The sequence below is a fragment of the Spinacia oleracea genome, chromosome 4 (assembly GCF_020520425.1).
Source record: "Spinacia oleracea cultivar Varoflay chromosome 4, BTI_SOV_V1, whole genome shotgun sequence".
NCBI lineage: Eukaryota > Viridiplantae > Streptophyta > Magnoliopsida > Caryophyllales > Amaranthaceae > Spinacia > Spinacia oleracea.
This window is the reverse complement of record NC_079490.1, coordinates 147,289,076-147,361,164: the sequence shown is the minus strand read 5'-3', so window position 1 is coordinate 147,361,164 and position 72,089 is coordinate 147,289,076. Positions and strand designations below refer to the sequence as shown.

Below are 72,089 nucleotides of genomic sequence, written 5' to 3'. Positions count from 1 at the left end.
GGTGCCCCTATAGAATATATTAAATAAATACCCTTGATGACAATTAAATAAATCAAAATTATATTAAATAAATAATAATATAAAACTTATTTATAGGATGATTAATAACACAAAAGGAATAAATTAATAACAAAAATTAATAAAACGGGGGGAAAAGTCAAATAGTTACTCCTTAATTTTCTCCTCCTTATGTTTTAAGTGAAGGAAATAATGCCCTTGGTCCAAGTTTGGATTTAATGAATTTAATGCTAAGTCTAATAAATGCGGTTCAGTATTAATTAAGCAAATTAGAGATCAAGTGATCTGAATGCCTAGCTAGAGGCCTTTTCAGTTCAAGTGGAATAAATATTATTAATGCCACAATTTATTCTTGACTGAACCCTACAGGTAATACAAATAGTACGTGAACGGATCAAGTATTTAGGTGAATATTACATTCAGTAAATACTCTAATTATGGATATTCGGAAATTATGGATGTTGGTTTCAGTGGGAACTAAATAAACTATCAAAAGGCAAAGAAAGAATATTTGTCGGAAATGAAGATATTACCAAAAAGGGAAATATGGTTCATAACAGAAATATAAATATTATCAAAGTCGAAGATATTGCCGAAAATGAAAATATGGTTTGTATTGAAAATAGAAATATTGTCGGAATCGAAAATATATTCGGAATCGGAAATATTGTCGAAATCGAAAATATTATCGGATTCGGAAATATTGTTCGAATCGGAAATAAATTCCGGAATCAGAAAAAACAAATCGAAAGCTCGACGAGCGACATGCCAGCACAAGGCCAGCCCATCGCTCGACGAGCCAACCCACAAGCCAGCGCCCATGGGCTAGCGCTCACAGGCTAGCGCGAGTGCACAAGGCCATCGCACATCGTCAACCCTGCTCACAACGCCAAACCACGAGCTGCCAACACGCATGGGGAAGCAGCGAGGCAACAACGTTGGGCCAAGCAAGGCTTGCGTGCACAAGCAAGCCTATGAGCATGCTAGCTTGTGCAACAAGCTTGCTCGCCGGCCTGCCCTAGGATGTTTAGGGATTTGGGATTTTCCTAAAACTGCCTAAATTATTCTAGGGTTTTGGCTCCTTGCGTTTTTTCGATTTCCTATAAATACATTACCTATGGTCATGAATAAAACACATCATTACAATATACTTTTCCTATCATCTAAAATTGAGATTCAGAAATCATAAACCTGCAGTATTTTATATCATAGTTGGTACGATCTAAGGCGGATCCGAACGTAATGTGGACTTTCTACGAAGGGACAACGTTTGACGTTCTAACTTGTTTTTGTTCGGTTCGGGAGCATCTAGGGAAGGCACGCATCATAAAGTATGTATACTAAATTATGCTAATTGACGAAGTGTAATTAATTTGGATTCTGACATTTATGGTTTATTCCGCATGACATTGGATTGTTTATAACCATCATTAAGGGCACTCCATAACGTATGTTTGCTAATGTTAATAATTTGGGAAAAGAGGACAACACATAAATAATGGTTAATCAAATTTATTGAGGAAAATAAAATAGGTTAGACAATCGTGATTTAAGTTCAAAATTCCTTTTATTCGCACACACCGCATACATATGAGAAAATATTGTGCTATACTTTTACATTGTAATACTAGTTCGACGTTTGCTAAATATAGATACGTCAATTTTTCTTTAGAGAAGATTTTGAATAAATTTTTTTTTTACATATTATTACAGGTTAAATTGTAATAACACAAATTAATATCTTATATTCGTACACATCGCGTGCACATGAGACTAGTAAAATATATATATATATATATATATATATATATATATATATATATATATATATATATATATATTTATATATATATATATATTTATATATATATATATATATATATATATATATATATATATATATATATATATATATATATATATATATATATATATATATATATATATATATATAAAGGAGGCATATTTGCTGAAATTGTTAGGTTATGATACATATGACAATTCATAAATCATGCGGAAAAACCATAAAGCCAGGAAAGCATATTACTTACACATAATCATTTAGCATAGTTTAGATGCATACACTTTGTTGCGTGCCTTCCCTAGCTGCGCCCGAACCGAACAAGAACAAGTCTTTAGGACTGCAAGTGTCGTCCCTCCGTAGATAGTCCACAGCACGTCCGGATCCGCCTTAAGCTTGACCAACTAGGATCGCCCTTAAGGTACTTAGAATTTTCGGCACATATAGGCAATTGTATGACTGAATTTTTGCTCTCAAAAATCACTTTGAATACTTGAATACTCTATGTAAATTGTGAGCATTGATCACCTATTTATATGGCATGGGTATCGGATATTAGAATCCTACTAGGAAACGATTTAGTGAATCTGAATTAATCTAAAATTCAATCACTTAATTTATCTAGTAGACTTAAGAAATCAATCTTATACGAATCCTAACCGATCAAGGTTTCGTACGCAAGCACAAACACACACGCAGGCGCAGCAGCCCACGAGGGGCGCCATGCGCGCGCGCGCTGAGCCCAGGCCCAGCAAGTGCTCGCAGCCCACGAGGGGGGCGCGCCTGCTGGCCTTGCTCTCGCGTTTGGGCTTTGCTTGCTTTGGTCGCGCGCGGGCTTTGCTAGGCGTTGGGCCTAGCTTCGTGCTAGGCCTTGCGTCTAGCAAGCTCGTCCGATGTTTATTCGTACGATACGCTTCCGATTAAATTCCCGGTTCCGGAATTCATTTCCGATACGAACAGTATTTAATATTTCCGATTCCGGAATCAATTTCCTTTTCGAACAAATATTTAATATTTCCGTTTCCGGAATTATTTTTCGATTCCGATAATATTTCCGATTCTGACAATATTTCCGTTTCCGGCAATATTTCCGATTCCGGCAATATTTCCATTTCCGATAATATTTTCCGATACGTACCATGTTTCCGTTTCCGGCAACATCTACGACTTGGATAATATTTATATTTCCGATACGATCCATATTTCCGTTTCCGGCAATATCATCGTTTCCGGAGTATTCATTTCTTGCCTGTGACGATCTCAGCTCCCACTGAAACCAAGATCCGTCGATTCCGAATATCCATAGATGGAGTATTTAATGCCATTAAATACTTGATCCGTTTACGTACTATTTGTGTGACCCTACGGGTTCAGTCAAGAGTAAGCTGTGGATTAATATAATTAATTCCACTTGAACTGAAGCGGCCTCTAGTCAGGCATTCAGCTCACTTGATCTCACTGAATTATTAACTTGTTAATTAATACTGAACCGCATTTATTAGACTTAACATTGAATGCATACTTGGACCAAGGGCATTATTTCCTTCAGTCTCCCACTTGTCCTTAGGGACAAGTGTGCATTTCCTAATTCTTTTGTCGCTCGATGCTTGCTCTTGAACATAAGGTAAGAGTTGTCATCCTTATTATTAAAATCAAACATTAATCCAATATTAGAGCGCCACGTAGGAAATCTAATGGTTTCTTCCAATAAAAAGTAAGATTTCAAAATTAATTTTGAATTGAAAAAAAGTAGAGTGTCACGTAGATAAATAATTAATGTCACGTTGATATTTTTATTAATTAATTTTTAATATTACGCATATACAATTTCATCAAAAAACAAACACTCTAATAATTTTAAAAAAAATCTAAAATGATTCAATGCAAAATCAAAAACTAATCCAATCTGATATATAAAATTGGTATATACATAGAATTTTTATTTAAACATAACAATTTAATAGAATCCGTGCATCGCACGGGCTAAATTCTAGTACTCTAACTAAAATCAAGAATCCTCAATAATTATCGGTTCTTTAAACAATCTCAAAAAACAATCTCAAAAGTGTGCAAATAGAAAAAAAATAAAAATCATTTAGGAACCTAGGACAACACTTTGGGCATTGCCGGGCCATTGGCTAGTTTACTTCCATCTCTCACCTGTCCTCAAAACCCTTGCAAAACCCTTGTGCGGTCAACACTCAACAGAGATACAAAAAATGGCTGCACGATTTGGTTCGTTGTCAAGGTCACTCATGTCCTCTGCTCGGACCTCCTCCCTCCGTTCAGCACCACCATCTCTCCTCCGCCCGCCACCTATCACTTCCCCTCGCCTCCGCACTCGCCCCTTCTCCTTCACTCCTTCCAGGTTGCGCCCCCGCACTTTCCCCCTTTTCATTTTTGTCATCATTTTTCATCTTGTTATTCAAAAATTATTTTACATGATAATTTCGTTGCTATTTCTTATGGGTCTATTCATTTTACTCGTGGAATAGAATACTGGCTTTTTGTTGAAATTGAATTTTAATTTAATTCCTTAAATATAGGGTTTTTGAATGAGAATTTTTTAACACTAAGCGTATCAAATAGTCTTTTATTTGGCAGTTTAGCGGATAGCTGGAGGATGAACATGAATTCTGGTTGATTATTGTTTCTTAAAGTCAATGTAGATTCGAATTTGTGTTTCTAATTTATTTGTGCATTTATACGATTTATGGGAACTTTGTCTTGCTTTCAAATTTTGAGTACTTGAAATCGCATTCTTTGAAAGAGGATAGCTTATTAACTGCATCAGATAGTTGGAGGCGATTTGCGAAATCTTGTTTTGGTGGTTGATTATGTTCTTTGTAATGATTAATATTGTTCAATTGTGTTTTGATTGAATTGTAAATTTTTATATATGTAGGAACTTTGGAGAACTGGGATGCACGCAGTCTCTTCTAAATTTCAGTTGTGTTGCAACTGTGCCTCGTTTGTCTACTGAAGTGCGATCATGTTCTGAGCTCTTCCATGGTACCTTTTGCCGTTCTTGTCAAGATCGCTAGTAGTTACTTTGTGAGTCCATTTCTAGGACATTTTCCATGAAAAATTAATAACTAGTGTGAAAATTATTTTGCTTTATGCTATTGGCCTGTTGCTACTCGCCTACTCTATTTACCATTCAATGTGTTATAGTTTGGTGATTGAAAGAACATTATGTTACAATTTTGTGTTTAGAAAAAGAAATCAAGGACGGCTAATTTTCTGTTCTTTCACTTTTCTCTAAGCTGATTTTGGTTGTTGACAAAAGCTGGGATTGGGATTTACAGGGAACAATGGAGAGGATGGGTGATGTTGCTTGGAAGTTTGGATCATCGGGAGGCGCTGCATCTTAGGTTATTACTTTCTTTCTATCTTCTTCCTGAGCACTTTATGTGTCTTGTTTACAGTTATTTTCACTAATTGTATTTGGTGATTACTGTATTTATCAAATTTTGACATCAACAAAAAAAAAAAAGAGATATTTTAACAAAAAATATAAACTCTAAAGGAGAAATAGCTCACTACTCGAGATTGGTAGTTTTCTACCAAAAAAGGAAAAGAAGATGATAAAATAATATATTTTTTCTTAACCTGTTGAAGGTTCCAATTTTTTCTTTATGCCTTGGGTTGTTTGTACACGTTTATTTTTCAAGCATACCATAGTTATTCGTCTCACTGATCATTGTGGTCAATGCAAGACCTCAGGCTTCAACACCTTCTAATTCATAAAACCTGCGAGTAGTGGGATCTATTATTTTCTTTTACCTTCTCGGTGCTGGTGTTATTGCTGTTTTGTCCATTTGTGCAATTTTATGCTTAATCACGTTACATTTTTCAGTCTATGCTTTACCTTTGTTGTAGAGAAGTATTAAGAATGATTCTGCAAACCCATCTTAATGCCGATCTTTAAAAATTGAGATGACTCATTGTTCAATGCTTTCAGGCCCATTAACCATTTCAACTTAATCATCCTTGGAGTGATTTCGATGTAATGAGCCAATTTTGTCTGAGTTTCTTGTGAAAAGCTATAATGCCTGGTAGTTTTTCTCTCCCTTACCATTTCACTTTAGGCTCAATGTCTCATGTCAAGGTGATGTCAATGTTTATTTCTGTACTACTTTCCGTCATTTGTGAGTTGGTGGTCCTGGCATTCGTTGGGTGAGTAACCAAATTGGCAACTAGAGTGTGAAATGGAGGTGTTTGAGGATTTGGTGAAGAGTTATTATGTAAAGTCAACACCTTGTTCTTTTCGATTTGATGTGCCATGCAATGTCTGTGCTTCTATTCTCTCCAGAGGACATTTTTACTTAGACTTAGCGACATATGTTAGTTACTTAAGAGTCTTAGTTTGTTTGAAAAGTCACAAATATATTTCTAGAAAGTATAGTGACCAATTGCATCCTGGTTTTAAGTCTTTTAACAAGATTAAATTCTTTTGCTCGTATCACCAAACTAAAAGAAACTTCTCATTTTCCCTCGTAGATCATGGAAAGTTTTCGAAGAGTTTTCTTAAAGGATCAAGCCCAATCGAGCTTGTGGTTCAGCAGGCAGACCTTCTGGTAATATTGGATGAAAATATGTAATATCCTTAAAACTAAGTAACTAACAACACCTTTTCCTAGCATGTTTAAATACTCCATCTCTTAATTATGTTCCCCCTTCCTTTATGTGGATGTTCCGAAATTCTTTTTTCCCCCTCTTCTTTGGAGTAAAAAAACACTGATTTCATCCCCAAATATCTTTACGGCCACAAATCCCAATGATGCTCTTTTTCTCTTCATCTCTGAGAATGACATATGCTCACTACACATTTTTAGTTATTCAACTACCACATGATATGCCCTATCTATTTATGCCAAATTCTACTATGAAAAATACTAAGAAATAGATGAAGTTTGTAAAGACTCACCTCTTCTTCCTCTAAAACCTATTTCTCACAGCGAAACAAATTGCCCCCTCCGACTAAATCCTCTGCCCTCCACATTGTCTTCCTCAATTCCCCGTGCATTTTCCTTCTCCGTTCACACAATTACTAATCATCCTTGTCCCTCCCCTCTCTTCACCTCCCTTTTCATCCTTGTCTGCCTCAAATCTCAGCACACACCACGAATTTCCTATTAATGCTCCCCCTCCAGCCCCAACCTCATAAATTCACTTCCTACCATTTCTCACATATTGACTATGAGCTTCTCTATTTTGTCCATATTGTTAACACTCTTAAATTTGGTCCACACTTCTCTAGCTTTCTGGGGTTTCTATTTCACCATCACCACTACAGTTCTACCACCACATTAACATAGAAAAGCTTGACTGCGCGCGGGGTGGGGGGGGGGGGGGGGTGGTAGGAGAGAGGTATAGGCTTGGATTTCATGTTAACTAATTTGTATGGAGTAAGAAGATGGAAGGGAGGGCAGTGATTGATGCCCATGTGAGGTGGAACCTGCGGAAGAGGGAGGGCCAGTAATTGATGTTGAATTGTTGATTGTATGAGGAAGGTAGGAGCTACTATATGAATGGATGAAGCAATGAAGATGGTGCCAAGAATTTCAACGAGGACTCGACAATGACATAGGTGTCCAATGGTCTTTGTAAGTTTGTGTTATATATATATATATACACACACACATATATATATATATATACACACACACACACACACACACACATATATATATATATATATATATATATATGATGTATTAATCATCAAGGGAATATGATGCATTAATCTGAGTCGACGTGTGACTTACTTTTTAAAACTAAATGATTGATGGCAAGTTTAGTATTGACTGCAAGCCTGCAATTTTACATTCTATCTAGTCTCTGACCATACCTTTATTCAGATTTGGAGACAATGCTTTAAGAATAACTCTTTTTCAACTGAGAATTGGGAATGGTATCTATAATAATTAGGGGTCTTCGGGAGGAAGCATGCAATACCCCTTTCAGACCTAATGCACCTGCAAGATACAAATTGTGGATGATGGAGTAGATACAAACTCTTTGTAGAATGCACTTTATGTTGGCTCTTTATGTTGTTTGAATTTGAGGATATCATGTCTTAAAGATCCAACTGAAGGATAAACCACGTGGTTTGAAATATGGAAGAACCACTGGCCCTATGTATGTTTTAATAATAATACTAGAGTTCTTAGATATCACCCAAAAATCTCAGTGATTTTTTTTACAACCTTGCCATGGCCATGGTATACACTGGTTTGACAAGTGTTTAAAAGGACTCTTGTATCTGGAAATGCCTATAAAACATGCTGAGACTTTTCATATACTTTCGATCTAGAGTTGCTGATGGAGAATTTTCAAGGTGTAGTACTTGTATTCATCGTCTCGTATAGGCAAGAACTAGTTTTTCTTGAGTGGCCCAAGTGGCTATGTGGTATATTTTGTCACCTAATGCTTCTGTTGCAATACCTAGAGTCTTTCCAGGGATTATATGAACAACCCCCCCCCCCCCCCCCCCCCCCCTCCCTTCAATTTGTTCTAGAGATATAGTGCAAGCACCAGTGGAGTTCGTTGATGGTTTACAATACTCTGATATCCAAGGTACCTTTTCAATATGATTCTTGGGAATTTGAAGAATGAATTCGAAATGATAGGCATTAATCTTACTGGTGCTCAAGGCAACTATCTTGTTGGTCATGCTTTAGATAGTTGTCCATAAACCATCAGAGGTGTTAGCCATTCATTCTTATTGGTTCTCAAGGCAATTATCTTGTTGTGTACGCTTTTGATAGTTGTCCATAAACTTTGCACTTAAACCTATTCCAAAAAGAAAATAATAATCCCATGCTATACATACCAAAATTAGTACATGATGGTTCTCTATTGATGGTATCTGCCTTCTAACTAGTTGCCTTGAGCACCAGCTCATGGCCCCTAACTTTCATCTCAAAGCTTTTGTCAGTTTGCCTCCTTTCCTTTTTCTAGGGAAGCCATTTCCCCAAGAATCATGTCACTGGAATCAGCTTTTCAAGCATGAATTAAGAAATCAAACTGTATGGTTATCCAGACAGGGTTAAAGATGATACACAGTTGTTGCATGGCTATTCTTGATAAATTGTCACATGCAACTGGTCCACTATACGGGACCTCTGAGTCATGTTTTTTTTAGGTTTCCCCCTTATTCGTTCCCCCCTCACCCCTTTTTTCCTTTATGTGTGTGTTTACTGCTTCCCTCTGCTTCCAAATTCTGGGCATCTTGCATGGACTGGGTGTTTTTGGCTATAATCCTACAACCTTGCCAGTGGGATGGTTGAGCAGATTTTTCCATTTTCCAAATCTTGGGTGTTATGTGTGTGTTTACCGCTCCCCCCTTCTTCCAATTTCGGTTGCATCTTGCATGGACTGGGCGTTTTGGCTATAATCCTACAACCTTGCTAGTGGGATGGTTGAGCAGATTTAGCCATTTTCCAAATCTTGGAATGTAAAAGCTGTTATTGGGACTAGTCACTTGTGAAAGCGTACGTCCATATCCAATCATACTTTAGTATAAATGTTGTAGAAGCTGGACCCTGAAGTGTATAGGGCTTCCATCTTGGGTTTATGATGATCAACTTTAAACAGATTTTTGAATTCTGATGTGGCTGTTGCATTGCAGGTACGTAACAAGATACGGATCAGCTCATCCAACGCTAATAGTCTCCTCTCTTGCAAGTGGTTGTACTGTATGCTATATTGACATTGGAACCTTATAATAAGAAATTAATTTCATTTTATAGCACTCATTTAGTAGGCACATCCGCACATGGTATCAACTGCAAAATCAACTTTGTGAAGTTCATACATTGTTTATTGTAGGACCCTGCAGCTGTCCTCTTCTTTTTTGACATATGTGCTCTTTTCTATATTAGATGATGCTATTTCTAATTTTCTGTAGCTTTATACACTTTTGAATTTTAGTCTCACTTCCATCCTGAGCTTTTGTTGGTGTTGTCTTTCCGTTTCCGGTTCATAAAAACTAAAAAAGTATCTTAACCATTTTTAGTGGCTCCTATCTGAATGGCAATGGATCAGACCAAATTGTTCACAGTAATATAGTGAAACTTGTAGAATATAGTTAGGTAGTATTATATGAGAAACTTGTCGAATATAGTTAGTATTATATGTGTATCCATAAGTTGACACATAATACTAATTTTAGCCTGCTAATAGTCAATACAAATCCTTTGTGTTCAGTTAATCATATCCATTGTGTTTAGGATATACTAGGGTTTATAGTTTAACCACCTAGCCCCTTGTATAGGCCTATCTAAAAATGTGTTTCTCTCTGTTAATAATAATCATCTCTTCTCATCTTATATGGTATAACAAGCAATTGATCTATACTTTTTTTTTCTCCTCATCTTTCCTTCTTCTTCTTTCCATCCTTGGGTCTTGATAATCAAGCACTCATCCCTAACAACAATGACCCAGCCATGCCATTTGCCATCCTCCGGCTTCAAAAGTCAAAACACCATCAAATTCACTCCAACCAATTATATTGTTGGATATATTATGTACAAGTTTATTGACGACTCTTACCCCTCTCCGCCGACCTCGATAACCACTGATGATTTCTCTATTCCAAATCCTGCTCTGATACCGATGAGGAGAAAAGATGATTATTGTTAGCAGAGAGGAACCTATTTAAATAGTTCTATACAAGGAGCTAGGTTAAACTGTAAACCCTAGTATATCCTGAACAAGGGATTTGATTAACTAAATACAAAGGATTGGTATTGACTATTTAGCAGGCTAAGATTAGTACTTTGCATTGATTTACAGATTTAGTGATATGCACAATATGCTACCTAGCAATATTATACAAGCTGTTGACTGATTACAATAATATCCTTCTACGTATAGAACATTTCTGAAGCTGCAATAACTTGATAGCTAATTCTATATCTTTTTTTTTACTGTGTATCTGAGGGATAGAAATCACAAGGATCGTGTAAATGACTGACCAATCTGATGTAATTTGTACTCCCTTGATCTCAGAGCTAAGTTAACATCGCCTAATGGCTCAGAGATTAAGAAGGGAGAAATGAATAGAGGAAAAAGTTAGTGATTGTGTGTGGAGTCAAAAAGTAGAGAGAAATAGTATGTAACTTGCATCTTAGCTTGAGGACACCCCAAAATAGGGCATTTTAACTTAGCTCTGGAATGGAGGCACATAAATTGCTCTCTCGAAGACTCACACTTAAGATGTTGGGAAATTCTTGCATCATAATAAGACGTTGGTTCTTATTCCTGTGTGACCTTCTGACTTGCTATGATGAAAAGAAAGGTACAAGCCACCATCTTCGATGAATCCCAAGTGAAAGTGAGAGTTGTATTATAGAAAGAAACCCACAAATTGATGTTTGTCACTGCAGAAGAAGAAAAGTACTTGTAAGATCCTAGCTAGCAACTCTAGGAAAATTGCATTAAAAAACTCTCCTAAATCCAAGGGAAGGAGTAAACAATTAGATTATGAAATCTAATGCAATCGAGTACGTTTGCTAATTTTCCGGGTTTCATTATGGTAGATACTGCATGTGCTTGTGGTTGATAACTTGAGTATTCTGATACCTAGCTGGGTAGGCTTAAGGTTTTTGGATGCAGAAGTGGATCTTAGTGACCTTGAACTACAGTGTCTATTTAGTTATGGTCAGTTGTCATAATTGTAGGGTGTAGGGTCCTTTGGCTTGTAATTACTTTTGTTTGATGCTAAGGACAATGTTAAAGACTGTCACAATTGCTAATGTAGGGCCTGGATAATTTGTTTGACAGAATCATAGTTATTGGCCAATTAGCTGTTAGCCAAAGTACCTAGTTGACAGTTGGAACTCTAGAACTGTTATCAGTGCTTATCCTTTGTGCCAATGCATGAAAATCCTCTTAAGATTTCTGGGTCACCTTTTTTTTGACAATCCTTGTAGATTTTCATGCGATGAATTCATAACCACTTGTGTTATCTGTTATGTGATGGGATGGACATTTGTAATGATTAATTTTTGGTGTTTGGAACTTTATTTGGAGTGGAGATAGTTTTTTTTTATTAGTTTAATTTTGATAGGTAGGTATTGGGGGTTTTATACAAAGATCAGTTCCATTAGCTGAAATAACTGATCACAGCTCTGATAGAAGAAGAGGATCGTGTATACAATATATTTGGCGATTGGCCAGTCTTGAAACACAAAGGTCATGCTTTAGTTGGAGCAAAAGCTAGAATGACTTTTAGTTGTTTGTATAGGATAATTTTGTCCCAGTTTCTCTTCTCTGCTATTTAAAAGTTAACGACTTGATCAAAATCTTAGGGATGTTGATGAGAGTTAGAGTCCTCTCTTGTGCACAGGATTGTGACTTCTGAGTTCTGAGGGCAGAATGAAAGAAAGGATGAGGATTCTCGGCAAGTTGGTGATCGATGTGGTAAAATGAGAATAAAAGATGTGATGCTAAAATGAGATGGATGACCTCTATTGACTCTGTAGGTCCTATTACTTAATGTCTTTGTATGTTTGATAGTGTTGTTTGTTCAATTTGAACCCGGATCTCAAACTCTCCTGATACTCAAAAGAGATCTTCCTCTTCCTCTTCCTCTTCCTCTTCCTCTTGTGGAAGATGATGCAGTGCACTAAGTATGAATCTAGATAAGAAAGTGTATTTTAGATTGCAAGTTGTTCAGTGTCGACATTAAGTAATATTATATCTAAGCCCTTTGTGTGCGGAACTGATTGGGCAGTCACTTTTATAAGGACCAATTTTGGGATAAAATCCCTTCGTGTATGTGGAAAGTGAAACTACGCTACTTCGCTTTCTTTATTTCATCATGTGTTATAAACTGTTAAGATGCCAGTTTATGAGAGTTTTCCACTTGTCCCAAGTGAATCCTTTCATTTCCGCCCAGAATAATACTGTCATATTTGACTTAAATCTAACCTTTTGTTTATATGTTGATAGCATTTTAGGTATAAAGTAAAAATGAATTAGAATTTGAAACTTCAATCTGTTATATGTGCACCACAAAGTCCAGGCATTGCTTCTTGACAGTTATTCCATCCAGATATGCACTTCCCGTTGTCAAATTTCTGCTAGTTTTCATACAAACTAGCAGAAATTTCAGGGTTGGCCCTTGGCAGGTGGTGAAAAACTCACGGGGAAACGACTCCACTGCGGACTTTGGTTCTTGTCTCATGTCTCGTGTCTCATGTCTCATGTCTGGCTCTCCCAGCTGAATAGCTGATGCCATGCCTTCACAGAATCACAGGAGGATTGGAGATATTGGCTTTTAGGATACAAGGAATATATGTTTTAAAAGGACAGTGACTCATGATTCAGGGAAGGACTTAATAAGCACTTCATTGGGGAATTTATGTTTATTACTTTCTACTTTCTGTTTCATAATAATAATCGACTCAGTTTGACTTTGTACTTGTTTTTATGCACAAATTTGACTATCAACATTGGTAAACTACTTATTATTTAATAATATTATGTTCATTCTAATGCAAATAGTCAAAATGAGTCCATTATTTTTGAAATGAGGGTTGTTAATTTGTTATGTATGAGAAAACAATAAAGCTCCAAACCCACATTTAGCACCTCCATAAAAGACACAGAGAGCGTTTCCTACTTTAGTTGTGCCGTGTGTAACCAAGCTTTGGAACTTCTTTTCAACTTGAGAAACAATTTTCTTAGAAGACCAAATGCCCCAAAATAGCTTCTTGGAGGCGTAAATAGAGAAGCTTCAATTTGAAGGTTCTAGAACTTTTTTCTTGGAAGCTGAAATTCCAATTTAATGAGATTTTTTTTCTATCTCTCATTAGCCATTGCCCATTTCTGATGGCGGGTTGTAGGTGGATATATGTTTGTTTGGGAACTGAAGTGGTATTTTATTTTTCGAAGATGTATAAGGTTATGATTTGATTAAACATAGTGAAAAACTACGGGTATCTTGGATGATTGAACAATAACCAATTTTTGTTTATCATAACTTACTTTTTTCACAATAACAAAGAAATTATCCTTAAAAATTAAAAATCTTATTCTGAAACACCTATAAAGAAGGGAAAAAAACATTATAAATTATAAATGAAGGGTTATCGTATTTGACTTTTCATAGTCTCCAACTTAAACTATAAACATTTTGTATTTCAAATTCTATACATATAAAATTATAAATATTTGATACAATAAGGTGTACAATAAAATTATGGTACATCGACATAACTTTTACTCATTATTTTATAACTTTTACCTGATTTTTTGTAACTTTTATTGTGTTTATGTTAACTTTTATATTATGAAAAGATAGATAAACATTTTAAATAGTCAAATGATTAATTTTAAATGTTATTATAGATTTTGAAAAAACAATTTTAATTAAAATAAAAAATTATCACTAAAAAATAAATAACTTTTAAATACTCCGTATATAAGAGTAACTTTTAAATATTTTGAGTTAACTTTTACTTCAGTGCACAATATTTATTATACACCACTTGTAGATAAGAATGTGTATATTTGTCTATTTGATATGGTTTAAAATACGCAACTAAACAAAATAACTGCATAACTACAATATGTCATGTACTTATGTACATAGTAGATTAGTAGAAATTCATAGTTAAAAAGTTTAACAAAAAAAAAAATATAATGCGTGGGGCTGTATTTTGTGGGAATATTGTTCCCCCTCAAAAAATAGTTTTCCATATTCGTAGTTCTTCTTTATTACCCAAGGAGGTCCAACAAGAAGGAATCAAAGTTGTCCCCTCAGTTAGTACAACAAAGTTGATATTTATTACACGGGGGAAGTGGGGAACGTCCATCAATTGCAGGACACAAATTCTTATTTATAAGGGTTGTACAATAAATATTGTACACCGGAGTAAAAGTTAACTCAAAATGCGTAAAAGTTAAGCTTATATATGTAAAAGTTATCTATTTTTTTAGTGATAAATTTTTTCATTTTAATAAAACTTATTTTTTCAAAATCACTAATAATGTAATAAAATTAATCATTGAATGTTTATCTATCAACTTTTTTTTACTACTATAAAAGTTAATCAAAACTAAGTTAAAGTTACAAAAAAATGGGTAAAAGTTATCTTGGTGTACAATAAATTTATTGTACACCTTGTGCGCGCAAGACCTTTTGATTACAGGAACTGACTCTTAACTTATTGGCTCAAACTTTGTTTGTAGGCCATTAAGGGCATCCTTCAATTCCCAAGTGCTCCTAACATATTTTTACTGTTTATCAGAAAATCATAACTTTTCTCCTAATATTTAAGAAATTATCAAAATCTAGTTGATCAAACTCGATCATGATTTCACGGTATCGAACACTTTTTTCTAAGATCATTAGTTGTGAGAAAAGACATGGGGTACTTTTACGTCCCCGTTTTACAAATGACAAATTTTTACAAATATTATATTATTTCTCTCACTTAACTATAGACCCACATATATTGCTACTTCCTAAAAACATTATAAAGAATTCAGCCCAACCTCCCCATCCCCATCCCCATCCCCACCTCTCACCTCACAATTTGTTTATATTGTGGACCAATACACCCCTATCCCCTCTCGGCTCTCCCCTTCAAAAAGTTAATACATTTCCATTAACTATATTAAGAAAATACCTCACTATCAACTACTCCCACCTAATTAAATAATAAGTCGATTAAATTGTCTTAAACTATGTGCCGGTCAAATCAGAGCGAGTATTCCTGGACGGAAGGAGTATTATCCTATTTTTTACCTAAACAAGTACGTATTACTATTATAAAGGCTAGTAGTATTTCCTCTATCTACTTATACGGGTAACCAAAGGAAAAATCAGTCGCCAAATCATAATATGACGTCGACTAAATATTTTTCTAACCGAGAGAAGTATCGATCGGCTTGATCTTTGGGGTTTTGGGAAGAAGCATCAATAATTTTTGGGAGGAAAAAGGGCAAAAAGAAGTTGGTTTTTAACATAATGGTTCACATGCAAGTGCCACTATGCTCACAGATGAGATCTTCCAAACAAACCCTACATCCAATACCCACAAAGATAGACTTGTTCTTGGAAAAGGACAATACCAGATATAGTAAGATACCACTCAGTTAAGCTTTCCTCTATAATATCTGGGGCCCAACTTTTTTCACAAAACAAACATCAGATTAAAATTTACTCCAAACCCACTTCGTATTTTCCTTAATAAAACCAATCAATCACCTATAATTTAATGTGCAACTCCTTTTTTGGGTGGTTTCCATGTCATTGGATATGACCTAAGATGATGGAGATCTCATATAATTAGTACATCAAAGCTTATTATGATAATAGTTACCAATATATCATGTTAAATTGCCAAACGAATAATCCATATGCTAATGCTATGTCCACCTAAAAGGCTAAAACAATTGGGTCTACCTTGAATGTTGACACCTTTGAACGAATATATCCGATGAACGTACAATATATAATCGATTTCAGGGCCTTATCGGTTTGTCGCATCGCATTGCAGGTTGTGAGAATTTATAACTTAAGATTTGGATACAAATTTCCATAAATTAAATAACTTGGATACTGAAAACGAAAAGTTTGATCTTCGTTATTTCAAGGTAAATTCGTAAACCTCTGTTGGGATCTCCATTTCCTAAATCAACGGTTGTGAATGCATGAGGGGGAATTACTAACAGTAAATATGATCCTAATTAAAATGTCAAGTTACTGTACTGCAACTCACATAGCTGCTTTTGCCTTTTCAGCTGGTGAAAGAGCAGCCTAGACTTAAGTTCCAACATCCAAGTACTAGTACCCAAAAAAGCAAGCAACAGTTGAAGACCGAGATCAAGAAATGGTACTACTAGGTAAAGTTGAGCAACAACGTAGTGGGATTCTTTGGAGAAGTAATAACAACAGCAGGCACGAATCATGATCGATATATGGTAAGACACATGAAGTTGTCATTTGATAATTTGTAGGATAGTCAACTAGTAGTGTAGTGTTCCTTTTGGCCTAGTTGAAAGAGTAAAGTTTGATTTTTTGTAGAAAGCAAAAGCAGCTATATACTATACATACATCAAGGTGGGAATCCTAAGCTGGACATTGTTAACTGTATGACTGACCTGAGAATTGTCTCCTGTCCTACCAAAAGCATCACTATATTGGGGCCACATAGACTTCTACAAACATCAGATTATATTTCTAATCTTACCTCTCACTCTTCTCAACTACAATTCCTCCAAACTCATTCTCTCTTCCATCCAAACAACACGTTAATTCTGACATGGAAGACAACAAGCAAGGTTGGCTGAATCTGGGTTTGACCTCCATACCTGATGAACTCAGTTCATCAAGACCAGTTCCAGTTCCTCCTAAAATATTCTCATGTAACTTTTGCATGAGGAAGTTTTACAGTTCCCAGGCTCTAGGGGGTCATCAGAATGCACACAAGAGGGAAAGAGGTGCAGCAAGAAGATTTCAATCCAAAAGGATGATGTCATTGTCAATGATGGAGTTGCCTGTCAACTCACTCGGTGTACATCCCCATTCACTGGTACACAAACCACACACTACTCAAGATTATGTATTTAAGCATTCAGATGTAGGGGTACTTACCACTCCTTGGACTTGGAACACCGCAACAGATGCTCTGTGGCCTGGGAGTTATCGCGTTAATTTGCAACACCAACCACAGGAATCCAAGCTTGATCTCAATCTACGGCTCTGATTCACTTTCAAGCCTGCTTCACAACCCATGTTATTAATCAAGCAAGCATCAACAAGACAACTTCAAGTGAACCAATTATGCCTCTGCAAATTTCAAGTCCAGGTCAATAGCTTCCCAGATTAAGATTCAGAGTGATCCTAATCTGCTAAATACTCATCAATGTTCATTGCAGAAGCTTCGACTTGAGTATTAACAGTGTGATGCTCAATAATGCTGAATTTCTTCACTACTGTACTCCGTAGTTTATCTTTATAAAATCAGCAAATATAATCAACTAATAATGTATATTTATGCATATGAAAATGTCAGTTGTCTTTAAATTCTCTTCTTTAATTTTCAACCCCAGCACGATCAACTTAAATCCGAAAAGACAACTATCAGGAAAAAGAAGAATTAATCTAGTTAGACACCCATTGATCCATAATAATATATAATATCTGCTGTTTCCACAAAGAAATGTCACCACTGTTCTTAAGCTAAACAATTAAACTAGAGAAAACTTGTAGTCAAGGTAGTTTATGATCTAAACAGATTTTCTTTATTTATTTGACCTTTCTTCCAGGTCTTTCAGAGGCAGCTCCTTAATTGGTTCCGACTTATCAAAGGGTAAGGCTGTAACAATTGAAATTTGGATCTCCAACTCCCTCTACAGACAGGCTAAAAAGGGGATTCGTACAGAATTTTTGTTATTGTGATGTATACACCTACTATATTCAATAGATGCAATCGAAGAATCCCAGTGGTCAAACACACAGTTCACATCAAAAGATGATAGTTAAACTAGAGGATGGAGTTGGAGGAATCTGTCACATCAGGAACAAAACCACAAAAAAAGAACTCATAAAGAGGTGGGATAGAGGAGAAAAAAGCTTCTTTTCTAGAAAAATTCTAACCGCGGAAAGGAAAAGACAACTGCGTACTTGATATTTTAACTTCCTATATTTTCATAGATATGAGAAGACAGTACAAAGGGTATAAAGAAACAGATGAAAGTTCTTGCATAACACAGAGTAGCTTATAACTGGCCAACAATAACATCTAACATGGTCGAGGACAATGTACATGACAAGCCTAAACTATTTGTTTTAAAAGAAAACACGTTAAAATTAGGTAAATGATGACAACTAACAGTGTAAAACCTACTAAATGCCATCACTCTCGGCAGGGTTACGTGTTTGGCTTAGGGGTCAAAACCAGGAAAAGCACTCGGCACTTCGGCAGAGTACAGAGTCAATCACTCAAGTGGTATAGTTACACAAATCATTTAAGCCCAAAGCCTTCACTGCGGAAAAGATAAAGACTATCACAGGCATAGAAGGTCTAACGTGTTCTAGACTGGTCAGCTATAAGTCCTTCTGAAGCACACCCTCCCCCAGCCGGGTCTTTAACTTGGGCTGGGGAGGGTGCACTTTGGCCAACAGAAAATAATTTTCCATTAAAAGGGGAAAGTTAAACTGAATTTCCAATTGTTTCTTGGGTAAAACAACTCAAAAATTCAGCAATCAGCCTTGCACAAAATCAGAATTGGCTATGAGCCTATGACCCCAAAATTAGTTTATATTCATTTGCATTTTTTTTTATCGGAGAAAAATTGTATCAACATACCTCCCTCAAAAAGTTTCTTTTAGATCGGTAAAGATTAAGCCCCGCTCAAGTCAGGTCTATACCAAGGGGAGGGGGTTCATAACCTCCTTTGATTACCCTGCCGCCTTAATGGCAAGTATAAAGCACAGGTCATACAGTAGCAGAAATAATGGTGAGGAAGGCCATTGCTTCCTAAACCAATTCTAATTCCCCAGCATACAAAGGCGTGGAACCTTGCTTTTCTGTAGAAGGCAGCCACTTTGCCAGCTTTTGCTTGGTTTTGCACTAATAAAGGCTTCTTCAACTCTACAAGCCTCATTTACATATTCACATTTCCATCAGACCCACATGGGCATTATGCCTGCACCTGTGACGCCTTCACGGCTTCACATTTTTTTTTATAACTGTACTTGCTGGAATAACCAAGCAGAAATCTATAGCAAAACATATTTATACACACAGAAAGAAATTTTCATTCAGAAATCACATCAATTATGTTAAATGGGTATAGGAAAACAATTTGATTTCATTTCAGATTCAGATTCAGTATACTAATGTTATGAATAGCCGCTGACAAAGAACTGTTACAGGCTTACAGGTTGGTACTTAATTTAAGCTTTTGTGTTTTATGCTTGATAATAGGGAGCCTCATGCTGATGATGCTTGGATCTTTATATAAAGCAACGTCGACCGGATATCCTTTCTGCCAAATTAAGTGAGGATATAAATATGAGTTAATTAAACTGAAATCACAAGTCCATATGAGAGAACAAAACAGTAATAGATATCCATTGACAGCAGAGATAGGCAGGTGAAGGTAGGCACAGGTACTTACTGCAGCCAAGCCACTGAATGTACCCTCTCTCCAGCAGTTTTCCCGAAGAATAACAGGGAAGGAGTCTTCTCCAAATACACAATGCAGACGAGTATCCCGTAGTCTCATAAGAACGCCATCAACTCTCAGCTATATGAAGAATAAACCATGATTAGATAAGTATGTAGGATTACATAACAGAAAAGCATAGATTAGTGTGTTCCTATACATAAAAACAAAAACAAAAAAGTTCACAGCAGAACCTCTACATTGACTAACTAAAAAAGGGGGGAAAGACTCGACCAAATGTCTTACAAAGTACTACGTATTAATCTATTCTCCCTAGTCCCTACTTATTTTCTGTAATCTAATAAATCAGTTAATTGAACTCTCAGTCAACTGAGTCAAGAATCTAACAGAACAAGTCTCTCCTCAGTTGCAAGGGTAAGGCAAGTGATACATCTCTCCAACCCCTATACCGTGGCGTTAGGCAAGAGGAAGGAAGGGATAAAGTTCAACACTCACCAAAAATCATATGGACTTAAGGGAGGATAAATATAAAATAAAAGAGATAAAGTTCAATCGCACCCAAAATCATATGGACTTAAGGGAAGATAAATATAAAACGAAAGGAAGGGATAAAGTTCAATACTCAACAAAAATCATATGGACTTAAGGGAACATAAAATAAAATGAAAGGAAGGGATAAAGTTCAATACTCACCCAAAACCTAAAGAGAACAAACCAACCACTTGGCATAACTCTCTGCAGAAATACATGTATCCTCTCAGTACTCCGTGTGGTCAAAGAACATATAACATTTTCTTTAATCAAAATATCAACAATGTCACAATTACCACTTTGGCAGTCAAAAGTGATTCTCCATTGTCACCTAATTCGTCTTCATACAAAACCACCTGCTCCAATGAAAGAGAAAAGGCAACTCAGCAAATGGTTAATACTGAAGCATTAAACTAGAGGATAGTGCAACACAACACAGAGCTGTTGCAGGACTCAAAGGCTGTAAGATTATTTAAAGAAACTCAGCAGACACGAGTCTAGTTTTACTTTCTCAAGAAATTTCTTTAAAAGTAAATTAGGCCCATCTTCCATGTAATAAAAGAACTAAAATAGCAAACAGATAAATGTAGAGACAGCTGTGTGTTTAAGAATGCATCCTAGTGTGCAACCAAAAAATTAGAACTCAATTTCATTAAACTACAGCGCAAACCTTGGAGCTCCAAGATGTAAAAAAAAATACACTATGCTCATGCACAGAAAGGAGAATGAAACAATGCATACGTAACTGTAATCAGTCGAATCAGGAAAGAAGGGAAGGAAATAACAAAACGCTATGGCCTATGGGCCATTTGGTGCACTGTTCGGGAGAGTGATTCAACTGTGATAGATTCTCGTAGATGAAGTACATTTATGAAACTTGTTAAGAATATGAGAGAGAAGTTGGGGACTTAATAATGTGATAGTTATAGTATTCTATCATTTCTAAATAACAAATAAGTAGCTGCAATAGAAAATGGAGGCATAAGGACTTTTAGTAAAGCCTGCAACATAGACTAAATAATGCACCATTTGTGAAAAGTTATTCAATTAAGATATGTACAGAAAGACTTGGCTGAAGATGCACGAGACAGACTCGATTGCCCTCAATTGACAGTATTTAGTGGCTTTGTCAATTACTTACCTCATCATAAAATAGAATAGGTTCTTTTGAAGCCAGAGAAACCATATCAATTTTCTCCTCACAGTCCTCCCAGCAAAGACTAGGACTGCCATCTGAAATGTCCCCTCCCACCTGTTATGCGTAAAATTTAAATAATTCAGCATTACAATCTTTTGCAAAAAAAAATAAGAACAAGCTTCATTTATTGGACAAACCGAATTTCTGTCTGAAAATTACATCACAAGAAATACACATGAGAAGTATGTGAACACACAAAAATATGGGCATTTGACATTTGCAGCAAATGGAGGGAATCTTCAGAATTTAAAGAAGCACACCTTTTCACTATTCCTGTCAACCCTTTCACTTCCACAATAAGGTGTTGTGAATGTGTAGTCATAGTCCAATATCACCTGTTGAAACGGTTGGCTGCATATACATGAGAAAGTTCATGCAACTGAATTAGACCTTCACTTTAAGAATTGGCAGTAAGAAGCCAACCAACACGTACTTTATGCAGAAAAGAGACTAGAAATAAAATGGAATTCAAGGTTCAGGCTGCCCATCAACAGATACTGTAAAATAGATCCAACTCTACATCCAGATTTGATTGGATAAGTTGATAAGTTTGCATGGAGAGGCAAAAACATTCACAACCAAATGGCTCCTTGTAGTCGTCTACCATGTCGATATACTTTCTTCCTTTTACCGTCGACATTTTCCTTTCTGTCAAAAGCAATTGATTTTGAGTTGTAATCTGCTTGCGGCTTCATAATTTACTTGCATCCAGGCAGTACAGCATTCTCATTACGAAAGGTAAAATGAACTATCAACTACAGGGTGAGGTGCTAAACAAGAAACTGAGTCGCTAATTGATAGACCAAAGGCAAAAGCAATACAGACAAGAAGGTTCGGAGACAACAGGAATACAGACAAGAGAATACTAAAGCAGAAGCAATAGAATGATCATTTTTCTTTACCAGAAATTGACAAGAATGTATTTTCCCAACCTTTCACAGCACTAAATGTTTAAAGATGCCAAGAATCCCAGATCAAAAAATTGGTTAAAGAAAAAATAATACCTATAACTCAAAGTTTTGGATGAGGTGTGCTACGGTTGTCAATCATCTCAGGGGAAAAAAGAGGGGCAAAAACAACTGTTACGCGTTTGAAGGAACTTACGATCTCATATTAAATAGTGTAGCTTACCTTCTGGATTTCCATTTTGCTGCAGCAGGAACTTCAACTGGTGGTAGAGCTTCTTGCTTCCAGCCGATTAAAGCATCAAATGCGTTGAAATGAATCATAGTGCCACTAGCTAAATGCTTAAGAATTAAAGAACTGTTTCCAAATATCATCTCAGGGAAGTGAGTTGTCTCAAGTTTTTCTTCCCAACTGCAATTACACAATATTATAGGGCACAGTTAAAACAGGGCAAGGAAACAGATGCCATGTAGAGCTAATGTTGTTGTATTATGTGAACCAGTAATAAAATTTTGAAGAAAGGACTAGTTTCATGTTCAATACACATACATACATAGCTGACAGGGTAAGGACCTAGCACTCCAGATTATTGAGAAAATATACAATGTTACACTCACTTTCCCACTACCATGTCGTAGGCCCGCAACCATGTCTAATACGTATTCAACATCTCAAACAGATATGGCATAAATGCCGTAGACTGACACCCATGTTTTACAGACTTCCAAAGAACGTCACAATAATGGAGAGCTCTGTTCGAATCTTACACTACCATACACAACTTTCAGATAATGTAAATGGCACAGCTGAGAAAAATACTTGCTCTTCTTAGAAGATATAATGTGAGTATTAGTGAAATAGAAGGGCTTGATAAAAGCCAAAGGGAAACATTGCATAATCCAACATTGGGCTAAATAGCTGTTATATTTTCACATTATAACTCAATATATATCCAGAAATAACTGAGAACTTATATGACCAATGATTTTAAAAGAGGTAGTAATGGATAGATACTATTAACAATATACTTAAGTTATGCCTGCCAAGACTTCAGCCACGCTCTACCACCATAGCAGGAACATGCACCGGCACACCAACTCTTAAGATAAGTTTAAAATGAGAGTCTCTAGGCTAATAACACTTTACCTTTCTGTAAAACAACCTTCTATATCATTCAATGACCAATTGACCATAATGTCTGCCGGTCTCATCTAAAACTTCTTCCTTTCATAAATATCAACCCGAAGCAAGTTCGAAATAACCAGCTAAAGGTATTTCATAAACAGACTTCTACTTCATAGAACTACTACTACTGAGATAACAGCAGAGTTAATAATCCGGCAAACCAGCTCACAAATGCCAAAGGGTTATGATCATAATCATTAAAATCACTGGTAAGATTTAGCAAGAGAAGAACAAAATAGCAAAATATTAATAATGAAATTCAAAATTTTCAATGATACTAAACATTATCTAAACCAATTCCAAACCTAAATTATAAGTCAATTGCTAGGGCTATAACTCATCACAATTCAGATTGTCACGTCATTAACGCATTTTTTTTATACTAATTATAGGTTCGACTTTAGCGATGAAATCCGAAAATGATGAATTTAAATTTAAATGAAGAATTATAGAGAAAAAGAGGTGATACAGTTGAAGTTCAGGAGAGGTGAGGATAGAACGCTTTGAAGTCTCGATCTCCCAGCCGTGAATACGCAGTCCTCGCCGCCCATCAGTCAAGGATTCTCCGCCGGCAGATTTGATCTCTTCCTCGTCGATCTCCACCTCCATTATTATTTCTGTTTCCGGTGTGATTTGGGGAAGAACTGTGACTTTCGAGTGTTTTCGGTAAATTGCTTCCCCGGAGTTTCTCGATGTAAGAAGCTTTACTTCACTCGTTTATTTTTATTTTTTTGTTTTAGGAAAACTTCTCGCTTCAACTTTGTACCGATAAAAGAAAAAACAAAAGATCATCCGCGCACAAGGTGTACAATAAATGTATTGTACACTAAGATAACTTTTATGCAGTTTTTTTTAACTTTAATTTATTTTTCTGTTACTTTTATATTATAAAATTAAAAAGTTGATAGATAAACATTTTAAAGGGTTACATGATTAATTTATACATTACTAGATTAGATCCCGTGCACGCACGGATTTTGATAATTTTTTCCACAAAATATTTAACTCAATATCTGCCAAACTACTGCATAGTTATAACATTTTTAACATGCTTATTTAAATATATTTATCTAATATGCATATTTAAAATGCTAATATGGTAATTTGACCAAAATATTGAGTGATATATTTTCCATTACTAATATATCAATTTGACTAAAATATTACCAATTTAGAATAATTAATATTATGTCGTATATATTATTGCCATAATTTATAAACTAAATTCTGTTTCCATAAATACATAGTTTATAAAAAAAAAGTAGAGAATAAAAATAAAATCAAACATATACACTTTTTTTGGGAAAGTGATTTTTGACGGGAAAAAATTGCACCAGGAATTGACATGTGTCATTCCTGGTGTCTCTTTTAGTATATAGTAATATATTAGTGATTTTGAAGAAATAATTTTTATTCAAATGAAAAAATATATCATTAAAAAATAGATAACTTTTACAATATAAATGTAACTTTTAAGCATTTTGAGTCAACTTTTACTCCGGTGTACAATATTTATTGTAAACCCATTATAAATAAGAATTTGTGAAGAAAAAAAAAATAAAAAATTCTCATTCATATACTTTTATTATGGGTTTTTGCATGGGTACTTTTTAAAAGTATAAAATCACTTAAACGACGTTAAATACAAATATACAATGTATTCGTGTAGCAATACCAAAATGTACCTAAATATTGTATGTGTCTTAAGAAAACATAAAATCCCAAGTAAGAAGCTAAAAAATATCCAAAATTATGTTCTACTTCCATGATGGTCTAAAAACATTTGAAATACAGCAAATTTGAAAATTTGGATACTTTAATTTTGTTGATATCTTCTTGTGAATAACGAAATCTCTCTTCCCATTTTACTTGAAAAATTGCAGCGACCCTTATTTGTTCTTGTTCTGTTTGCGGAGCATGTAAGATAAAAGTGAATGAATTCATAAGACTTTCACTTAAATACTTCCTCAAAATATTTGTCTTCGGATTCCTGATTACAAAAAATTAAACATAGACGTGTTCTAATCTATATTATTAAACTCAACAAACTGACAAAGTGTATACTTACATGTGTTGTAAATTATTTAATACACGTGAAGATTGACAACAAAGGATATATCAACATCATTACCAAGGAGTATATCAGCATCATCACCAAATAGTGTAACAGACATCATAGTATTGTTGTCACTAATTTTAATAGGAACTATGAATTTGAAAAACATTAACAAGTTGTTAATTTATTGCTTTTACATTTTTTTCACTTTTAATAATGTAACACCCCAACCCTTAATTAGGGCGGAGCCGATTGTCACGAAATGAGCATCTTGGACCAACAACTGGCCCCAAAGATCACCACGAGTTCTTCCGACGCATTTTGTCCTCACTCATGTGCACCCCGAAAAACTTCCAAGGAGGTCACCCATCCTAAGACTACTCCCAGCCAAACACCCTTAACTGTGGAGTCTCTTAGCACATCGACTCACTAAAAGAAAGGTGCACCTTGGTGATATAAGTAGTACATTGAATCCTTTTAAAGCAAAGCAGGGGGATTACAATCACCCCCACTTAGGATCGCCTCGTTGCGCTTGGAAACTGAAATTCAGCCTCAGGTTGGAAACAGCGCACATATTTGTCCATAGCCGGTGATATAGCCCCATAATCCCCCCCCCTAGGCGACTAACCTGGGACCATAAATTCACAGAATCAGTACGGTTGCAGGAACCATTTGTAACACCCCAACCCTTGATTAGGGTGGAGCCGATTGTCACGAAAATAAGCATCTTGGACCAACAACTGTCCCCACAGACCTCCTCACTCATGCGCACCAAGAAAAACTTTCTAAGAGGTCACCCATCCTAAAACTACTCCCAGCCAAGCACGCCTAACTGTGGAGTTTCTTAGCACATGGGCTTCCTAAAAAAAAAAGGTGCACCTTGGTGATATAAGTAGTACATTGAATCCTTTTAAAGCAAAGCAATTGAGGGATTACAATCACCCTCACTTAGGATCGCAACGTCCTCGTTGCGTCAGGAAATTGAGATTCAGCCCCATGTTGGAAACTGCTCACATATCCATAGCCGGTGATATTGCCCCATAATCCTCCCCTCTAGGCGACTACCCTGTGATCATAAATCAACAGAATCAATACACGGTTGCTTGGTCGCTCTCATACCACTTGTAACACCCCAACCCTTAATTAGGGCGGAGCCGTTTGTCACGAAATGAGCATCTTGGACCAACAACTGGCCCAACAAACCACCACTAGTTCTTCCGATGCATTTTGTCCTCACTCATCTACATCCCGGAAAACTTTCTAGGAGGTCACCCATCATAAGACTACTCCCAGCCAAGCACGCTTAATTATGAAGTCTCTTAGCACATGGGCTCCCTAAAATAAAGGTGCACCTTGGTGATATAAGTAGTACATTGAATCCTTTTAAACCAAAGCAGGGGGGTTACAAATAATCTATATATTAAGTACCTTGACACAATGATGTTGTAGGAGAACTGACATTAAACACTTATCAGCTCTTGTGAAGTGTTGTGCACACTGCACAAGACTCATGTAAAGTGGCAAATCTTTGTCAATACTTAACACTGTACCACGAATCCGAAAATATTTCACCCAAGTAAAAGAAAAACATGTACGTTTTAGTATACATAACATAAATTTGACATCTAAACATTTTGTACACCATGCTCTCAAAAAAAACCCAAACAATAGAACAATCTAACGGATATGTGGTCATCAAAAATGTCCTTACATTGGATTTCACATAATACTGGTTTAAATTGATTCTTTTGACATTGAAAATTATTTCCCGCGACCATGCTTTATATTTACCATCGTATTAACGTCATTATAATCCATCATCCCAAAGTAAAGAAGATTTCCTAAATTTGGTGGCTATAATAATAATGATCATGCTTTAGTTAGTTAGACACTACTTAGTAGGGATGGCAATGGATCGAACTTGGGTCGGATGTAGTAAGCTTCAAATCCGATCCATTTAAAATTCGGACTCCAAAATTGCATCCATATCCAAATCCATTTAAATTTCGGACTCCAAAATTGTATCCATATCCTAGACCTGATCAAGACGAGCCCGGCCCGTCGGCCCGACCCGCCCGAAATTTTTGCGGGTCTTAATTTGTTAAATTAAAAATATTAAAAAATTCAAAGAGACCCCATATCTTACATATGGGGTCTGAATATTTTTAACAAAAATATCTCATATCTTACATATGGGGTCTTTTTTCCTTCTAAAATATTTTCTGTCAACTTTACGTAAGAGATCCCTTTTCTTATATGAAGAGTCTCTAATTTTTAACAAACAGACCCCCTTTATAAGAGGGGTCTCTTTTAAGAAGAGACCCCCCATCTAGAGACCCCCTTAGATGAGGTCCCTTATGCCATTTTGGATGGGTCTCTTTGCCCATTTTTGTAGTAGTGTCCATATCCAAATCCGAATCATGCATTAAGTTTACTTACATAGAACTTGTATTTTTTTAATTCTAAAATAAATTAGAAATCCTTTTTATCATTTGCCAAAATCTAATGAATTTCTAATAAATTAATAAATTACAAATGTACGCGCTTTAATTAAATATATTAGATTAAATTGGGAACTTTCTTTAAAAAAAATTATGTACGAAAAATAATACACTTTGAAATAATTTCGGGTGGGATTTGGACTCAGATTCAGACTCGGGTTGGATTCGGGTCGGAGTCTATGCAGACTCCATATCCGATCCATATCCATTCAGATTCGGATGTTTTTAATCGATTTCGGATTCAGACTTTTTTTCTCGGATTAGGATCGGATTTTTTCCTTCGGATCGGACTCGCTTCGGATTCGGATGTGATTGCCCTCCCTACTACTTGGACATATCTATATTCGAGAATGACGCTAATGCAATTGAGCAAAAGAAAATTAAAAGTTGAATTATATAAATACAAACCTTAAACATTGTTAGTATTATCAATCTATATTATTTTAGCACGGGCGTGGGCCATAATAGGTTTGAAGTCCAAATGATTCAATTTAGTAAAGATGAAAGTACTTTGTAAGAATAATCAAACCATAATTTTCACCTCTTTAATGTCTAACTTTTGAAATGTCTACTAGGTCATACAGTGGCGGACCCATGACTTTGAGTTAGGGATGGCACAATTTTTTTTTGGGTGCGAGGAATTTTTTTTTATCAATATATATATATAACTAAATGTAAAAAAATGTACAAAATTTAAATCGACTTGTTAGGATAGAGGAGGGATGGAAATGAATTTATTTTGTTCCGATTAAATATGAAGGTGGATAAAGAAAAGCAGACAATGTTCAATTGGTATAAAAAAAAATTAAAGCTAGAGATAACAAATGGAATTATTAGGAAAGAAAGGGAATGAAACAAATACCATGAAATGAACAATCGATGGTCATGGTTTGGTTTTAAGTGGAGTCCAATTAAATATAAAGATGGATAAATAAAAGCAAAAAATATTTCGATTGGTGTAGAATTAATTAAAAAACTAAATAGACAACCAAAGAATTGGGTGGAAAAAACGAATTAAAAAGTAGGAAAATTTGGTAATATTAATCCAACCTTTGGCCGATTTTCTTTTATTAATCCCACCTACGACATATTTTTTAATAATCCCACCTTTACTACCCGACGACTTTTATTGGGCTTAAGTGGCCGGTAATCGGTGAAAAAGTCAACGAGATGGTGATGAATTGATGATGATGACTGAATATATCGAGAGAGAGTACTGCCATGTAGATAAATAATGCCGCTTACAACAGTTTTATGACCTGTTGGGCCCAATAAAAGTTGTTGGGTAATAAAGGTGGGATTATTAAAAAATATGTCGTAGGTGGGCTTAATAAAAGAAAATCGGTCAAAGGTTGGATTAATATTACCAAATTTAAGAAACAAGTAAGTATTAAATGAAATAGAATTAGGAAAGAAAGAGAATGAAACAAATAACATGAAATGAACAATTGATGGTCATGGTTTGGTTTTAAGTGGAGTCCAATTAAATACTCTGTATAAAGATGGAAAAATAAAAACAGAAAATATTTCGATTGGTGTAGAATTAATTAAAAAAACTAAATAGACAACCAAAGAATCAGGTAGAAAAAACGAATTAAAAAGTAAAGAAACGAGCAAGTATTAGAAATGAACCAAACTTGTCATTGCTTGGCCTCAAATCCCTAACTTGATGGCATTTATACATAAAGAAAAATATACCCTCCTGACCACTGCAACACAATCATATTTGTTGTTTACTTAGTGCAGGTTTTGTTTATCATTTCTACGTTTTTTCTATTTACATTTTCAGTTTTCTGTGTGTTTTTTTTTTCCGGGGTGGCACGTGCCCCCCCGGCCCCAACGTGGGTCCGCCAATGAGGTCATATACGATACAAATTCTCAGTTGCACCTAAAGCAAGGTGTACAAGTATATCTTTATGAATTTACGGTTTATGTATTAATGGTTTGTCTCACATATTCTTCTTACATTTGCACATCCAAGAGAAATGTAAGGATGCACCTAGTTGTTGTGATTCGTTAAATCACTTGAGAATTTCACGATAACATTATTACTTCATATTAAAATTTTGTCATTGGTGGACTTTAGGTCACGTGTTCAGCTGTTACGGAGAGTAATATAATTAACATAAGCTTGAAATCAAAAAAGATTCTGTGACCGAATGTACTGAGAATCAATTTATAAGCTTATCATTTTATAAGAACCGCTACATTTGTTGGTTAGAATAGGCTTGCTGCCATTGGTAAACTAGTTTAGCTTTGTCACCTGATGTCTGGGCTTGACCTTGGCTCTTCACACGAAAGCTTTCTACTTGGAATTATTAAGAGCATCACTATTGGAAATTCTTCACTTTGGGCTCAAAAACTTTCATAATTATTGTTTTCTCTACAATGATAGTCATTGTTTTTCAAACTCATTTTGAGACTCAAATACCCGATGTTGGGACTCTTGAAAATGTGTTTTTCATTTATTAACGAGGAAAATTTTATTTTCAGATATTCCCCCCAACTTTCCTTTGTAGAGGAAAAAAATCCATTGAGAAGAGTTATAAATATAAGAATTATTAATTTAGGTTGGCTAATTGGCTATGTATTCAAAAAAACCTCTCGCTGCTCTCCCCTCCTCTCTCATTTCTAGGGTTTATTTTCTTGGCCATTATAGGCCGGAAATAGTCTAATTTCTTCGAAAATTAGACTATTTCCGACCGTTTCTCTTCATTCAATTCAGTTATTATCTCTAAAATTCAATAAATTTTCACCATATGGTCGGAGTTCGTCCTTGTTCTTTAGTCTTTCTATGGTGGAGTTAGTTTTAGTATGTTTGGTTTGTCGTTCACTTGTGGTGGATTTATGTAGAATTAGTTCGTTGGTAAAATTTTATGCGGAATCGCGACAAATATCAATTTTTCGAGTACATCAAGATGAATCAAATGTAAATCACCCTCGCGGCTACAACAAATCGTTAGATCCTCTATCTGTAAAGGCTGCATGTTCCAGCATTATATACGGGAGACGTTCTATAGTGCAAGATCTACTTAACGACCGTAGCTTTGATGAAGGAAACCTTTATTTGATTCAATTTGTCATGCATTTGTTAGATCTATATTTCTCTTGTAGATGTCGTGTGACTCTTTATTAATGAATTAATTTGGAAAAATTGATAAAGATAGACCCAACTATGAGCGTTCATCTTTAAAAGGGCTTAACTACGGATTATTACTGGAAGATCCCAACTATATAGGGTGTTAACTTCGCGTGGTCCCATCCTAAAAATGACTGGCTGGAACAGGTAAAACTAATGACGTGTACGATTAGTACTACTAAAATACCACGTGTAATGTTTTGGTTGGTTGTTTAATTTTTTTTTTTTTTAAAGAGAAATAATCCCTTTTCTTTCTATACCCATCTCAATCCACCCCCACATTCCTCCCACCGCCGCCTTCTTACTATCGATCACCATCTCCGATAAACTCACACCACCCGTTAGAAACTCTCTCCTCTTATTTAGCCTTTACGACCATTAACACTCCCATTACAGAACTTCTGGAATTACCCTTTTTAACATAAGCAATAATCGTCATACCTTTTTTTAAAACCCAAAATTTCTAACATTGACATCATTGAAATTAACTTGAAAAATGGAGCAAAACTCCCCAAATCCAAAAAACCCCACTACTTCTATTACCCCCAATAAGCTTAAATTGAACTGGGTTCTCATTGTTCAATATCAGCTTCAATTGTCGTGGTAGACTGAACTGTGTCATTAATTAAAGCTCAAATTGATTGATGAATGCTGGAATTAGTTAACTGGGTGAATGTTGAATCTTAAGTGAAGGAAAGAAGAGGAGAGAGAGAAATGGGTGAAGTTCTTATTCACGGAAGAAGTCGTCGCCACACGTACGTTGGTTGGTTTTGCTGCAAATATCTTGTTTGCTTAGAAATTCAAAGTCATTGTCGTTTTCCATATTTCTCATTTTGTTCACTTACTTAAACTTTAATCAGCAATTATATTGAAATTAATCAAAATATTATTTACTTAAGCTTTGTCTTAGCATACAGAGTTCATAAGCTGGTTTGGATGAGTTTTGCTATTAAAAAATATGAGGTGTAGTAAGAAATCAAGCTTCCATTTTCGGATGGTTTGCCGGAGATCGATACGATGTTGGTGGTGTGCGACTGGGCGAGCTGTTGTAGACTATGGGTGGGGAAGGGCTGGTTGGACATTTGCGGAAGGAAGGTGGGTAGTGGCAGTGACTAGGTGGAGGCATAAGGGTTGTTGCAGGTGGTGAGAGAGAAGATAGTAGCAACCGCAATAGGTGGTTGGGGTTGGTCGGTGGCAGCGCGGTTGGGACTTGGAGAGTTAGGCGTGGGTTACGGTTTTTTTTACAGTAAGGCCAATGGGGAAGGAAGACTAAGGATCTATTTAAAAAGAAATTAATTTTAAAATAAAACCAATTATAATGTGCCACTTGGGTTGGAAAGATAAAAAACGTAAAAAAAAAACTTGTTCAGCAGGTTGTAAGTCACACAACCCAATGAAAGTTAAGACCCCTTAAAGTTGGGACCTTCAAGTAATAATTCGTATTTGGGCTCTTTTAAAGATGAATGTCCATAGTTGGGACTGCCTTTGTCAATTTTTCCAATTAATTTTCCTTTCAAAAAATAAATAAATTATGAGAATCATTGTCTTTTGATGGAGGCTCTTCTATAGCACCACTTTTTTTTTTTTTTTTTTCCTTTTGAGTGTTTTCAATATACTATTTATATCTAATCGATTTAAAAACACGTATTTTTTTTCACATGTCTATTTCTTATTTTCTAGCTTTTTTCTTCTTCGTTTTTTGCATTTTTTTAAGGGCTGCACTTATCCTTCTAATCATTTCATTGACTTTTACATTTTCAAGTCATTATAATTTTTATTCCTTTTGTATAAGATTTTCTTCGTAAATGTATTACAATTTAGAAAATAAAATTTAAAATTTGAGTTAGCATTTTACTCCGTATGAAATTTTTAAGAGAAATACAATGTACACTAACTACCAATTGCCTGTTGGTGTAGTGGTGATTGGGGCTGAACTTGGTAGGGAGAACTCGTGTACGATCCACCGCAACAACAATTGGGAAGGGACTAGAACCTATCCACCCAAAACTCGCCCCAAATCCGGATTAGCCCTAAGGGTGAATCGGGTGCTAACACCAAAAAAGAAAAAACAATGTACACTAAATTATGAAAACTAAACCCGTGTATAGTACGTGCCACAAAAGCTAGTTTTCTTTTAATAAGGTAAGACATGGAGCTGTACAGGTATGGGCTAACTGGCTCACACGATGGACTGAAACAATACTTCCGAAAATAAAAGATAATCCATTAGGCCGGAAGATGGATAATCCAAAAACTAAAATAGAACAGGTTATAATCGTTAACCCGGAAAGGAATACTAATTCATAACCACTTAGGGTGCGTTCTGTTCACCTTAAAAAAATAAGTTTCAGGTCCAATATGTTCATATAAGTTCAAATAAGTTCAGATAAGTTTCAATAAGTTCAGATAAGTTTCAATAAGTTTCAATAAATTCCAATAAGTTCAGATAAGTTTCAATAAGTTTCAATATTAATAATAATATTATTATTATTTTATTATTTATTAATTATTTATTATTTATAAGTTCCAATAAATTTCAATAAGTTCCAATAATTTTCAATAAGTTCCAATAAGTTCAGATAAGTTCAAATAAGTTCAAATCAAATAAGTTCAAATCAAATAAGTTCAGATAAGTTCAGGTCAAATAAATTGAACAAAACACACCCTTAACCAATTACTAAAAGTCAGCAAATCCGACCCAAAGTAAAAGACGTAAAGAAATTGTCTATTTATTTCAGTGGCCGCACGTTTTAACAGCTAATCGCTGTAATATCCAAATAGGAGAGAGAAAGTTGAGGTGGAAGGCGGTTGTTGAGTTTGTTTCAATGGCAGCCTTCGCTTCTTCCTCCGCCTCTTTCTCTCTCCTTTCTTCACGTTCGCCGTCATCTCAACCGCCTTCTCAACCACCTTCTCGTCTCTCTCTTCGCTTCCCTCTCTTCAAACTCACCGCATCTACTTCCGCCGTTTCTCGAAGATGTCATATCTTAGTCGTCGCTGCTTCTTCGGCTTCTCCGTCTTCGTCTTCGCCTTCGTTTGAGGATTTCAATTCCGGCGATAGTTTTAGGTCTAAGGTCAGCTTTTTTTATTCTGTTTGATGTCAATTTTTTAAAAATTACTGTATGTGTTTTTTGTTTAATTGATTGATTCTGGATAATTTTACCATTTTAATAGTTGAATTCGGTTGAATTCGTAATTTGAATTCGTGACTGATAATTCTGTAATTGTAGCTTTGAATTGTTAGATATAAGGATTTGTGTAAGGAATTTGAGCTTGGATTTAGTTTGAATTAACAATTATAGTTTTAATGTTAACGTTGTGAAATAAAGAGTAACTATGATATTTGATTAATTCAGCAATGCAAATTTTTAATTTCTGTAATGCCTTAGAAGCCTGCTTCAAAAATTGAGAAGGTAAGGGTTATCTAATTGGGGGATTGATTTCACTATAAATTGTAGTGAAGAAAGATACAAGTTTTGATTGCATCCAATTGGAGAATATGTAGTTATCAACTCGTATGAATTAGGGAGGTATATTGTTGAAGGAACATGAAAGAGGATAATGTTGCTGATTCTTTTAGCAAATTGAGCTTATGGTGCGAAATTTCGTAGTTGAAGTTTTTTGAATGTAATGCTCTAACCAGGACTATCTATGGGCGGTTAAGTTGAGATAAGGAAAAGTAAGTTTAGATTGTGGCCAATAAGTAATCACCAAACTCTGAATCAAATGGGCAATTTGATTTGAACAATATTTTGATGGTCCTAAACTAGAGGTCCCATCTCCAAGCCAGGAGGATATGATTCTAAAAATGTAGATGAATTATTTTTAAACTGTTACCTAGGAGCAAATATGACAATCTTAGATAAATTTAGGAAATTTTGTTTTTGTTGGAAATATGTTATAGCAACAGTTTCAAACTTTCAATAGTAATGAAAAAAAAGTAAATTTTGATGCTTAATGCCTACTTTCCTATGCTTATGTTTCAGACTCCAATACTCTTGGATTTGATCCAAGACATCGAACCACTTGATATCAGCCTCATCCAGAAAGACGTTCCTCCTACTACTATCGATGCCATGAAAAGGACTATTTCAGGCATGCTTGGCTTGCTTCCTTCGAAACAATTTCAAATACTTATTGAGGCTTTGTGGGAACCTCTGTCCAGATTGTTGGTATCTTCCATGATGACTGGGTATGTTGCAATTTGCTATTTTTATGCTAACAGTTTCTTTTTATCATTTTTCATTGAGAATTGAAAGATATAAATGTGGAGAAGAATGTTGGCTTCTCCCCAAGTCTGTTAACTACAGGAGTCTATGCCCTTACCAGCAGATTCAAAAATATGTCAGCAGGTTTTTTTAATCTCAATCCCGATGAAAAGAAAAGAAAAAAAAAACATACCGACGAAGGATTCTTTAAATTAATGTTAACTGAGTCTAATGACAGTTGTATAAGAAGGTGGTAGCAGACTAGAATTTTCTGTTCAATTTCTCTATTTGAAAATTCAAAAACCCCCACTTAAACTCCGCTTACTGACCAGCTTAGATTTCCGAAGAACTCCCTATCAATGGATCCAGAAATATGTTGCTGTCTATTTGATGTTAAGTGACTAGAGATTATCTCAAAAATCATCAAAAGCATTAATCTACTCTCCTGTTAATTCGGCTGTTAATTCGGCCAAGGGGCATCACTTGTGATATAAGTTGATGCCACCTGTTAATACTTATATGGTTGGCTATTACCTTCTTGAACCAAGCAGCACCTCACTTAATTACTCCATTGCAGATTAGTCTTCTCTAGTCACCTCGAGTGGCATCAGGTCTAAGAAACTTGTATATTTTCTGAAATTTGAACTTCCCGATCCCCATGATCGGATTTCAGCAATGTTGCTAATTCTTAGGTTCTTGCTTCTACACAAATTCAATCCTGTTTTATGTTCTCTTGTATTCTTGGAAATCTGCCTATTACCTATTTCAATCCTAGTGTTTTATGTTCTCTTGCATTCTTGGAAATCTGCCCATTGTTTTACCTTCATAGTACCACAGAGCTTCTTTGTGACCTTAGGTTGTTATAACTCGTAAACCGTGGAAAAAGAAAGAAAGCGAGCAAGTTTCAACTTCACGATTCGGAGTACCGATGTCTTGATGGTTGGTATTTTTGTGTATGCTTTGCTTCTCGGACTTATTAGTGTGGTATAAAATAGTTGATAACGGGGAGTTTTGATGGATTATGGCTTGGTTGATGGGAGTTAGAACTTTGTTTGGGTGAAATAGCTAATTAGAGGATATAGATCTCGAAACATTATGTTTGCTGGTTGGTCATGTGTACAATGGTTTTGGTTGTGGTTGTTGGATCCATGTGTGTTTCATAGCTGTTGCTTGCTGCTACTAGCAAAGAATTTTGGTTTTGACTTTTGAGCTATGACGCTTCAAAAATATGTTTTCATCTTGATTGCCGAAGAGAATGGTTATGAATACATTGTATTTTATGTTCATGTTTTTTTATAATCTCACGTGCCTTATCTCCTAACTTCTGTTTTGTTTGTTGCAGTTATACTTTAAGAAATGCTGAATATAGGCTCTGTCTGGAAAAAAACTTTTTTGACCTTCATGAAGAAGATAATGACAGTCACAAGTCAGAGTCCCTTAATCTTGGTGTGCAGGAACTGTTATTTGACAGTGTCAGAAGAATTCAAATTGCCAGTGAAAGTGCTGTTTCTTCTACTGGTGAGGAAGTTTCGGAAAATCTGTTTGAAGATTCCTGTAATGAAGATCTTGGAGAAATGACCCCTGAAATTCATTCCTACATTCGCCACTTGCGTTCTCGTTTATCTGCTACCAAGAAGGTATTACACTTTTTACATCGTGGACTTAGCTTCTCAGTCTGCATTTAACTTTTTTTTATTTTTCTACAAATAGTTACCTCATTCAGACAATTCCATTAATATCCTCAATAAAGGTTTAAGCAGTATACATTTTCTCTTTAAAGTTAAAGCTATGAACTAGTTGAAATTTGGAATGTATATGTTCATCTTTACTTGGTGTTGTTAGAAAAGCTGATTATTTGTTGATTAACGATAAGTCTCCTTCTCATTATTTCCATCTTACTTTGTATTTTTTCAAAAGGAGCTGAAAGAAGTCAAGAGGAAGAATGCTGCTCTTCAGATGCAACAATTTGTGGGCGAGGAAAAGAATGAATTATTGGATTACCTGCGTTCATTGCAACCAGAAAAGGTTAGAGAACACTTCTGTCAGCCTCTTGTGTTTATCTGCACTAGTTTGGTACTTCCTATTCTTTCTTTTTTTTTTTTTTGATAGGGACTTCCTATTCTTTCTTATGTTGTAGTATTAATTTTTACAATCATGTCTTGAATGTCTTACCATGCTTTTCCACCTTGAGTGGTGAGTGTTATAAAATTTGTTGTTACATTGTACTAACTTTCTTAGACAAAAACCAGGTTATGACAGAATTAAAATCACCCAAAATTTGTGGATTGCAGACTGGATAAGAAAAATTCCAGTTTGGACAAAACCAGTCCAGTTATTATTAAATTAGGTTGACCCAATAGAGAATTTAGATTGGGGATGGTTGGGGGTGGGTGGGTTGGTGGGATTGAGCTTTTGCTTAATTTTAGCTGAAAACCAGAGTCCATAATTTTTTTGTGGACATAGGACCGGACTGGTTGGTGACTAGTTCGTTTTATATGGTCACCCTAATGGCGATACCAAACTGATCAATTGCTATGAGAATTCTCTGAGATTTTTTTTAACTTTCCCTGACTTTCCATCTAATTGCTGTTTGATTCATTTTATTAGGTAGCAGAGCTGTCAGAACCAACATCTGCTGAAGTCAAAGAAACAATTCATTCTGTTGTCCATGGTCTACTTGCAACATTATCTCCAAAGATGCACTCTAAAGCTCCTCCTATGTCAGAGAAGAATGCTGCTGGAGCTTTAAATATTGGAAATGATGACTGTGCAGAACTCACCGAAAACACCTCGCTTAATTTTCAGCCCATTATCTCATTGACAAGAGACTACCTCGCACGGCTTCTATTTTGGTGAGTCTTTTCATCGTTTTTCTCTCTTGCCATTTGTTCTTACAACTGTTTTTTCTTGTTTCGTTGTATGGGGAGGGGGGGGGGGGGGGGAAGGGACTTCAACTTCACCTGCACACTTTTTTCTGTTAAGTTGAATACTATGAATACTCCTTCCGTTTCATAATGATGTTCCAATTTAGAATTTTGACACTATTTACAATTGAAGAAAATCTTCTAAATTTTTCCAATACATAAGGGAAAAAAACATATGAATGTGGGGTCTTGTTTGATTCGTCTCAATGCATACTTAAATAATATCAAAATTTTATATTTTTTTTGCTAATGTATAATTAGAAATAGTAATTATACGAAGTACAAAATATGCATTTGCAAACTAGGAAAGTAGAAATTGGAACATCATTATGAAACAGAGGGAGTATGTATACAAACATAATCATATTCCTAATTTCATGTATCTATGTGCTTGAATACTATAAATAGCATGTTGGATCATATTTTCATGAAAGGAGGCATGTCGACGTGAGTAGTAAAGTCTTTACCTATCTCTTAGATTGGATGTTATTTTCATCCCTAAACATGGTATGAAAAAAGAACTATGAAAAAAGTGCCGCTAAGATTGTACAATATTGGAGATAGTTTTTTCGGCTAATGTTAGTGTGTGAGAATTCTCTGAAAGGAGGGAGTTGACTTTGGGAGGAACCAATGACATGGACGTGTACGACTATTGTGCTAAAAAAGATTGATGGTAGCTGCATTTTGTTATTTATCTTGACGACATTATGACTTATCAGGCTCTATCAAGAGTTAGGGATTGGTATCATCCTCTATGTGGAAAATGTCACGAGTCACACAACTACAGAGTTGAATCCTCTTTGCTTTGCCTTACATACTTACATCGTTACATACAAGGTTCTTTTACAGTTTCAGGGAACAGCTTCCCCTTGCGTGTAACACCAAAATACCCCTATTCTGCTAGTAGCACCTAGCTTGTATAGGGAAAATTTGTTTTCTGTTCTACTTTGTTCTTAAACGTGGTTTTTTTTTTCCAAGATTGTAACGAAAAGCTTGATTTTTTTGGATTGTATTTTCCCGTCTGGATTGAAATCTGATGCTTCATTTTTGTTTTATTTTTTCCCTTATGATTTTTTTAAGGTGCATGCTGTTGGGACACTACATTAGAGGACTAGAATATCGAACACAGCTGACAGGACTACTTTCGGTTTCACCAAACAAGGAAGATGATTGTGATGGCAATGAGCAGACTGCCTGAAAGGTATTTCTATTGCTATCATCCCAATGACGACGAGGGAGAGTATGCCTGAAAATGCACCATCTATTTATATTTGTCTAAAATGTAGAGTGTGCAAAAAGGCACAGTTAGTGTTTCCTCTGCGAGGGTTGTATCTTGTGTATCGATTAGTTGTTAATTTCCTTTCTCTCTAGCTTTTTGTTTGTAATATCTTTTTTTGTATGTAAAAATATAAACTTTGACAGCATCCTCTAAAGGTTCGTGTATTACAAAAAGTGATAAAGAAAATCAAGACTTCCTTTCTTCCTTGCTTCGTTGGGTAGTGCATCTGCTACTCTATTCTTGTCCCTTGGAGATGTTGGTGGATACGCATAATGTTCCTAACTCCTGCTTCATAGACTCCTCCTTATCCTTAAGCAAAAACATCATTTCACAATGAACTTGTACAATCACCGTGTCATCTACTATGAAGCTCTTTGAAGAATTATGAAGATCTTCAAAGGTAATAAAGGCTTGGTAGCCCCAATTGACGTTGCTAGGAGAGAACCAGTAGCTAGCTGCAAATCTGCAATACAAAGGGAAGAAAGAAAACAAGTGTTTTTTCAGAGCCTAATACAATAATTTCAAGAAAAAAATATATGTTAGAGTAGGTTGTAAAGGGACCAGCACTATGACATACGGAGTAGTGAGTTAGTGATCTTACCAGATTTCTGGGGGTGATCTCCTCCGCGTTGATTCTTTAAGAAGAGTGAGAACTTAGCATAGAGTTTGTTCCCATGAGTTAGTCCTGGCTCCTGAGGCATTGTCTAGCTCCGGAAACAATGAAATGCTTTTTTCTTTTATACCCGTGTACAAGGAAGTGGAATATATTACATAGAAAGTTTTCAATGCATTTTTAATTACATAATACGTGGGAAAGTGGAAAATGAATAGCCAACAATAGAAACATGATTATAATTTTGGGACGTCCAAAATAGCAACAGGACTAGAAAAATGAGACAGAGGGATTATGTTTTTATTCTAAACCTAGAGTACGAGCTAGATTTCAGGAGGCAGAATAATAGTTGTTTTGATTGTATTAACATAGTATCATTTAGGTAAATTTGTCAAAAACTACCTTATAAAAAATTTGTTATAAGAAGATACCTCTTGCCGGATTCAGGCATTTGACCAAAAATTTCCGGTATTGACTTTCCATTCCCCTTTCTTCAATGCACTTTAATTCCTCAATTCAAGTACTTTTGACCAAGAAGTCGCACGCAAGTGAGGAGTATTTGAGGTTGAAGCGGTGAAGAATGAGATGAAGTAATGGTACTTTTATCTTCCTTCATGGCGTTCTATAACAAGTTTACTGTAACTAATAGCTCAATTCGATTATTTTGATGTAATTGTATTCACTTCCTGTTCATGTACAATATGCTAGGCATGTGAAATTCAAGATTCGATATTTCTGGAGAGTGGGTTTTTAACCAAGTTTGAAGGAACAAAACAAATTTCCCAATAATGTCAACATGTTTAATTCAATTTCAAATTGAATTCTAGAAACCCAATTATACTAATTAAGCAGTAATTGTTTATAGTTAAATACTGATTTTTGTTACTCCTAATCTCTTTTAGCAAAGGGCACCCTTTAATTTGTGTTGCTTTGGGGAATTTTGGTAGAATTAGGAAGAAGGCATGAAATGAGAGAAAGAATCGAGTTGTTTATGAATCCCAGTGGTATAAGAAGCACAACCATTCAGAAATTGGAGCTTTTCCGAGTTTATCTCCGAGATAAACGCATTCGTAAATCAAGTGGCAATTTTAGGTAAATAATAAGAACTTCCTCCTCATGACCTCCTGTCCTCCTCCATCTTCGCAACCTCCGGCAGCTCTTCACGACCATCTGCGTCCTCCTCCCCCTTCACAACCTCCGTCATATTTTCAGTCTTCACGACCATCTTCCTCCTTATTCCCCTTCAATTCGCAACCTCCGTCATCTCTCCTAAATCACGACATCTTCCTCCCTCTCCCCCTGCTCATCCACAAAGTACTCCATTGATTTGGTGGTGATGGTGTTCGTCGTCCAGAGATTTCTCTCTCCTGCATCGACGGTGCTTGTTGTCGTCTTCCTCATCGTCATAGCGGTGGCTCCGATTGCTTTTCTCCACCGTCGTTCTTTCCATCTCTTACAGATCTGAGATTTCCATCCCTCCCCGGCCCGTAACTTTTTTTACATAAATATACAGTCAAGTAAACTTAATTGATACTCATATTATAAAAGTATACCGTTATAATCTTAAAATATACAGTCATCTTGTTTTTTAAACTATCATTTACTATTATACCCCTTGATTTACTTGTTTCTGTTTATCTCCAAGATAAACTCGGAATTTCTCCAGAAATTGGGAGGATAGAAATGAGGAAGAAGGCGTGAAAATGTGATAATTTGTTCCTAGTGTTGTCCAGGCCATGGCAGGGGCATAAAGAACCTTCATCCTCATTTTTTTCGGTAAAGAACTTTCATCCTCATTTCTTCCTTCAGGTTCAGCATCCCTTTGAGGGGGGAAATGAGTAGGGATTTGGGATGACATCCTAAAGAGCCCATTTTTCTTTAGATTGATGAATTTACACGCACTAGCTCTGAAGTTGGTTTAGTTTCTTCTCCACCTCATCGTCCTATTAGAGAGAACCTTTCTGGAAATCTAATGTATTTACAGGAACATGGAGGGGAATCTCTCGCAGAAAAACATAGGTCATATGACTTGCAAATGCAAGTCAACGCCGGAAAAATTTGGTCAAATGCCGGAATCTGGTGAAAGGTACTTATTTACAACCAAAACTTTTTATAAGCTAGTTTTTAACTAACATTTTTTTTATAAGGTAGTTTTTCACATAAATTTGATTTTATAAGATGGTTATTGACAAGTTTCCCTATTTTTAATTGAAACAACTTATTGCTATCAAATGTTTAATACATAATATCAACTTGGGTTGGCGTGAGGCGTGAGTGATTAAGGGCCTCTTACTCCTTAACTAACGTCTCGTGTTCGAGCCTTGATATGGAAATACCTCAGCTGTGAAGGGTGTTGCCCATCGAGGTACCAATGCAAACTCCCGTGAGAGATTAGTCCACTTGTCGGAGGCGGTGAGAATTTCTCGTAGTAGAACCAAAACAAAATTACTAACTCATGGTGTTATTTATTACACGAGATAATGTTATTTTATATATAAAAATAATGTATTGATGTTTGCTAATTATAACTTACTATATTTAAGCTCGTGCAATGCACAGGTTGATTTATGTTGTGTTGTATTATTTGATTTCTCACCCTTTCTTCCATCCATCCCCAGATAAATTTTCATTGTCTCAAACGATACATCATGTCAATGAGTTTATATAGGAATGAAATTTGACATTGGATATGATGTTCAATTAACATATATCTAATTTTATCATTTTATCATTTTATAAATGATAAAAAAGTATTTATCAAATTATATATCTTTTAAAAATTCACTTAATCTTATCTTTTTAAAAATTCACTTTTCCTTATCCTAAACTTATAATTATAAAATATAATATTTAAATATAATTAGTGACTGGACAAACCTACGTGGACACTCCCAATACTCACAAAAAAGAAAGCCCTTTATATTTTTCCTTATCCTAAATGTATTAACTTTATTCAATAATCCCTAAAGTATAATATTTAAATATAATTAGTAATTGAAAAATTCCACGTGAACGTTCCCAATTCTCAACTCTCTAGCTTTTATATATACTTCCTCCATTCCTAAAAGTTTTTTACGCCTTAAAATATGTGTCCAAATGATAGTAAATTCTCGCTGTTAACTTGTAACACCCTAACACTTAAGCATATTTTGAAGACACTAATACGATTATCAACTTACTAATTATTAAAAATTTCGGCAACACTTCCCCTAAATATGGACAACCTAAAATATTACGTGTTTTCATTCCTATTTTTCATCATTATATTGATATAAATTATAATCGAATTTATTTGAAAAATTTTAAGTACAAATTATAGTTATAGGTTAATTATAATTTTTTAAATTTAAAGTATATTGTATTATGTTTATTAATCAATATTTGTTATTATCTACATCAAAACGTTATCATGTAAGATCTTGTTAGATTGTTCTCATTATGTATTTTCAGAATGTATTTTTTTTAATTTATTCACATACGGAATTGAATATATAAATGGTTAAATATTGCATTCAAGTCCATGCAAATAGTAAATGTAAAAAACATTAAGGCGTAAAGAACATTAAGGAACGGAGTTGAGGCAGTACTAGATTATTTTACAATTGTACTAGATTATTGTAGCATATATCTTATTTTCTCATTTTACTATATCTTATTAATTTAGATGGTACTAGCATGAAATAAATTAAGAAAATAAGTTATATTTTGTAAAATGAGATTTTATTAAACTAAAAAATTGAATACAGGAAAGTAAAAAAGAAAAAAAAAATTGAATTTTTTTTTTTAATATGAAGTAAATTATTTCTAAACACTAGTGATCCAAAAAATTGAAAAATTGTGAAACTTTAAACTTTAGGCCAATTTGGTGTAATTAGTTAAAAATAAAAAAATAAATAAAAACGTGAGGCCACCTCTCTATAATTTCTTAACTAGTTTTTGGTCCGGGCGATGCCCCGGGTTAATGCATTAATGACATTCACATTTACTTATATACTTATTTTTTCAATGGTAACATCAAACATCTAATAGCTTAGTGATCGATAAAAGTTTTAATGTTTAAACTCAAGGTCGAGGGTTCAAACCTTATGTAAAACATGTTTGACAATTTTATGTATATGAAGATTACATGGAGCAAACGACTCATAAACAAAGTGCCACATGTCACGTAAACTTACTTATAAGTACCATTTAATATATAGTATAGACACTCAGGCCACCTAAGTAATAATTTTACCTATCAGTATGTGTAGTATGTTTATTTTCGGATAACATATAATTATACTACGTACGTAACACTACTACACATGGTTGATGGTAGTAATACTCGTACAATTTAGCGTATCCAAAACGCCCAACCGATTTTTTTTTGATTCAATGGCAGATATAGGCTCCAAAATAAGAAAAAATACAAATAATCAAACAACTACGGAGGGGCTAGCTAAACGTGGCAAGGCCACGCCTTTAATATCCTCATCTAAAATACGTCCAAGTTCTAAGGGTTTAGAGTCTAAAATATGGAGCTTGCTTTCATGAGTGATGCCGCGATTTGCAAGCCTATCCGCCGCCCTGTTTCCTTCATGATACACGTGACATACCTTTGTTTCCCGATCTTCCTCTGACAGCATTTGTCGACAATAATTTAGATTGTGTGCATTGTCACCTCTACCAACTTCTGTGCTTTCAAAGAACTGCACAAAGTCCAGATTACATCAATATGTTGGATCTGTCAAGGGCCCTAGACTGAAGTCTTTTCTGATTTCAGAGATATTAGTTTACTTGTAAGAGATATTAATTTATGTTTAAGAGATATTAGTTTACTTTACTCAAATTTGATTTGCTCTGCTAAATTAGAAGCCGAGTAATAATTTAAAGATGAATAAAATTACCTAAAATCGATGAAGCATATATAAAACACATAAAACTCGATCAACCTTATACCTAGAAATTGATTTCGACTTAATTTTCTCAAAAGTTCAGTAAAATCAAACTAAAATCAAGCGTGAAAAAACTCAAACGACTCAAAAAGCGTTCATCATTATCTCTCAATATTTGCACAAAATCGAGCTCTAAAATTAGCACAAAAATCGAGCTCCAAAATTAGCATAAAATCGTGCTACAAAATTCACAAAAAAATCAGCTAAAATAACTCAATAAATCAGAGATCCTTCGCAGCGAATTATTGAATAATTTAAAAAGATTTAGCAAAAAACTACAGAAATTGCGAGATACTTAAGTTTGAGATCAATTATGCAGATCGGAGTGAAAAATTTAGCATCGCCGAATTAGATTTTGCCCAAAATCGAGTGAAATTGAATCTTATTGATGATAATAGTATCAAAATTTCAGACCAATTTCCTGAAAATTTGAAGCAAAATGAGGAGAGATATGACAATATGTTTCTTGGTGTAGAGAGAGAAAAATGTTTTTGTAAAATAAAAATTGTGCGCGCCTTTGCGGAATTACGGGCATTGGAATTGTTAATTCAATCTCAGCAGCTCATTTACTCATTTAATGGCTCTCCAATATATATATATACATACATATATATATATATATATATATATATATATATATATATATATATATATATATATATATATATATATATATATATATATATATATATATATATATATATATATTGGAGAGCATTTAGAGCGTCCACGTAGGATTTCCACGTTATCACATATAACTCACTAATATTAAAAATAAATAAATCATATTAGAGTCTTGCCATGATTTAAATTATAGATAATATAATAAAGATAGATTCCATGAAAAAATTATTCTACTTTTCTTCTACCTTTTTGTATATATACACATATAACCTTTAAGTTCCTTCAATTGAGCCACTCACCAAGCACGTGTAGAACAAGATAGAATATTACTCAGAATTACTCAGAATATGGTAAAATCATTAGAAATTTAGCAGATACTACCACACTAAATTTGTTAAAAGCTTGGATAATAAGCTTTCTCAACTCCGAGCTTAACACAGTCAAGCAATTCAGCAGAACATGCTTACAAGTTTATTCATACCTCTTAAGTAGTATTCTTTAAATTCGATGGTGGAGTATTACACACATAGGTTGCACACAAAAAAAAGTGAAACACAAACTTTATTTCAAGGAGGGCGATTGTTGCAACAAGTTATAGTAGACTGCTACTGTGCAACTGAGGAATTTTAAAAAAGGATTTTACTTGGATAGTTAGATGTTATTGTAATACCCCAATATTTTATGATTTTATAAAATAGGTTTTATAGCTAAATAAAGTTATCTTTATTATTAAACGATCTTCCGTAATTAATTAGTGTCGTTTTATATTTTCATAAAGTTAAAATGCTATTTTAGACTTAATAGGACTCTTGTTTTAAGTACATGTGAATACCTCTTAGCCCTAATTATTCATTAAAAAAAAAAAAAAAAACAGTTGCTATTCTTTATTTTGTTCCTCGGCCGTTTTCATTCTTTGTGCGTGAGATCAAAATTGTCAGCCAAAAATGCCATTCAATCAAAATCATTATGAAATTTGTTTGATTATCAATATCAAGTCAACCTTTAATTAGCGGTCTTCATCTCATCAACGAACCTTCAAGTGCGACGTTTCTATTTCTTTGTGCGAGCAGACGAGCAGTAGAACCTTGATTTTGGTTATGTTCGATGATCGATTTTATCCTATAAAAGGTAATCACGCTTAGTCCCTTCAAATTGTTCGTGTATATTATTAGTTGTAATCACACGCACTTAGTCTATTCGAGTCGTTTATACGAAGTATATTACCTGTCAATTGTACGTTGCACATATTTCTTGGAATTGTATGTACTATACACTACTATTGTACCCATATTATTTGTGACATATAATATGATGTTTTGAGTTGGATTGATATTGCTTTTAAAGGTATTAATTATCGGTGGTGTGATATTGGTTGTTTGCGTGCAATCGGTGAGTAGTTGGTCCCAGATTGCTATTGGTTATTTTAATCTTATTCGATTATGGTTAATTAGGATATATGATAGTTATTATCAAAGATGTTGTTAATTGATAGTTTACATATCAAATAATCTGGAGAATATAGCGTAATTATATATGGTTGAGGTGTAGCTTCATAGATACTAAGTATTTTAAGACTATATGAGTCGAGTGTCGCATATTCGTTATGCACTTTAAAATACTATTAGTTTTTATAATCCACACATTGAGTGTTGGAGTTGTGATATGCTTTTATATATATATATATATATATATATATATATATATGTATATATATTTGTATATTTGTGTTAAGTTATGTGTCTTATTATATGCATAATCGTACCCAATTTATGTTATTTTTATTTAAGATGTGAAATTTTGGATTAAGATTGATATGTTATAGAATGGATAAAATTTATGTTGTGAGAATGTGCATAAACTTCGTCTGTGCAACTCTTAAATGAGCAGTGTATATATATCGGTCATGTTCATGTTTAAATGTATGGTTTGATCGAAACTCGAGTACCGAATTTCTTTTGATGAGTATTACTATATAGGAGTTGGTTTTATTATCACCTTCGGGTTTGGTCTAATTAATTTTGGGGATGATAATTGATCATTTTGTAGTGCAGTTTCTCCTAAGATAATATATGAACCGGTTGAATATAGCACATTGTGCTTTATTATTTGGTCGGAGCCATGAGCACGACCCTAGGCTTAATCTACTCCTTTGAGTTAAAAAATACTCACCGGGAGGGTGTGCACACTTAAAGACTAAGACCTGTTTGGTGGTTACATCCAATAGTCCAATACTATTGGGTGGTGGACTAGATTCACATTTTTCTGGTGGTTACATCCAATAATTTAATGTATACTAATGGGTGGTGGACGCGATCCACATCTCTCAGGTGGTTACATCCAATAGTTCAATATATACTATTGGGTGGTGGACTCGATCCACATTACTCAAATGGTGAACTTATAAAAAATTAAAAATAAACCCTTGTTACTTATGGTTATATGTACTAGTTTTATAAGAATTGTTTATCAATTTGTACTTATGTGTTTGTTAAATTATTATTATGATTATTATTATTTTTATTATTATTACTATTATTATTATTATTATTATTATTATTGTTATATGTCTGGTTATTCAATAAGCGTTGATTACTCAGCTTTTGCTGACGTGTGTGTTTATTTGTTATGTGTGTTTGCGGACATGTCTTTTTCTTATGGTGGCCCTGCGACGATCCTTTTGGAATTTGTCCACTATGGTGAGCAGTCAAGATTGACTAGAGCAGATCGATCGTGAAAGATGCAATTACAAGTTGAAGGAGCTCAATATTATCGTTTAGTCTTGTATGACCGTTTAATACTTTTAGTTCAAATAGACCACCTAGTAATCGAGTTGTAATAGTTTGAGTTTTGTAAGCCTTAGCACTTGACAATGTGATCAAGTGTGGCAGTGATACCTCCGATTTAGGTGTAAGCTTCCGCAATTTATTACAAAGTCTTTTATATTCTTATTTATTTCTATTTAGTAAATCGGGGGTGTTACAAAATGGTATCAGAGCCTAATCGCTCTCTGGGTTAACACAGGGATCTTCATATCCCAGTGTTTGTTTGAGTTGTCTAGGATTAAAATGACTGATTAAGAGTTAAGTTAAAAGTTATAGGACAAACCGTTTAATTGAAGAGAGTATCTCTTTCTATGTGTTAGTTATGTGTTCCTTGTGATATGACTATGTGACTAGTTTTGAGTTCGGGGGCGAACTCCTTTCTTTTAAGGGGGATAGAATGTAATATTCCTAATATTTTATATTGTAAAATTTGGAATAAAACCTTTTTTATGTATATATATATTTTTTGTTTTTTTAAGCTTTTGAAGCTATAGTCACAAAAAATTTCTAACTTTAAGTTTCGGGACGAAACTTCTTTTAAGGAGGGTAGATTGTACGGATTTTTCACCAAATGCCCCTGAGGTTTACTTTAATGCACCAAATACCCCTAAACTTTCCAAAATGCACCAAACACCCCTGACGTATGCAATAATATCATTAAATGCCCTTTTGTCTGACGGACGTTAACCCTCCGTTAGGCAGTTAGTTCGTTAAAACATAATGCACCGAATACCCCTGAGGTTTGGTAAAAAGCACCAAATACCCCTGAGGTTTGGTAATTTTTTTTCCAAAAACTAGCCGTTGAATTTGAATAATATAGCCGTTGCAGTCACCCATACACTAATTTCCCTTATATATACCATACCCAACAACAACACCACACTGCCCTAAACCCCAATCCCCCCCAACTGCACAAACAGTCCACCCCAAACCCCCACCTGCACAACCAGAACACTGCAACAGGAGCACCAACAACAAGCAGAACCCTGCAACACCAGCAGCAGCAACAGCAAGAACAAACAACAACAGCAGCAGCAGCAACAACAAGAATAACAAGACAGCAGAGCAACAAGAACAAACACCAATAGCAGCAGCAGCAAGGACTTCAACACAGCACAACACCAGCAGCAAGAACAACACAGCAACAACAAGAATAGACAACACCAGCAGCAAGAACAACACAACACAACAACAACAATAACAAACAACAGAAGCAGCAACAACAGAAGCATCAACAACAGAAGCAGCAACAACAGAGCAGCAAGAACAACAACACAGCATGAGTTCTTGTTCCAATACATCATCATCCAATCTGTTTTCATACATACTTGTTCCAAACAAATGTTGTCCTATTTGTTCCGAAAAATGTGCAATAAAAAGCTCCGAGACATCCAAAAATCCACAGAGGCTATATTACAAGTGTGATCCTTGTAACCATTATATGTGGTGCAAAGGAAGTGTTCTACACCAAAATCAACAACACCAACAGCAACAGAGCAATATAGAGTATGAGGGAACATCGGAAGACAACGACAATATAAGTGACGAACTGAAGAAACTGAAGAAAAGAGTGAAAGAGCTCAAAAAATTCCAAGCTGCAGCAATTAAAATAGGAATTGTAATGTTTTTGTGTCTAATGTTTGTAGTAAAGAAGTAATCAAGACAAACAATGATGGTTGTAATGGCACGAGCACATGAATTTCATTTATCAATAATATGCAAGTCTTTGAACTCGTAACTGAAATAGTTTGTTTCCAAAATAAACCGAACATCAAGTTGTGGGTAGCTTTACAAAAAAATGCCAAAATGTGCCACAACCTAAGTTGTTTTTCAAAATAAACCTAAGCTTTAAAACAGAAATACTAAACTGAATCCTAAGCTTACTTCTAGTTATGCAGCTTTGGACTTCTTGCTGCTCGATGCATTAGATGTTGGAGCCTTCCTCTTCCTAGCACCAGATGTTGATGCACCAGCAGAACCAGCAGCAGCTGCAGCAGATTCTTTCCTCTGTTTTGCAGTGGAACCTCCTTTACAGGTTCTTGAGTTATGCCCAATTTGCTTGCATTTCCCACACTTGACAGTGGTGTTTCTTTTCCCCCTCTTCTTCTCATGAGCACCTCTTCTTCTCTGCTTGGCTGGTCTGCCAGCTGCCCTTCTCATTAGTGGGGGAAGAATCCTAGGTAGCTCAAATGTAGGCCACTGTGTTGAGTCAGGCATGGGGTGAATATGCTGTGAGTATGTGAGCTTATAGGCTGCCCCTTTGAAGTAAGGAGAAACAAAATCTGTAGGATTGAGTCTTTGATGGTATATTACCCTAATAGCATGCTTGCAAGGTATACCACACCCTTGCCATTTCCCACAACCACAAACTCTAGCAGCAAGCCTAATAGGGAACTTCACATGACCATCTAAAACCTCAAATTCACCCCCCCCAGCATTAGTTGCATAACAGAACCTCGAGTCAGCACTCCTCTCTTCAAGCTCCTTAGTAGCATATGGCGTCAATTGATCGGGTCCAATGTCAACAGCTTTATCAAATCTGGCCCCGATCTTCGTCATGCACCAAGACCTTATTTCTAACATAACAGAATACAATAATTGGCATCACACATTTTAATGCAAAATAAATACCCGACTCGGAAACTTGAACACATACCCGACTCGGACACTTGAACACAAACCCGACTCGGACACTTGAATACAAACCTAAATAAATAAGTTCCAATGACACAAAAATAGGATAAAATGTAAAGGATTACCTTCAAGAAGTGACAAAACAGGAAGATCCCTAAAGGGTTTGGTACACGCGTTGAAGGATTCCACAAAGTTGGTGGTGTTGTGATCACAAGTGACCCCAACATCAAACTTGTGTCTGGACCACTGTTCAGGCACTTTGTCAAGATATCCCACTGCTTCTGGGATGAGTTTGCCAATCTTTTCCATGGCTTTGTTGAAGACATATGGATTGTATGCATCAGCAGCAACCCAGAACAAGTCATGGAAGGCTGTGCCACTGTATCCAGCTTGTCTGCAGTTGGTATACAGATGCTGAGCACAGACCCTCCTGACTGCTTTGGGGAAAACATCATACAAAGCAGATTCTACTCCCTGCATAACACAATTCCAAGTTTCAATAACTAGGGAAGTGAACCAGAAAACTGAAAAAAATATAAACAATACTACAAATAATAAAAACCAAGAAAGGGAGGAGTAATTACCCTCATTCTGTCACTAATAAAAGTCCAGTCATCCCTCTGGCACCCATGTTGAACAAACAAAGCCTTCAAACTTCTGAAAAAATAGGACCATGTGTCCATACTCTCCGTACTCACAATGCTATAGGCTAATGGAAAAATCTCATTATTCCCATCGATAGCAACTGCAGTGAGGAGAATTCCCTTATAGTATCCACTCAAATGTGCACCATCAATGCCTATGATAGGCCTACAACCTCTTAAGAAACCCCTAACTTGTGCAGCAAAGGAGAAAAAGCAAGCCTTGAAACGGGGTGTCACGTTACCAGAATCTGCAGTCCAAGTGACCAAGGCATAACTCCCAGGATTGGTAGATTTGATCATTTCAGCATAGGATGGTAAAAGGGCATATGACTCATCAAAACCTCCATAAATTTGCTGCCTCCCGAGGCTTCTCACCTTGTACATCAACCTCTGTTTCACTTGTACCCTATAAATCCCCAATGCCTTTCTTTGAAGTGTCTTAATTGGGATTTCTGGATTTGCTTCAATGTCAGGAAGTAGTTTGGTGCATAGCCACTGAGATGTCACCATGGGATTCTCCTCAAGTCTCCCACAAGACTTGTGCTCACTGACAAGAGTTTTAATGGCCCAACTGACCCCATCCAACAACACACAGGCATGGATCCTCCAATTGCATGACTCAACCAGACACATTGCAGTGAATCTGGTTGTATCAGCCTTTTCAACACTCACAGCAAATCCCTCTTGAATACAGAAGTCTCTGAAGACCTCCATGAAGTGTGTCTTGCTTTGGAATATCATCCATGGTTGCAACTTGATAGTCCCCCATGGCATGCTTCCCACAACTTTCCCATTTGCATACAAATTATCCAGCTTATTACTCCCATCTAAATGATCCTCAAAACTTCTCTCAGAAATTACCTCCTTAAGAACATCTTGTTCTTCATCTTCTTCAATTTCTTCGTCAATGAAATCGTCGGAGTTGAAACCAGTTTCACTATCACTCTCACTCTCCTCAAAATTTTCATCATCACTCTCATCATCCCATTGCTCCTCTTCCTCCACATTGTATGCAGTGGGTTTCCTCACCCTTGAACCAGCAGGCCTTCCCCCCCTCTTCTTAGGAACAAACTCACCCGTCTTCTTAGCATGACTTCTGGAAATTCTGAAACCCCTCCCTTTGTTTAACTCAGCCCTGTTAGGAGGGGGTGTCTGATCTGGCTGGTGTTCTGTTTGATGTTGTTGCTGCTGTTCTGTGGGTTGGTGTTGCTGTTGTTCTGTTTGTTGTTGTTGTTGATGTTCTGTTTGTTGTTGTTGCTAATGTTCTGTCTGTTGTTGTTGTTGCTGTGGTTGTGTCTGTGGTGAGGTTGGTGGTGATGGAACATTTGGTGGTGGTGAGGGCTCTCTTGGTGGTGATGGAACATTTGGTGGTGGTGAGGGCTCTCTTGGTGGTGATGGAACATTTGGTGGTGGTGAGGGCTCTCTTGGTGGTGGTGAAGGCTCTTTTTGTGTATTTGGTGGTTGGGAACCTCCCGGGGAAAGGCAGTCAGCATGTTGTGAGCTGTAAACACGTACGTACTCTACGCTTAAATCCTCAACATCATACACAGGCACCTCAACTGCCACTGTGTTTGCCAATTGCTCCTCCAAATCCCTTTGAATCTCAGCCTCCCTTTCTAACCTTCTCCTTTCCTCTTCCCTCTCCCTCTCAAACTCCTCAGCTTTCCTTCTAAGTTCTGCAGCCTTCCTTTCCTTCCTATCCTTCCTTTTCTTAACTGCAGTCCTAAATTGGATTGAAGTTTCCTTCTCATTTGCCTTCTCTATCCATATTTCCACAGTATCTGTGCGCTTAAATAAACCCCACATGCCCATCAAACCAACATCATTCAACAATTCTACTCTTTTATTCGTACTAGGATTAACATAAAACAATCTAAATAAATCGGGAATCAGAACATCTTGCTTAATAGAATCATCAAACAAGTCATCAACCAAATCCATGTAGTTCGTTTCATCAGTATCTTGTACCCTCACATCAAAATTCCGATCATTATAATGACATAACAACCAAATTGCGACCATCCTATACAAACAATAAACACAACACAAAAATTCAAATTAATGAACTAAATCATTAGGCAAAACAACAAAGCACAACCAGACACTATGTTTTACCATTAACACCCCAAAATTCAAGTTAACCCATCTCATGGAAAAATCACGATTTTAGCAAAACCCTAACCCTAATCAAAGCAAAATTCGCAAAAAATAGCACCAAGAACAAGAAACGAATTGAGTGAACTAACCTTGACACAATTTTGATGAAGTTGAAGCCACAAATTCCAGTCCTTTGCTCTCCTTGCACCCACTTTTGTAGGACTCGCGAAAACTGCAGATTTTTGGACCAAATTGTCGATCTTTTCGTGGGGATTTACTTCGACTAACTATTGCGAGTTGTTTTACACAAATCCCAGCGAATTTCGATCTTTCTCTCTCTTTGGTTTGGTACTCAAGTGCTCTCTAATGGTGTAAGAGAACAGAGAGAAATGTCGAGGAAGAAGTTGGGAAGTTAGGTTTTGAATTTTTTTTTTTTTTTTTCTTTTTTGATATGGCGCCAGAAAGGACAAGTAAGGGCAACAAGGTAAAAACATGGTAACGGAGGGTTAACGTCCGTCAGACAAAAGGGCATTTAATGATATTATTGCATACGTCAGGGGTGTTTGGTGCATTTTGGAAAGTTTAGGGGTATTTGGTGCATTAAAGTAAACCTCAGGGGCATTTGGTGAAAAATCCGTAGATTGTAATACCCCAATATTTTATGATTTTATAAAATAGGTTTTATAGCTAAATAAAGTTATCTTTATTATTAAACGATCTTCCGTAATTAATTAGTGTCGTTTTATATTTTCATAAAGTTAAAATGTTATTTTAGACTTAATAGGACTCTTGTTTTAAGTACATGTGAATACCTCTTAGCCCTAATTATTCATTAAAAAAAAAAAAAAACAGTTGCTATTCTTTATTTTGTTCCTCGGCCGTTTTCATTCTTTGTGCGTGAGATCAAAATTGTCAGCCAAAAATGCCATTCAATCAAAATCATTATGAAATTTGTTTGATTATCAATATCAAGTCAACCTTTAATTAGCGGTCTTCATCTCATCAACGAACCTTCAAGTGCGACGTTTCTATTTCTTTGTGCGAGCAGACGAGCAGTAGAACCTTGATTTTGGTTATGTTCGATGATCGATTTTATCCTATAAAAGGTAATCACGCTTAGTCCCTTCAAATTGTTCGTGTATATTATTAGTTGTAATCACACGCACTTAGTCTATTCGAGTCGTTTATACGAAGTATATTACCTGTCAATTGTACGTTGCACATATTTCTTGGAATTGTATGTACTATACACTACTATTGTACCCATATTATTTGTGACATATAATATGATGTTTTGAGTTGGATTGATATTGCTTTTAAAGGTATTAATTATCGGTGGTGTGATATTGGTTGTTTGCGTGCAATCGGTGAGTAGTTGGTCCCAGATTGCTATTGGTTATTTTAATCTTATTCGATTATGGTTAATTAGGATATATGATAGTTATTATCAAAGATGTTGTTAATTGATAGTTTACATATCAAATAATCTGGAGAATATAGCGTAATTATATATGGTTGAGGTGTAGCTTCATAGATACTAAGTATTTAAAGACTATATGGGTCGAGTGTCGCATATTCGTTATGCACTTTAAAATACTATTAGTTTTTATAATCCACACATTGAGTGTTGGAGTTGTGATATGCTTTTATATATATATATATATATATATATATATATATATATATATATATATATATATATATATATATATATATATTTGTGTTAAGTTATGTGTCTTATTATATGCATAATCGTACCCAATTTATGTTATTTTTATTTAAGATGTGAAATTTTGGATTAAGATTGATATGTTATAGAATGGATAAAATTTATGTTGTGAGAATGTGCATAAACTTCGTCTGTGCAACTCTTAAATGAGCAGTGTATATATATCGGTCATGTTCATGTTTAAATGTATGGTTTGATCGAAACTCGAGTACCGAATTTCTTTTGATGAGTATTACTATATAGGAGTTGGTTTTATTATCACCTTCGGGTTTGGTCTAATTAATTTTGGGGATGATAATTGATCATTTTGTAGTGCAGTTTCTCCTAAGATAATATATGAACCGGTTGAATATAGCACATTGTGCTTTATTATTTGGTCGGAGCCATGAGCACGACCCTAGGCTTAATCTACTCCTTTGAGTTAAAAAATACTCACCGGGAGGGTGTGCACACTTAAAGACTAAGACCTGTTTGGTGGTTACATCCAATAGTCCAATACTATTGGGTGGTGGACTAGATTCACATTTTTCTGGTGGTTACATCCAATAATTTAATGTATACTAATGGGTGGTGGACGCGATCCACATCTCTCAGGTGGTTACATCCAATAGTTCAATATATACTATTGGGTGGTGGACTCGATCCACATTACTCAAATGGTGAACTTATAAAAAATTAAAAATAAACCCTTGTTACTTATGGTTATATGTACTAGTTTTATAAGAATTGTTTATCAATTTGTACTTATGTGTTTGTTAAATTATTATTATGATTATTATTATTTTTATTATTATTATTATTACTATTATTATTATTATTATTATTATTATTATTATTGTTATATGTCTGGTTATTCAATAAGCGTTGATTACTCAGCTTTTGCTGACGTGTGTGTTTATTTGTTATGTGTGTTTGCGGCCATGTCTTTTTCTTATGGTGGCCCTGCGACGATCCTTTTGGAATTTGTCCACTATGGTGAGCAGTCAAGATTGACTAGAGCAGATCGATCGTGAAAGATGCAATTACAAGTTGAAGGAGCTCAATATTATCGTTTAGTCTTGTATGACCGTTTAATACTTTTAGTTCAAATAGACCACCTAGTAATCGAGTTGTAATAGTTTGAGTTTTGTAAGCCTTAGCACTTGACAATGTGATCAAGTGTGGCGGTGATACCTCCGATTTAGGTGTAAGCTTCCGCAATTTATTACAAAGTCTTTTATATTCTTATTTATTTCTATTTAGTAAATCGGGGGTGTTACAGTTATTATATATCTTTTTTTAAGCAAGTCCATTGTAGTTATTGATAATAAATGGTGACTGTAATTTCAATCAATACCTAGTATTTAAAAAGGAAAACCAACTCCATTTTAAGGACACGTAAGCAACACCATTTTGAAGACACATGGCGGACACATAATCATCACCACTTAGAAGACACGTGGCCAAGAATACATAATCAATTTTTCATTTAATACATAATAAGTCTCAACCTTTCATCCTTCCCCTTCCGGCCAATTTTGATCAAACAAACAACAATCGTGAATTTCTTAGCATATTGAAGATTTGTGGATTTCTTTGGTTTAATCCAAAGAATACATATGCTTAGCTTAGTTACTCCGTACTAGCATATTTCTCTTATTCTCATTTTTTTAAAAACCCCTTGGATAAAAGCTATATTTCTAAACTAAGAATGTATCTGTGGTTTTGTGGGAGCTCATAATATATTCCATAAAAATAATCCTCCCACCTAATATATCTTTGAAATTTTAGTTTGTCTACGGAATATCAAAATTATTAGTGAAAATTTTTAGGGAATTATCATACATTTATACCTCTATCATTTTGGTAAGTCAATTTACCATTTTTTTTAATTGAGTTTGCTAAAATATAGCCCGAGCGTAGAATGGGCCAAAAGCTAGTTACTTAATAATAAGGATTTCATTCACTTTTTATTCTTCTCTTTTTGTTGTACGTTGGAACTTAATCCCGAATAAGTGGCGTTCATAAATTAAGTATAAGCTTTGCCTTTGCGGTCTTCTTTATTTTCTCCATGTATTTCTTTTGTTGCCTTCGTATCCGCTTTCTTTAGTTGTTAATGTTGTTATCACACCAATTTCCTACAACCTCATACATAGTACTAAACTAGATTAGATCCGGTGTACGCACGGATTTTGATCATTTTCACAAAATATTTAACTGAATATCTCCCAAGCCACTGCATAGTTATAACATTTTTAACATACTCGTTTAAATTTATTCATTTAATATGCATATTTAAAATGCTAATATGACAATTTGACCAAAATATTGAGTGATATATTTTCCGTTGATAATATAGCGATTTGACTAAAATATTACCAATTTAGAATAATTATTATTACGTCGTATCTATTATTGCCATAATTTATAAACTAAAATTTGTTTCCATACATAAATAGTTTATAAAAAAAACCTAGAGAATAAAAATAAAATAAAACAAACACACTTTTTTTGGAAAGTGGTTTCCGGCGGGAAAAAATCGCACCAGGAATTGACACGTGTCATTCCTGGTGTCTCTTTTAGTATTAGTAACTAGTATAGTACCCGTGCGATGTACGGTATGTAATCTAAATATAAATTTATGTGAAATATAAACTATAGTGGTAGACAATAATCATTAACATAGAGGTTATAGATATTCTCCTAATTAATGACGGATACTTTCGTTATTGCACAATTCGGTGTCTTATTTATTAGAAAAAAAAACAAAAAAGGATACATGGACAAAATTATATTCGTCCTCAATTGTCACTTGTGTCAAAAAAAATAAAAAAATCATCCACCATTCCCTTTGATAGTCATATCTACATAATACTCGTCTCAGCTGCCTCATTATCCAACCACTTAACACATAACCCCATCATTTACTTTACTTAGCTAGAGATGACTTTGAGGCGGGGCGCATTCTTTACATCTTGCCCGCCTAAAAATTCCCATCCCCATCCGAGCCACCAGTGATAGAAACGATAGCCACCCCTCTCAATCCCCGTCTCGAGGGGTAAAAAATAAACTTTTTGGTATGTTTTGTTTCTTCGGATGATACAAAATCATGGCTCCAACCTGTTCCCCGGATCTTGTCCATCCCTGCTCCACCACTTATCCGCGTATCCACACCCGCCTCAAACCCTCTCCTAGACTCCTATTTTTTTCGATAAGAGATCGGTGATTGAGTAAATAAACAAAACGTTGCTCTACATAATGTGTAGTATAGTATTCTATCAGTCCCAATTTAATCGTCACATTAATTAAGTTTTCATAGAGTTTTATACAATAAGTAGATTTTAGCTTATCTGTAATATTTAAACACAAAAGTATTTTAATTGAATGAGGGAATAAGTGAGACCTTAATTTTTGATAGTGAGAAGAGAGATATAATGTATTAGTGAGTTCATGCCATAAAAGAAGTATGAAAATTAAATTAGGTGCTCGAAAAAAGAAAGTGTGACGATTAAATTGGAATAAAAGGAGTAGTAAAATAATAATGTTGATATATTTATAATGGATTAGTTGAAGGATAATCAAGGAAGAAAGGTCCAATCTAAAATCCATCATGCCTCATCACCCGCGTGGAATACATTTTTTAATCACATCACCCACCGAACTTTCTTCCATCCCCGCTCGGCCACGGGAAAGATCCGCAGGGGATCTCCCAAAAAACCCGTCTCGCTAACAATCTAAAATCCCTATATTCGATAGATAATTTACTTTATTTTTCAGCTAACTTTGGAATATATTGACATACATTTATCACGGGTTATAAAATTGATTATGTTGATAAAATTATTTAAAAAGTGACATACATGCATAATTAGGATTTAGTGAGTGTTTTCATATCTAGTAAATTTAAACTCGCTCCATCACCAAGGTGGGTACATGATATCCTTAAACCCGCTCATCAATACCAAATCTCTATTTATTAGTGAATATTAGTCAATCATGCATCTATGTCTATCTTTTCGTCATCCCAACCTAAAACCAAACTCGCCCAATCATAAAGCGTGATGCACGGTTTACATATCAAAATGTTAAATTTGCACGAAATTTTATATATAAGTTACATCCTTTGCATTAACATATTTAAAATATTTATGTTGTTGGAAACATATTAATAATATAATAATTTTATAATAATACTACCAACGTTTTTTAGTAGTTGCACAATTTTGACTAATTTTTCTTTTAGTTTCAGAGGAATCTCAACATTAATTTTAATCTAAGTTTTTTTAGAAAATTTTGGCATAAGTTGTATTTATTGATAATTTCCTTACTTTTCTAGTATTCTAAATTTTTCACTCAGCTTATTTACTTTGCTTAATTTAAGTCTATTCCTTAAATAAATAATTACTTTCTTAACAATATGATTTTGTTTGAAATGAATATTTTATTGAATGTGATATGTATTACTTTATGAGTACATTTTAATCTTTTTACATGGACACCAAATCATCCCATCGTCCCTTATAGAATAGAGGTCATATTTGGTGATTTTGTTAAATGATGTAGATAGTCATATAAAGATAAGTAATATTTGGTAATTCAAATATCTTTAGATAGTTATATGGGCAAGCTAAGCAGATTTTAGAAAATAGTCGTTCAAATACTTTAAGATGATCATGATTATTCACGGCAATATGAATTATCATTTTAGAACATATTTTACTTTTTATATAGTTTGATATTAATTACACACTTAGATTATGTAAAAAAAAAAAAAATTAGCAATGTATGTGGTGATTGCAAATTTACGCGTATAAATGTCTTTCTGAATATGCATATTTAGATGGTCAATAGTAGATGATTAACTTTAATTATAACTCGCCATATACGAATACTACACCAAAAAGCTACTATGTATATATGACTATGACATACTTCGAATATTGCACCAGTATCACTTACATTAATTATACTGGAGACAATTCCTCTATGTTATAATATATGATAAACGACATTAATAAAAAAAATTGTCCGTCAATATAAAACTCTTTGATTGTGACATTCATGATAATATATATACACGGAGTATATAAATTATATAATTTCCAATTTCATGCCTTAAATAATCAAGAAACATATTAGCATTTTCATCTTTGCATGTTAATTTGCCATAAGTTATTATATAATAGCGTAGATAATCGACACATTCGTGCATTAATTATCTAAGCCTCTGATTACGTGCATAAATATATGTCCATATATTTTGCATAATATTCTTAGCTAAGTCAAAATAATATAATGACATGGATATTTTTTTAATTAAATAACATATAATCAACTTTTTAGGTATAGGAGAGAATATTTAGCATAATATATGAATCTTTAAGAATGAAATTCTTGGAAGTTTGCAATTTTACTACGTACGTAATATTTTAGGATATATATTATCAACATAATCTTTAAGTTTTAATGGCAATCAATAATATCTTCTATGATTCTTTATTAAATAAGACAAAATAAATTTAGACTAATAATTTTTTTTTAAACTAAAAGAGAGGCCAATCAATGAGTGACATTTGTCATCACCACATTGATTTCTTCTCTTTTAGTATATTATATAGATAGATATAGTATTAGTAATTAAGTAAATAAAGTCTTATTTAAACTAATTCCAAATAATACATATTTTCGGATAACTTTACGCCAAGTATACATTATTTTAAAACCGCGATAACATACGCGGCATAATATATAATCTAATATACAATCTAATATATATATATATATATATATATATATATATATATATATATATATATATATATATATATATATATATATATATATATATATATATATATATATATATATATATATATATATATATATATATATATAAAGGGGAGTTTTTTCAAGAGATCTTGGAGCGCCACATAGGATCGTACAGTCACAAAATATTAATTTTATTCTATATTAAATTAATACTACTTAAAAGATAAAAACAAATCCTAGATAAAAATAATATAATTGGATAACTTATCACAATTAATATCTTTTTACAAACTACTTTACAAAATGTATCTAATTTAATGAATAAGTTATAGTGTAACAGAACCACCTCAAATATTTCATTCTTATATATTATTGTACCTATGAAACCATCCATAACAAACGTCGTTCACAATCAAAATCGTTCACGCATATTGTAGTCGTTTTTTTCCTGTCGATCTCTCTATAGTCCCTTCTATTTTATGTAAATATGTTTCACTGCTACAAAAATGGAAAAAAAAACACTACATAGATTACGGTTAAATAACATCAATGTTTCATGGGTAAATATAGTCTTCTCCAAATCCCCACTAAAAGGTATTAATCTTTCACTTCTCTCCAAATCTCCGAGAGGACGTTTTTACCCATTCACTATTTTACCTACAAATGATAAAATATCAAATATATTTTGTTTATCACCATGTCTTCTTATGGACGACGATCGCAAAAGGAATATGAAGTTGTTATTTCCCTATCCTCCATTGCTTCTTCTTTGTTGTAGGTTTGTTTTGCAAATTGGTTGTTTAAGACCTCAAAATGTTTACTTTCTATTAGTGTTGTTGATTGTACTTCGAACTAATTGGTTAACTATATGGAGCGCATCTATTTTAAATCATAAATCTATTTAATTTGAATAGATTAGTTATTGATTAGTGAACCAAACTTAAATTTTAAAAAGTATATTTATATTGAGTACTTCGTATGTTTTCTAATTGTTAATTTTGCAAACATGTAATTAAATTGAATATGTTTTTACTTCATGTATGAGTATCTATCAAAACAGTGCACAAGCCAAAGTTCTGTTTTTAATTTACTTTGTTCTTTTAATTAGAAATTTTAGTAAATTGAAATTCCACCTTCTCTGTTTGTTTTTGCAGATTAATCAACAGATGTGAGTATGTGACTACAGTCACTAGAAGACAAGTGCAGTTCTTTTTTCGTTACTTTGGTTTAATTTGATTGTAAATTCATCCTTGCATTACTGAATTTGTTGTAAATAGATGAGTAATAGGTACCCGATTTTATTTTAAATTAAGATGTTCTTTTTATGTGTTTGAATTTTAATTCCTGTTTTCTTTTATGCATTTATCTTCCTGTTTGAATTTATAACTTCCTGTTTTCTTTTATGCATTTATCTTTTTTCCATATAGGATTGAGTTTATCCTTTAAGTGTTTTATTGGCTTTAATCTTCCATATTATTATTATTTTTATTTGAGATGCATAATATTTCTTCATGAATGGATTTACAATTTAAGAAATAAAATTTAAATATTTAATCAGTATTTTAATAGAATAGAAGAACATGCATATATAGGTTCTGGAATTTTCTTATAGCGTTGAAGATATTTAAAATCATGGCAAATTAAAAAAAAATATAAAGAAACCCGTGCATTGCACGGGCTTCAAATCTAGTTAATTTATGTGTTTAGATAATTATCAAATATGTAATAGAGTTTTATTTACATTAAACCTATGATAGTAAAACATAATTAATAAGAGAAAAACAAATTCAATTATCTCCTTTAAAAAAATAACAAACTTTTATATAAGGCGGTCTTAGATAAAAGACCACCTTGGTGTCACTGCAAACAATTAGTTAAACACCTAAACTAATTAGTTAAGCACTGAAAATAATTAGTTAAGCACTAGAACTAATTAGTTAAGCAATGAAACAAATTAGTTAGCAATCAAAGTTGTCTTTTCGATAAGACGATATTACACAAAAGTTATCATAAAAAAATTCCCTCAAAAAAAAAAATTCCATTGTTAAAATAGAATTACAAATAGGGAGTTATTTCAAATGCAAAATACAATAGGGAGTTATCTTAAAAAATTTATTCTAAAAAGAAAAAAAATGTGCTTCGTATTGACAAATTCAATACTAGTTTCATGTACGTTCCGATCATGAAGACACCACCATTTCCTTAAGTATATTGCTCAAAGTTATGTTATTTTCTCAACTTACCTTTATCGTTTAATCAAAGTTACGTACACCATCCTTATTAGATTATTGTTATATTCCGTAAAATTTAAACCTAATACGTAGCTGAATACGATTAATATTTTCAACAACATATCATAGCGGATTAGCGGCTGTATATTTTTTCAAAATACGGAGTAACAAACAAGTATGATATAGATGTTTGTTTTTTTTTTTTAAAAAAAAAGAAAAGTTAACAATTGATTGGATAATATCTTCTTGAAAAGAAAAGAAAAGAAAAGAAGTTGTGAATACTTCAAATATTGAACGGAGGTCTATCGTGGATTAAAATGTGACAAAAAGATAGAAAAGTGTAAATAAATAAAATTAAATAACGAAATATGATTTTAATTAGGAAACAAATGTGATACTCCACAATAATTAATATAAATAAATAAAGATTTAGGAGATCTTTAATTATTTATCCTCCTCTTCAGCTTCACATTAGACTATGCTAACCCTTGATTTTCTCTCCTAAACCCGGCCTACGCGCCCCTTAATCACTCCGGTCTTCATTAAACCCTTCCATTCTCCTTGCTAATCTCTCTCCATGGATCAACACCGTCAATGGCTTCCTCCCAACCCTTCTCCTTGCTATTCCTCTTTCCAAACTTTGGAAGATCAACTCTCTCATATGTCGTTATCAGGGTTGGGTTTAGATTCGGAATTCCCGAATAATAATAATAATAATAATAATAATAATAATAATAATAATAATGAATTACTCTCTAGTTTATCTGCTAATTGGGAATCCGATCAACTCCAATCCTTAAGGGCGGCTAGGAATCATGGAGTTAACAATAATATGATTCCTGGTTCGTCTTCGTACTCTCCTTACCCTAACCTAGTCAACACTAATACATTTTGCATATATTCAATTCCGATAATTGGTTTTATTGATTTGAAAAAAAATACAATGTTGCGATTTTGATGTAGTAGTTACATTGTAATTGTTATGCACATTGTTAATTTTGATATTTAGTGATTTGCAAAATGTTGGTAATTATTATATTTGTTATGCAATATATATATATATATATATATTTTGTAAACGAGGGAAGGCTACTCTATTACCCTGGCGATACACATGCTTGATGCAGCGCTTGAGGATTTAATTTGAGAGCTTTCACACCTTCCATAATTCTTGCTTCGGAGAATCGATCTGTATACAAGCTAAGTTGTCCATCTGCAGATCGAACCAATTTCTCGATTTGCAGATTCTTGGCTAGCTCCAACCCCCTTAACAGTGTTACTGCTTCAGCTTTGAAGGCTGTTGCGTCATGCGTGGCCTATGTTCACAGCCCCATCAATTTTGTAATATATTTTGTTAGTAGTTATTTTGCACATTTTATTCGATATATTATTCAATTCGCAGTGGCAGAAAATCTGGGACTATTTAAAAATCAATGAAAAATATGCTAGTATTAAAATAAATTAATTGAAAAATCAACTAAAATTAAGCAAGGTACGTTGTTTTGGGCTTTGGATATTTAATTGTGACATGTTCGATTATAATTATTTGCAAGACTAAAATAATGGTTTTTTTAATGTACTCTTACAGCTTACAGCCTATATTAGATGAGATAGCTGATCACTTTATGGAGATAGCATTGGACAAAAGCGGGTGTTGTATATTGCAAGCTTAAGCGGGTGTTGTTTGTTTTTTTCATACCTGATAATTTCATCAATCGTCAATCTCTTAATTTATACGTACGTATTAATTATATGTAGTATAATTTGAATTGTTGTATAAGTATTGTTGGAGAAACTTTGTTGTGCAATATCTTGGTACCCAAAAAGATGAACCCCACATCATTTCACAAGTCGTAAGGGCACTCGAATAACTTTGGAAGTTATGTTGTTGAAAAATTCTTGATTAAAGCTGATGACGAACACGCCCATCTTATTATCAAGGAGATATTTCATATTTGATGAAAATGATGATCCTAATAGTTTTCTAGAGATTCTTCAGCATCCTTTTGGTAACTTTGTTGCTAAATCTGCTCTCATTAGATCAAAGGTTAGAGGCCCCTATCCAACTCTTTCTAGTCGACTCAAATTCTAGTATTGTATACACCATATACTGTACGTGTATAAAATACTAGGTTGCGGTTGCAGTTGCGGTTTTAAGAAAACTAACTAATTCATTTTCTACTTCTGTAATTAGGAAATGTATCTGTGCGGATCTAAGATGTCTTATGTCTACGTACGTCAGACTTGTGGATCGTATTGAGGCTAATTACCCCTTTTTGCACAGTCATATGTACGGCAAAAATGTGCTCAATGCTGTCAAGGGCACCAAGTACAATAAGTACCATCACCATGTATAGCTTGTTCGCTTGCTCATACCAAATTCAGACCGTGTTCAACTTTTTTTTGTCTTGTGTTGTCTTGTCTTGTGTTATGTTATGTTATGGTACGTGTTTGTTAGTGTTTTCAGGTTGTGCTGAACTATATATTCAATCATGTAGGTAGGGAAATGTCATACAAAATTGTGGGTGTTTGTAATTCTAGATTACAAATTCATGTTCTGTTATATCAATAATACAACTAGTCTATAGGAAATAGGTACAAAAGAATTACAACTCCTTATTATGTACAAAAGAATTCAGATAACGGCTGCTTAATAACATAGATGTACTGCATTGACAACAACAGCATTCACCCAGTCGTTCACCTAAAGATAATGCCTCTTTTTCTTGATAACAGGGTGTTTGACATCTAGGAAGTTCCTGCATTGAATGTTTTTTTTAATATAAAAAACATCTAAAGAAAACAGGAAGTTCAACTACAAAATCCTGGAAGTTCAGTCAATCAATCTAGGCTCCTCTACATTATCAGGAATCCAGGGATCCTGGTTTTCTGCTTTACTGCTTCATTTTTGCCATCTTTATGCGAAAGCTATTCTTTACCAGCAAAGAGAAAACATTAATAAGAATGAATCGGGAAGATTACCTTCCCCTCAGTCAACTTTGAGGCATCGAGGTCCACAACCCCCCTCAAAGGGTTTGTTCCTAATTCAGTTTCAAAAATAAGCTTCTATCATAGATTCCTTCGGTTAACTCTTTCTCCTCTGATCTGATGTGCATTTGGTTGAGATCAAAAGTCTAAATATTAGGGAGTACAAGTAAACAACAACAATATATGGATTCATACACTCTCAAATAAGATATCTGACTGATACTTAAAGGAAATTACTCAAGCAATTCTGACTTTCATTTAATAAAGAGTTATGTCTAGAATATAGCTCTAAGAAGTACGCACCCGGTTCCCCAGCTAAATAAATGCTAAAGTGAACATGCATCTCAAGCTCTAATGTAACAAGACAATTTTCTGACTGGTCACCAGAAGTAGCAATTCTACTCACCAGAAGATGTAGCATGATTCTGACTGGTCTACAGGGTGCATGATATAGTCCGAGTTACCACCAGCAACATGACATCTCAAGCTCTAATGTAACAAGACAGTTTTCTTTTCTTTTTGAAAGGAAAGTGATAAATAGAAAATATATTAAGGGGTATAAAAGAGGACAATGAGTTCCTTGAAGAAGATGAGCGGAAAACAAATCCAAGTACCATGAAAGAAAATTAAAACACCTGCACCGACAAGCCTCTATAAAAACTAACAGTTCAGCAGGTGTACTAAATGTAAACAAAATGGAAAAACTTATGCATTACCAGCACATGTTTCCCTTTTTCCTCGAGATAAAATGCTTACACCCTTCGCAAAGCATATAGAATTTTGTTTAAATCCATACAAGTCATAGAAAGCATGCCAACACTTTCTACCTAAATGGCTAAATTCTATTCTCATATAAATTATATAACCAGAGTGTCATAAACAATCAATGAAATCAACCAACTCCTTGTCAGCTATATGTCAACAACAAAGAAGGATGAGACCCATAATAACTTAATAAGTATTTGACAACAATTTAACACCAAAAGTATACCTCGCAATACTTCCGAAGATCATCTTCTCCCAAAGTATGTGCAATTTCCAACATTTGCAGACCATTTCGTGGTTCTACCAAACTCTGCGTGGCCACTTTCTCGCAAAGGCCTTTTAAACTCAGCACCTAACTTGTCATCGACATTCTCCTTTTCAGAACCAGAACTATCTCTGTCAGACTCCATGTCATTGTACATAAATCCCTCATCTAACTCCCCTAAGACATTGTTTACAGTACAGCACTGACATGATGATAAGTGGAACCAACAATCAGTAAATGTGTTTCACCCACGGAAACTTTAGTTTCTCTTTTCACACCATGAAGCCTAGTAACTGCTGGTGTCTTATCCTTACCTTTCTTCCCATCCCAGGTGTAAATGTGTAATCCAGTCGATGTTACTGCCCCATGCCAGTACTTGCCGGCAGAAATGCTGACAATTTTCTTTCCATTAAGATAACATAACTGCGTAGGCGAAAACAAAAAGGAAATGGGGGATTAATAACACTAAATATTATGCTATAACAATGTAGTCAAGAAAAAGCTTCATGTATTTGGAATACCGACCTGCTGGCATTTGAGATCAGGATCAGATGAAACCCAGTAAAATAGCGCCCTATCATCAGTTAAAGCCATGCTATACACCATACCCGTGGCAACGGAAACTACATGGAGTTTCTCCATCCTGTGAAACTTCTTTAGAGTATTCCCATTTTTTTCAAATTCCTGGCTATAATCATAGGCACTTCAAACTGTAATTTAGAAATGTCTCCTTGCTTTGTGTATTCTCCATCATGATCTGATACATCTGATTCATCGAGAACAAAATTCTCTTTGTCAACTCATCTAGCTTACAACGATTCTCTATAGGGACTGTAAGGAAATACTGGGAACGTATTAGACCATTTCCTTGAGTTGTGTTAAACTTTCCTGGTCTTTGCACGTCAGCACTTATTTATATGGGTGTCGGATAAGGTGGAGATTTTAGCACGCATTGGGGTCTTCAAGCATCTAATTTCATTGAATCTTCAAAAAGTGGTCCCATTTTTTGGACATCATCAGGTGTCTCTGGTGAAGACTCCAGAACACTGTGAGAACTTTGTAATCCAGATCTCTCTGACTTTTCAACCAATGTTCCTGCTTGTTGAATTTCAACTGGAGTCTCTAGTGAAAATTCTAGCACACTGTGTGGTCTTTGTAAATCAGAATTGTCAAAGTTTTCCACAATAGTAACCCTTTTTTGGATTTCAGCTGGAGTCTCTGGAATAGTGTTGATAAATGAAACAGATCTGCAAAAGCCTTCAACAAAACACAAACATTAAACACATTGATATATACGCCAGCCAACAAACAAACATTAAACACGTACCTTGATTTATATATAAATCAGACAACAAACCAACATACTCATAAGCTGGATATACTTATTGCTTAAATTCCACTCAAAATTAAGTAACAAAATAAATTGCACATGGCACAAAATCTTTCAACCCAAAACATTCAAGTTACTAAAAATCCACTTAAAATTGAATTAAAAGAATTAGCACCATTAAAGCAGCAAACCCAATAAAAACAACAATTAGAGAACTAAAGAAAGAAAGCTCGATATTGTCCTTAAGACTCTAACACTTTTTAATTGCAGCGACACCATAGCCTGAATATAGAACAATGTCATACTTCTTCGTATTCCCAAGCAAGTTCTATAGCCAATTACCCAGGGAAAAAAAAATCCTATATGGTAACTGGATTACCCCTAAACACGGACTAATAAGGGAAAATGATATACGAAACGACAAGCTAAGTGGAATCAGCTCAGTTCAGACTATTGTAGTTGATATGGTATTTCCTGTGATTCGAGTACTCATCGAGTTACCGGAATCGATCTTTCGAGGAGCAACCTAAATGGGGAGATATCAGGGAATTTTTCAGGATTGTCAGACCTCAGTTCTGTTGACTTGTCCGGAAATACCTTACGTATGACTCCTAGTGATTTGAGTGGTGTAGAAGCCTTAAGTACCTTAACTTGTCACATAATACACTTAAGGGGGAGCATAATTTAACTGGGTTGAGTAGCTTGGAGGTGTTGGATTTATCATTGAACAAAATCGAAGGCGAAATTCGGCCTAGTTTCCCTGCAATGTGCAGCAACTTCAGGGTTATGAACATCTCTTCAAATAACTTTACACGGTCTGTTGATGGGTGTTTTGATGGCTGCACAATGTTGGAGTATGTTGATCTTAGTGCTAATAACTTTACTGGGCAGGTATGGCCTGGTTTTGCAAGAGTGGAGGCGTTCGATGTTGGGGAAAATAACTTTACTGGATCGATTTCTCCCTGGATGTTTGATGGAAATTGCATCTTTTGATACCTGCCTCCTGAAAAATCTTTTGACCGAGCATTGCCTCCTTCAATGAATCTCTAGCGCTTTTGAACAGAATTTAGATCAAGATCACCTCGGTTGAGCACTTTACCCTTGAGGACATTAGGGAAATATGTTGCTCTTGCAGTTGATCCCACACTTACCCATTCCTGCAAAACTTTTACCCCTCTAAAATAATAACGTTGTACGATAAGAGAAATATGAGGCTGCAAATTGGCTATCATTGAAACAAAGTGGCTATATAAACTGAAGAAACAAAGATAAGACATGCATTTAGTGTTCTGTGATCTATTTCCAATAATGACGATGTAGAATGTCATGAGGAAAATAAGGTTAAAGGTCGGTGTCTTAATTAAATGCCACAACCAAACATTTCCAGGCAATTTTATCTGAAAATGAGGAACTAAAGTATCCGATGGTTAGCATACATCAAAAATAGGCTACCCGGCTGTAACCTCCCATTTTTCAATCAACCAAAATCTGTTTTAACTAAGTGCAGTTGGAGTTTGTGAAGTAAATTAATGACAATTTAACAATGAATATCATCAACACATTTGCAGTATATGATCATCAACACAAGATAACAAGTTATACAGAAAATAGAGAATGCCTATTTTTACACTTTTTTTTTCTTTATTGTGACAAGAAAAAGACCATACTACCAGGGAATACACAAAAGTCATGATTAAAAAAAGCATCTAAAAAATAGTACATCTCAGTAGAAATATGCCGGAAGTATTCCAAGAAGAAGAAGATATAAAACTGAAATTAAGGAAGAAACCTTAGCTGATAGCATTCCCTAGTGTCAGCAAACTCCAGTTTATGTGGCAACCTTCCTTTAGTTGTGTCCCAGCTGACATTGCCTGAGATGCACCCTCACTTCCAGCCAGATCAATAAAAAATTGTCGCAGAACATCAATAAAGTCATGTTGGTTTGACAACTTGAAGAAGAAATTGAATAAACTGACAATTATAATACAACACATGAATTGTAATTGAATTAGCCATAACTTTGTATTCTTAGTTCGACACACTGGTAATGTGCACATCAAAGCATGCTTTGCAGGGTCACAAAACCACTCAAGCCGCCAAAGTTGAAACTAAAGAATTTAAGTCAGATTAAATTTAGAAAGTAAACTGAAACTATCAAAAACACGATCAAAATGTGTAAAAGCAATGACACAAGGGCTAAATCGCAAAATACGATTGCTAATTAGGATAACACTTCAATCGAGAATGTCGAGAATGCACTACTGGCTCAGTGGGAAGGCTTCTAAACATCCTACGTTATAACTCTTCAACAGACTATGACAAATAGCAGATTTTCCAATTAAAGACAAATTTTCAGGAAATAAGAAAAACATCAGTATTTCTCCTTGATTTTGCTACGAAAAAGTAAATAGGGCAGTGGAGAAACATATAGCTCATCTAGTCATCTTGCATAATTTCCAGCAAAAAGCAATCTCTTGCAGATATAACAAGAGTAAGGACTACCTCTAACTTAACATCTTACATAAGCAGGAAGACAACATGCACCTACCAACATAATCTGGAGACTTTAACAGAATTATGCACAAAACATGAATCGACAATGCAATTTTGTACCTACATGAGCTAAAACGTTCAACCTTGATATGCCTCTACTGTGGGGGGGTCTGTGTACTGCCATTCTGTCAAGCAGAGACTATGTTTTGATATTTTCAGCTCATAGCAAGCTCCCCGATACACTTAAAAGGGGGGGATAGAATCGTATCCAGG

At 34.7% G+C, this 72,089-nt stretch overlaps 6 protein-coding genes across 19 annotated transcripts in view; 2 read left to right on the top strand and 4 right to left on the bottom strand.

The window, feature by feature from the left end:
- Positions 1–16,646: 16,646 nt before the first annotated feature.
- Positions 16,647–17,867, top strand: LOC110805309 (zinc finger protein 1-like). Its single transcript, XM_022010902.2, has one exon. The coding sequence runs from the start codon at positions 17,104–17,106 to the stop codon at positions 17,545–17,547; it is 444 nt and encodes a 147-aa protein (XP_021866594.2). The 5' UTR covers positions 16,647–17,103; the 3' UTR covers positions 17,548–17,867.
- Positions 17,868–19,580: 1,713 nt separating this feature from the next.
- LOC110805324 (TIP41-like protein) lies at positions 19,581–24,530 on the bottom strand. Its single transcript, XM_022010921.2, has 8 exons — positions 24,265–24,530; positions 22,836–23,021; positions 21,965–22,055; positions 21,648–21,758; positions 20,803–20,862; positions 20,669–20,710; positions 19,967–20,095; positions 19,581–19,834 (listed from the first exon to the last, which is right to left on the bottom strand). Exons 1-8 carry the CDS (start codon positions 24,402–24,404, stop codon positions 19,724–19,726), a joined length of 870 nt encoding a protein of 289 aa, XP_021866613.2. The 5' UTR covers positions 24,405–24,530; the 3' UTR covers positions 19,581–19,723.
- Positions 24,531–34,241: 9,711 nt separating this feature from the next.
- Positions 34,242–40,103, top strand: LOC110805314 (uncharacterized). The gene is made up of 6 exons (XM_022010906.2): positions 34,242–34,562; positions 35,475–35,680; positions 37,039–37,333; positions 37,614–37,721; positions 38,304–38,548; positions 39,701–40,103. The coding sequence occupies exons 1-6, from the start codon at positions 34,317–34,319 to the stop codon at positions 39,816–39,818; spliced, it is 1,218 nt and encodes a 405-aa protein (XP_021866598.1). The 5' UTR covers positions 34,242–34,316; the 3' UTR covers positions 39,819–40,103.
- A 10,210-nt stretch (positions 40,104–50,313) lies between these two features.
- On the bottom strand, positions 50,314–53,423 carry LOC130459828 (uncharacterized). Its single transcript, XM_056827413.1, has 3 exons — positions 52,111–53,423; positions 51,652–52,000; positions 50,314–51,468 (listed from the first exon to the last, which is right to left on the bottom strand). Exons 1-3 carry the CDS (start codon positions 52,942–52,944, stop codon positions 50,783–50,785), a joined length of 1,869 nt encoding a protein of 622 aa, XP_056683391.1. The 5' UTR covers positions 52,945–53,423; the 3' UTR covers positions 50,314–50,782.
- On the bottom strand, positions 53,423–54,905 carry LOC110804050 (uncharacterized). The gene is made up of 2 exons (XM_056827414.1): positions 54,417–54,905; positions 53,423–54,193 (listed from the first exon to the last, which is right to left on the bottom strand). The coding sequence occupies exon 2, from the start codon at positions 54,190–54,192 to the stop codon at positions 53,428–53,430; it is 765 nt and encodes a 254-aa protein (XP_056683392.1). The 5' UTR covers position 54,193; positions 54,417–54,905; the 3' UTR covers positions 53,423–53,427.
- An 11,589-nt stretch (positions 54,906–66,494) lies between these two features.
- Positions 66,495–72,089, bottom strand: part of LOC110805326 (uncharacterized) — a 7,844-nt gene continuing 2,249 nt past the window's right edge. For 2 of the 14 annotated variants that reach the window (XR_002537976.2, XR_002537977.2), the window contains 3 exons: positions 71,113–71,210; positions 68,519–69,250; positions 66,495–68,416 (listed from right to left, as the gene is read on the bottom strand). Coding sequence is in view for 1 of the 14 variants with exons in the window: in XM_056827412.1 (XP_056683390.1) it covers positions 71,114–71,294 (181 nt within the window). In the remaining 13 variants the exon portion in view is untranslated. Of the gene's footprint in view, positions 68,417–68,518; positions 69,251–69,456; positions 71,295–72,089 lie in introns of those variants that run through there. The other 12 variants (XR_008919475.1, XR_008919474.1, XR_008919477.1 and 9 more) reach the window with 12 other exon arrangements.

Bases quoted from the DNA above. Each gene is read 5' to 3' on its own strand.
- LOC110805309 (XM_022010902.2), top strand. From the start codon at position 17,104: ATGGAAGACAACAAGCAAGGTTGGCTGAATCTGGGTTTGACCTCCATA.
- LOC110805324 (XM_022010921.2), bottom strand. From the start codon at position 24,404: ATGGAGGTGGAGATCGACGAGGAAGAGATCAAATCTGCCGGCGGAGAA. The intron at 21,759-21,964 runs GTGTGCTTCTTT...TACGCATAACAG, and splicing joins TTGACAGGAATAGTGAAAAG to GTGGGAGGGGACATTTCAGA. The intron at 19,835-19,966 runs GTAAGTACCTGT...TTAATTTGGCAG, and splicing joins CATTCAGTGGCTTGGCTGCA to AAAGGATATCCGGTCGACGT.
- LOC110805314 (XM_022010906.2), top strand. From the start codon at position 34,317: ATGGCAGCCTTCGCTTCTTCCTCCGCCTCTTTCTCTCTCCTTTCTTCA. The intron at 34,563-35,474 runs GTCAGCTTTTTT...CTTATGTTTCAG, and splicing joins GCGATAGTTTTAGGTCTAAG to ACTCCAATACTCTTGGATTT. The intron at 38,549-39,700 runs GTGAGTCTTTTC...GATTTTTTTAAG, and splicing joins CTCGCACGGCTTCTATTTTG to GTGCATGCTGTTGGGACACT.
- LOC130459828 (XM_056827413.1), bottom strand. From the start codon at position 52,944: ATGCCATGGGGGACTATCAAGTTGCAACCATGGATGATATTCCAAAGC. The intron at 52,001-52,110 runs GTAATTACTCCT...TGTGTTATGCAG, and splicing joins TTATTAGTGACAGAATGAGG to GGAGTAGAATCTGCTTTGTA. The intron at 51,469-51,651 runs GTAATCCTTTAC...CTGTTATGTTAG, and splicing joins TGTTTTGTCACTTCTTGAAG to AAATAAGGTCTTGGTGCATG.
- LOC110804050 (XM_056827414.1), bottom strand. From the start codon at position 54,192: ATGGTCGCAATTTGGTTGTTATGTCATTATAATGATCGGAATTTTGAT.